This window comes from Melanerpes formicivorus, unplaced genomic scaffold (genome assembly GCF_026170545.1).
Source record: "Melanerpes formicivorus ecotype bairdi unplaced genomic scaffold, bMelFor1.0.p_v2 SCAF_26, whole genome shotgun sequence".
NCBI classification, from domain to species: Eukaryota; Metazoa; Chordata; class Aves; order Piciformes; family Picidae; genus Melanerpes; species Melanerpes formicivorus.
Genome location: NW_027142378.1, coordinates 4,442,156 through 4,514,244, shown reverse-complemented (window position 1 = coordinate 4,514,244; position 72,089 = coordinate 4,442,156).

Below are 72,089 nucleotides of genomic sequence, written 5' to 3'. Positions count from 1 at the left end.
AAGAGTTGACTCACTGAAATGTGAGGCCTCCTGTCTTCAGGATGGGTACAAGTTGCTACTGGGGAGATTTGGACTGGATGCCAGAAAATGATTTTTCACCATTTGAACTATTAGACACTGGAATGAACTCCCAAAGGCGACTGTGGACTCCCCTACCTTAGACAGGTTGAAGGCCTAGCTTGAGAGTGCTGGGCCATCCCATTTAAACTATATTCTTACCCTGACAAGTTGAACTTGATGATCCTTGAGGTCCCTTCCACCCTGGTATTTTATGAATCTATGAAACAGGTGACTGCTGCAGATACACCTGCAATCTCCAGTGATAAGACCAGCAGAGACACACTAATTCTCCTCTGGTGGTATGAATGAAGGGGGATCATAGAATGTGGGAAAACCACTGCAAGCAGATTTTCATTTATTTATTTTTAACATTTACATGTGAAGTGGGATTGGACATGAGAAACAATTCACACATGAGTTTCAGAGTAAAAGTTTAATTTCATGCCCTGTAGGAGAGCACTGATTGCTCACACTGCAAATCCATGGGCCCAGCTACAGAGCAGCTCAACATCCAGAGGCATCACTTCAACATCCCTCAATTTCTTTCTCACTTCTCTTGCTCTTTCCTATTTTTGCCTTCATGAATCTCAGTATCACAAGTATTGCTTCTCAATTTTATAGCCTGTAGTTGAAGAGGTATTGTACAATGAAGGAGTATGTTTAGACCAAGGAATTCTCAAAAGTCTATTATGGGAAGCAACATTCAGAAATCAGAATATACTGTGTGTTCACCTCAATTCCCTGGTATAAAAAGGTGTAGAAAGAAGATGAAGCCATTCCACTTGGCAAAATATGAGCCCATTTATTTCCACCTTTTACATATTCTTTAGGGAAGATTATAATGACCTGAGTTTTACTGGAAAAGGAGTTTTCTAGAAGATCAAATTCACAGAAGTTGGTTGGAAGAGACCTCTGAGATCATCCAGTTCAACCCTCCAGGATCATCCAGCCCAACCTTTGATCCAGCACTGAAGGGTCAACACTAAGCCATGTCCCTAAGTGCCAGGCCTGCTACTTGAACACCTCTAGGGATGGTGACTCCACTACTACCCTGGGCAGACCACTCCAATGTTTGAGAACCCTTTCAGTGAAAAAATATTTCCTACCATCCATCCTGAACCTCCCCTGGCACAGCTTGAAAACATTTCCTCCAGTTCTATCACTTGACACCAAGAAGATGAGCCTGGCCCCCTCCTAGGTCCAACTTGCTTTCAGGGAGAGCAATGAGGTTTTTCCCCTCAGCCTCCTCCAGACTGTCCTCATAGGCCATGTGCTCCAGGCCCTTCTCCAGTCTCATTGCCCTTTTCTGGACACACTCCAGCCCCTCAATGTCCTTCCTGGAGTGACTAGCCCAGAACTGAACACAGTGCTCAAGCTGTGGCGTCACCAATGCTGAGCACAGGGGAATGATCGCCTCCCTGCCCATGCTGGCCCCCATGTTTCTAACACAAGCCAGGATGCCTTTGGCTTTCTTGGCCACCTGAGCACACTGCTGGCTCAGGTTCAGTTGACTCGCAACCAATACCCCCAGGTCCCTCTCAGAGTCACAGCTTTCCAACCACACATCCCCAAGTATGTAGCTTACCACAGAGGAGTTGTGACCCAGGTGCAGGATGTGGCACTTGGCCAGTACTGAGCCCTGAGTGAATGGAAGGAGGACTTTTCAGTTCTGAAAAATGAGGGGCAGGAATCTATAGAGATGAATTGCAGAGAATGGGAATACAAAGGTACAGAGTCCTGTATCAGTAGCTCTAAAAGTCCCACATGTTGGAATTCCTTTCAGCTACCTAGAATCTCACTCAGCTCCTACTTTGTTCTAGTTGATGAATATGGGAAGTCTGAGACTCACACCCAAAACATTTCTGCCAGGCACAGTCATAAGTAATTCATGGCCCTGAGGAAGTCATCACAGATTTTCTAGCCAGCTCCCAGAGAGGAAACAGAGATAGAGCTGAGCCCCTGAGCACAGGGTCCAGGCAACTCCAGTTGATGTGCTGTTCTGGCAGAAAGGGAGTCCTTCATCAAGTGCTATTTTTCTTTCTGCATTGTTTTCTCTAAAAACACAGGGTGTGGAATCACAGCTGAAGTCTGGCTATACCTCACTATGCCAAGTGAGATTAAAGCCCCAAAGCACTCATAAAAATTAAAGGAAGACAAACTGTGCTCTGAATCCCCAGAGAAGAAGAAAAATGTTGGAACAGAGCAATGCAATCCATTTGGATCCTGTGCTGCTGCAGCACCAGGTGTTTCTGTTCTGATGGAAACTGATGGTTTGTTATGGCAGCCTGTGACAGATACAACTCCTCAACAACATGAGTGGTAGTACAGAGTAAGGACATCATTCTCTATTCATAGGTTCATAGAATGGTTTGGGTTGGGAACAAAATATCATCAAGATCAAACCCCCACCATGGGCAGGGATACCCCCCATTAAACCAACTTGCTCAAGGCCTCATCCAAACTGGCCTTGGACACCCCCGGGGAGGGAGCATCCACAACCTCTCTGGGCAACCTGTTCCAGTGTCTCAGCACCTTCACTGGAAAGAATTTCTTCCTAATCTCCAGTCTAAATCTGCCCTCCTCAAGTTTCAATCTGTTCCCTGTTGTCATATCACTACAGGTCCTTGTAAAAAAGTCCCTTCCTGGCTTTCTTGTAGGCTTCTTTGAGAACTGAAAGACTGCTCTAAGGTATCCCAGGAGCCTTATCCAGGCTGAACAGCCCCAACTCTCTCAGCCTGTTCCCATAGGGGAGGTTCTCCAGCCACATGATAATCTTCATGGCCCCCTCTAAACCCACATCAGGAGTTTCATGACCCTCTTATGCTGGGGAAACCAGAACTGGACATGGTGCAGCAGGTGGGGTTTCAGCAGATCAGAGGGGCAAAATCCCCTCCTTGTCCTGCTGCTCTCCCTGCTTTGGATGCAGCCCAGCACACAGCTGCCTTCTGGACTGCCAGGGACCGTTGCTGGCTCATGTTTGTCATGTCATCATACGACATCCCAAAGTCCTTCTCCTCTAGACTGCTCTGGAGCCACTCCTCACCCAGCCTGGATTTGTGTTTGGGATTGCCTTGACCTAGTGTGACCATTTTAGGCTGTGCCTTTAAGAAAGAGACAGTTGCTGGAACACTCTGCCTGAATGTTTTGGTTAGAGGATGAAAACAAGATATTCTAAACTAATTTAATTGGTAAATTGGTAGAATGCAACTCTAAGTTTTAGTTCAGTTTGAATCTCAGTCAGTTCAGTCTGTCCTTTTCAGCCTGTCTGTTTCAGTCTCTCTCTGAGCAACAGCTGTGCTGGATCAGGTCCCTTCCCTCCAGCATGTCAGCCACACCACACAGCTCGTTGATATCAGCAGACTTGCTGAGTGTGCTTCAGTCCCACTGTCCACGTGGCTGACAAAGACGTTAAACAGCACTGGTCACAGTACCAGCACCAGAGGGATGCCACTGGTTTGCATTTAGACATTGAGCCATTGACTGCAAACCTCTGACTGCAGCCATCCAGCCAATTCTTTATCCAGTTCCTGCATGATGTTGACTTACTTGCTGCATATTGCCTCAAAGCCTAATGTGTAAGGACTTGAATGCAGTGGATCCAGTTCAAATTAACATATCCTTTCAAAACTTAAAAACTACACCTTCCACTTGCCTTTGCATCACAGGATTTAAAATTGCACACAGGGTTTTCAGGAGCTACCTTCTAAATATTCAGCTGAAATAGTTTGTTCTGAGCAAAGAGACAGATTATTCTTTTGGTAGGCCTGTACTGAGATGAAAACAGAGTCACATATTATGTAAGCATCATTTCAAAGCACTCTCAACATATCTGTTATACCAGGCTGTTCTATGCTATAAGAAGAAACACTTTCTGTTATTGCTCCTTGCTTTTCCTACAAAGGGATACACAAGAGTTTGGAGATATTATTTCTGGAATAGAACAGAGAAAACTGCAGCCTAGAAGATACTTCAAGCAATAACAGGCTGGCAGTTCATTCTGCACTGTGTCCACTTCTGGTGTGCCCAGCATAAGAAGGACACAGAACTGTTGGAGCAAGTGCAGAGGAGGGACACAAAGATGATCCAAGGGCTAGAGAACCTGTGCTATAGGGATAGTCTGTGGGAGCTGGGGTTGTTCAGCCTGGAGAAGACTCTGTGAGGACCTTAGAGCTGCATTCCAATACCTGAAGGGATCCTACAGGAAGGTTGCAGAGGGACTTTTCCTAATGGTGTCTAGCAACAGGTCAAGGGGAAATGGTTTGAAGCTGAGGAAGGGTAGGTTTAGTCTGGGTCTTAAGAAGTAGTTCAAGACCAGGTTGGATGAAGCCTTGAGCAGCTGAGTCTAGTTGAGAGGTGTCCCTGCCCATGGCAGGAGTCTTGGAGTTGATGATCTCTGAGGTCCCTTCCAACCTAAGCCATTCTACAATTCTTTGACCTGAGGTCTGTGAACACCAAAGCAGTTTCTCCCTGGAGACCACAGTGGTCAAAGTGGGCAGATGCAAAACAAAGCTGAGATGCCAAGGCTTGTTAGTCCTTATTTTTATTATGTCTTTGTGAGGAAGTTATTCAGTGCAAGGATGGTGAGTCTCTGGAATAGAGACTGCCCAGGGAGGTTGTGGATGCCTCCTCCCTGAGGGTGTTCAAAGCCAGGTTGGATGAGGCCTTAAGCAGCTGAGCCTAGCTGAGAGACATGTCTGCCAATGGCAGGGAGGTTGGAGTAAATGATCTCTGAGGTCCCTTCCAACCTAAGCCCTTCTATGATTCTATGCTATAAATGGAAGTATGTGTTCTAGATACCAGTGGATATTTTATATCTGCTGACTTCTTTGCCCCTTTACAGCAAGCTAAAGACATTGTGCAGTAAAAAATTACAAAGGAAAAAAAAAGCCAAAAAACCCCAAGCCCACAACCCACACCTAACAGATAACGCAAGAGCTGCTCAGCTGCTAGTGCTGCAGCAGCAGTCATAGCTCAGGGTTAGTTGTCACATTGAAAATACTTCACTGTTAATTACTTGGGCATTAAGATCAGTTTATCACCTCTCCATTATACAGCATGAAACTCAGTGGCAGCTGGGCACTTGCTGTTGCTGTTTTGCAGCTGTGGCATAGCATTTATTAAGGAGTTTGTTCTTAGGGCTTGCAGCAAATTATATTGCTCCTTTGAACTTTCTTACTTGTCCCTTTTAGCCACCTAAGAGCAAAGTTCACCTTTGCTGTGTTTTTCATGCAAAGGTCACTGGACCTCATTTTGTCCCCTCCCACAGCTTACCTGATGACAGTTTGCAAGCAGAAAAGTTCTTAGGATGATGCATTCTCTTGTTGTGAGCAAAGCCAGGGGACTTGTCTGTGGGTAACATCCCTGCCTTACACTTGATGCAGAATTAGAGTGGAAAGAGTGAGAAGAAGGTGAACTGTTTCTCTGACCACAACAGTGAAGAAACCCAGCTAAAAGGCATGATGCTGACCGTAGACAGATGATGAATGTGGTACTCACTGCAGAGCCTCACCTCTTACTACACCAAGTTGTTCAAGGCCCCATTCAATCCAGACTTCAAACATTTCCAGGCTCCAGCCTCCACAACCTCTCTGGGTAATCTGTTCCAGTGCCTCAGCAGCCCCACAGGGAAGAATTTCTTCTCAATCACAGAATCATAGAATGGCTCAGTTTGGAAAGGACCTCAGAGATCATCTACTCCAACCTGCCTGCCGTGGGCAGGGACACCTCTCAACTAGAACTGGCTGCTTAAGCCCTCATTGAACCTGGCCTTGAACACCTCCAGGGAGGGGGCATCCACAGCCACCATGAGCAACCTACTCCAGAGCCTCACCACTCTCATACTGGAGAATTCTAGCATAACTTGCACAGGGAGGTTGTGGATCCCTAGAGGTATTCAAGGCCAGTTTGGGTGAGGCCTCAAGCAACCAAGTCTAGTTGAGAGGCAGAGGGTTTGGAGCAGCTGATCTCTGGGGTTCCTTCCAACCTAAGCAGTTCTCTGATTCTATGTTTACATCACTAAGTTGTAAAGGCACAGTGGCAGGTAGCCACACACAGTCACTGGGGCATCTATGAACCACGTATATTATGTCTTGAATGATGACATTATTATTCCTTCTCTGGATTATGAAATAGCCCCTGATCAACCTTATAAATACTATTACACTGGCTTTGATGAGACTGTGTACATGAGGGAATAAAACTGCTCTGATGGACAAGAAAAGCAAGATATGGAAACAGCAGAGCTTTTAGCTTGGTTTTCTCTTCTGTTGTTTTGATTTTGGGGTTTTTTTCCTCTTCGTTTTGTCTAAGTGAAATCCCCCATGGAAATGCATGACAGGAAAGCTCCTGGCAAGTCTAAGGTGTGTAAATAAACTCATAAAAGAAATTAACAAAAAAAAGGAAGAGAATTTAAAAGCTTCACAGCTGCTCAAAGAAATGCAACTCTCATGATTCTTACACAACAGATTAGAGAAGACAGCCCCTCCCTAGCAGACAGTGTTTCTATTTAATATGGCTGCCATCTAAAATGGTGGGGAGGGGTTAATTTTCCCTAGAGATTGCAGTCAAATAAAGAAAAGGAAAAAGAACAAAAATACAAGGAAAAAAAAAAATCAAAATCACAACAATTGTTTGCAGAGTGTAGCAGGAAAGGAAGAATAAAGCAGAGAAATCAAATAGCCTGCATCTCAATTCTGGCCCTTATGAAGAACAACAAGAATTCACTTCTTTTACCACCTGGAAAAGACTGAAGGAGCTGCATCTTAGTTAAACCCCTCTCACCTCACGGCTTTAATGACCAGTGTCTGTTAGATGGCGAATACCAGACAGGCCTGCTTGGAAAGATTCTACCAACCCAGCACTAATGTGCTCTTTGCTAGGGAAATAGCCTCCTCGGAGCTCTATGGCTGCTGAGGTAGCAACAATCGTTCATACAATGGTTTAGGTTGGAAGGGACCTTGAATACCATTCAGTTTCAACCCCCATGCTATGGGCAAGAACAATATCCACTAGCCCAGATTGCTCAAGGCCTCATTCAATGTGGCCATGAACACCTCCAGGGAAGGGGCAGCCACAGCCTCCCTGGGCAATCTGTTCCAGTGTCTCACCACCTTCACTGTCAACAATATCTTCCTAATCTGCAGTCTAAATCTGCCCTCTTCAAGCTTAACTTAAAAAAAGTAAAATCAAGAATTTAAATGCCAAAGCCTGGTGAGTTCCTCTGGATGCTGCTCTCACACCCACCCACTATGTTTGCCCCTGATTTCCCTCAGTCATGTTCTACACTCAGACCCTGCTCTGGGATGCACAGGAGGTCCCTGGCAAGACAAAGCTACAGGCAGCAAGAGCACAGTGAGAGGTAGGCAGCAAAATCTGCCCCTCCAGGTTTTCCTCCTTGCTTTCCAGTCTTGCAGCAGCCGACCTCGTGTGCTGCCTTCCCCCATCACGCCCTCACGTCTTGCCCTCCGGCTACGCAGCGTCTCCCAGTCACTGGACTGTGAAATAGCTTTTTTTCATTTGTGTCTGCTTGAGGAGCTGTAATGCAGGCACAAAGAAGGAGGTGAGAGGTTGTGCCAGCACTGGCCAGAGCTGTGCTTCTCTCCCAGCTGTGCTGGTGGAAACGTTTCCCAGCAGCAAGGCAGAGGGGGAGAAGGAACAGGGCATGGCCAGCCCCACTCAGCCCTTGAAAGAGCAAAGCTGCACGCTCCTGCATGCCCAGCCCAGCAACAGGCGTGCAGATGCTGCTGGGTGCAGTCACCCTTGCATGCTGCCCTCAGTGTTACTATCTAGCAGAAGGAGTCCCCATAACCTGGTGAGGCTGAGGATGATGCTTCACACATGGGGTCAAGCCTCCTGCTCTCTCTCATCCCATTTACTTTATCCCCCAGGCAGCTAAGGGCAGGGGAAGGAAAGGCCTTTCCCAGTGCTGCTCACCTTGTGTTCTCTCCTTCTCTTGGGAGATGGACTGTGTTGGCCACGAACCCCAACATGATGGGCACAACTGTTTCAAGAGACTGACTTACCCCTGGAAATGCTGTCACCTTCAGGACCAGGGAAGGTGGAAGAAGAGTTCCATTTCTTTAATATGAGGGTGCTGGAACCTTGAAACAAGTTGCCCAGGGAGGTGGTGGACACCCCATCCATTGAGACATACAAGGTCAGGCTTGTATGCCTTGCTCTAATTGGGGATGTACTTGCTTACTGCAGGGGGTTTGGACTAGGTGATCTCTAGAGGTCCCTTGCAACACAGTGGATTCTATGGTTTTCTCAAGGGTGCTGTGCTTAACTTCTCTCCATTTCCCTCTCTTCCATTTCCAGGCTGAGTTACACTGCCAGGGGAGCAGAGGCAACCCCACTCCCAGCCCCACATAAAAACCTGCTCCCAGGAGGATGTTAATGACATCTTGGATGGGGGAGCACAGCTGGTTGCAGTGGGCAGAAGACAGAATTAATGACCTTTTCTTGCCTAATTAGTTGAAGGTTTGAGCATCTGGTTCTGACAGAGTAGAAAAAACTTGAAGCTTCTGCTCAGTATCTGATGCTGAACAAAGACCTCATGTCTGCAGGGATTTTAGTCCAGCACTTTTGATGAGCCCTCTATTCCCCCCCAATAAGGAGCTATCTTTGCTCTTGTAGAAACCATTCTGCCAAGAACTTTGAGGAAACCTTTGATAACTCTTCCCTTGCTTAAAAACAGCCCCTTTGGTTGACAGGGTGATATCAAGACTTCAAATTGGAGCTGGGTGAAATGTTCAGATCAAAAAGGACAAATTTATCTGAACAGTAATCTATATCTGCTATGTCAGACACTGTGCTGCAGCGTGTCCTGCTGTGTGCAGTGTGCCACTTAGAAAGCAATGATAAACCTTTCCTGATAGTGCCTAGCACAAAGTGTTTACCAGAATATAGATTGCTGTGAGATGTAGTTAGAAGTTGCTCAGAAATAAGAGATCAGGGAGGCTGACCATTTGTGAGGAGGTCAGTGATGGTTGGGTTTTTTTTTCCCTTTCCTTTTTTTTTTTTTTGGCCCCCAGCAGCATCTAAGTGCAATAAAATATCAGAGTGAGAAAGAATTGCTATAGCAACAAAGTATGTTCTCCTAATTGAGGCTGTGTGCAACAGCCAACCGCCACGAGAACTTTAAGGGGAAGGAATAAAATCCATCACCCAAGCAGGAAAAGGAAAAGCATTAAAAATTAAGACTCTATTGCTCCATGATTTATGTTTACTTCATGTCTCCAGATGATCTAGGGTAATATTCAGTACTTCCCTGCTCCTATCAACTGCTTCACACAAAAATCTTCAGGAGCTCAGAAAAACTATGGTGTGAATGAACTGTGAATAGAATCATAGAATTGTATCGGTTGGAAAACCCTCCAAGACCAACCATCTCTAGTCCAACCATCAACCCACACCACCATGGCCATTAAACCACGTCCCAAAATGCCATGCCTACACATTTTTTGAACACCTCCAGGGCTGGTGACTTCACCACCTCCCTGGGCAGCCTGTTCCAATGCCTGACCACTCCTGCAGGAAATAATTTTTGCCTAATATCTAACTGAAACCTTCCCTGGTGTAATTTGAGTCTATCTCTTCTCATTCTATCACTCGATACTAGGGACAAGAGACCAACCCCCACCTCACTCCACCCTCCTTTCAGGTAGTTGTAGAGTGTAATGAGGTCTCCCCTCAGCCTCCTTCAGGCTCACCAACTGCAGTTCCCTCAGCTGTTTCTCACAAGATCTGCTCTCCAGACTCTTCACCAGCTTTGTTGCCCATCTCTGGACATGATACACATTTGCATCCCTCAGCAGTATTATTACTGCAAATATGAGGATTTATCAGATTACAGCATCACTGGAGACCATAGGTAAGACAGGAGTTAAGGCTGGCATGTTGCCAACACTCAGCAAGAGGCCACCCTTCCTGTCAAGGCTTATAACGATAAAGAAACAAAACCCAAAGTACTGAGTGAGGTGGGGAAACTGCCCCAGGGAGGGAGCAACAAGTTCAGGATCACTCAGCAAGCCAATAGTAATATCTGAACCAGCATGCAGGTCTGCAGTGCTCCTCTCACTGCCCACCAGCTATTAAAGCTGTCCAGCAAGCTAATCACAATGTTCTCAGTACTATGGTTGACACCTACCTTAGGGTGGGCTATGTGTACATTGGTGTCCGAGTTCATCATGGTTGTTAAGCTATCCTAGGTCACTGCTGCATCCATGCTCCACCATTGAGCTCTAACCAGCCTTCATCCTCGCCAGGGCACCAAGACGACCTTTTCCTGCCCTTCCCTCTCCTCTGTGACTCAGACTGTGGGACCAATCACACTACGGAAAATGAGGTCTGCAAAACTGGGAAGATTTTGCTTTCCATAATCATTACACAGGACATCTGGAGAAAAGAAAAAGGGAAGAAAAGCTAAGGAATCTATTTTCAAGTCACAACTAGTTTTCTCCTCTGCTTCTGGCATGAGGAGTCACAGAGTGATAGGGGTTTTAAGGAACCTCGGGAGATGATTTAGTCCAACCCCCCCAGCTAAAGCAGGTTCACCTAGAGCAGGTTGCACAGCAACACATCCATGTGTGTTTTGGAAGTCTCCAGAGAAGGAAACTATACAACCTCTCTGGACAGCTTTTTTCAGTGCCCTGCCACATTCCAAGTAAAGAAGTTTCTGCTTAATTTCAAGTGAAATGTCTTGTGTTCTAGTTTGTACCTCTTGTCCCTTGTCCTGTCACTGGGCACCCCTGAAGAGAGCCCAACCTCATCCTCTTGATCTCTATCCTTTAGATATTTATAAGCATTGAAAAGATGCCCTCTCAAGCTGCTCTTCTCCAGGCTAAACAGCCCCAGGTCTCTCAGCCACTCCTTGTAAGAGAGATGCTTCAGTCCCATCAGCATCTTTGTGGCCCTCTGTTGGACTCTCTCCAGTAATTTCAGTGGCTGTGTCCTTTGTGTCAATGCTATCTTGCGCTGGCTCTGCACAGGTCCTCGAATTATAATCTGTCTTGAGGGAAGTTACTCCTTCTGCTGATGAACAAACTGCAACACTGGCAAAGCAGGGGAAAGAAGCAGCAAGAAGTGAAGAGTTGGGTTACAGCACCCTGGTTGAGCCTTTGGATACTCAAGACAGGGAAGAGCAGAAGCATGTAGTGAAGGAGGAAAGTGAACAGGCTCTTTTTAAGGATTCTGTCCCCACAGAGAGAATATCTTTGGCATCTTTTCAATGAAGCTCATTACATGACATCCTATTTATAACTTGCAGGTCTCCATAACAAGCAAGCTCTCCAGAGATAGAAAGACAACTGTGATTTGAATAGAGCTGTGTATCAGCTCCATGTTCCTCCTTCAGCTATGAACTAGCACAAAAACTTAGCAGCGTGGCTCAAGCAGCAAGGGACATCCTGCAGCAAAGAAAAAGGAGTCAGTTCAAGTTTTCATGCATGTAGGAAGGACATTTGATTTTAAACTTACAGAGACAAGTAGTTGAGGCTTACATCCTCCAGGACTAAGAAGCAAGTCAATGTCATTTCACAATACAGTTTCTGCTGATCCAGTCCCATAAGGCCACAGATTGAGTGCTGGGTTCATTTCTGGGCTCCATAGTATAGGAAAGACATTGAGGTGCTGGAGGATGTCCAGAGAAAAGCAACGAGGCTGGTGAGGGGTTTGGAGGGCATGGTGTATAAGGGGCAGCTAAGGGAGCTGGGGCTGTTTAGTCTGGAGAAGAGAAGGCTGAGGAGGAATCTTACTGCTCTCTACAGCTACCTGAAAGAAGGTTGGAGTGAGGTTGGTGTTGGTCTCTTCTCCCAGGTAACTAGTGGTGCAATGAGAGGAAATAGGCTTAAGTTGTGCAGAGGAGGTTCTGGCTGGACATTAGAAAAAAATCTCTTTACTGAGAGTGGTCAGGCACTGGAACAGGCTGCCCAGGGAGGTGATGGAGTCACTATTGCTGTAGGTGTTCAAGAAGGCATAGATGTAGTACTTCAGGATACAGTTTAGTGGTTGGACTCAATGATCTCAGGGATATTTTCCACCCTGAATGATTCTCTGATTCTCTAACAGCCCTAAATAAGTTACTGCATCAGATAATACACAAGGAAGGAAAAAAGAGCGAGTGACTAACCCACAACCAAGGATAGAAGTGATTGCAGAATTAGATGAAAACACTTTAGATGTTTATCATCTGTGAAGCAAACAAATGAAAAAGCAATACCACTGGAGTTTCCTACAGACAGCAGAGGTCAGCTTAGGTTAAAGTCATTCCAATGAGAATCAGCCCATGTAGACCAGACAGCAGCTCCTTGGGTGGGAAAGGGCAGAAAGGAGGCAGATGTGCACTCTTCCCATGACTGCTCTCCTAAAACCCAAGGCACAAACTGATGCATAATTATTTTGTGTGTGTGTGCGATGGTGTGAGAGGAAACTGGTAACCTTCTCATCTGGAAATCTCAGAGACAAGGGCAGTGAGGTGGGCACACCTCTCTTGGCTACACTTCAGTCACTTTCACAGGCTGCAACAAAAGAGTGGCACACTAAAGTGGATAAGGGAGCCTAATTCCTTCACACACAGGGGAGAGAGCAGGGTGCACAGGATCAAGAGCTACCATCTCCTGTTCACAATGCTGACTGGTGACCAGAGTCATGCTCTGTTTTCATCTTTCTCTGAGCCCATGAAGTGTTTTATTGCTTCCTCTTCTGTAGCCCATCTATTATGACCTCCTGCTTTTCTGGGTTGAAAATTCTCTTCTTAAAAAGAGAATTGTCCCACTGAGTTGTCTAAAAGAGGCATTCAAGTGCTCTCACTGGACAGAAGGTTTTCCCAGAGCTCTCCTGCAGGCACTGCTGGAACCTCATAGCTTCCTGCTGGTTCCCAGCATCCTGTTTTAGCATCATGATGAAACACCTTTCTTTACTTAGGAAGTCAAATGTGGCTTTGGAGCTCCAGTTGAGGGGCCAGACAAGTAAAACATAGATGGTCCAGTAATAACTTTTAGGGTTCAAGCTACTACACAAGAAAAGGAGTTTTGAAAGAGTCTCTTGCTTGTGTGCACTTAGCCTAAACTGATGAATGTAGATCCATGAAAAAAACCCAACTGAATAATTGCTGTGTTCCCCCTTGAAAACATAACAGAAGTTTCCAGTTCCAGCTCAAAACTCTTCTTAATCCTAGCAGACCCAGCTTGCATAAATGAGCATAAAAAAAAGATTACTTACAGTCTGGGTAGAAGAAAAGCTCTAGAGAAAAGAGCAAGGGGCTTCGTGAGGTGAGGAAGTGACTCTCCTTGCCTTTCACCAACTTTTTCCTGTTGCCATAGGCTACAAAGATATTGCCTAGGTGCCACCAGAACCTGACATAGAGAGCAAGGGTTTGTAGTATTCAATATCTCTGTTACAGAGTCCCCATTCCCAGAAGCAGCTGACTGACCCTTGCCTCACCTTTCAGTGGAGTACAGCTCATGTGCATCACACTAGCACAATCCTGTCCCAGACATTCGGGGAGTTGATATATGGCTTAGTCATCACCAAACAGTATGCAGCTGGATCAGCACAGGATAACTCTTCAGCTGTCTCCCTCACTAGGGAACCTAGAATCATAGAACAGAATCATGGAGTCATTAAGGTAGGAAAAGACCTTCATGATCCTCAAATCAACTGTCAACCCAACACTGCCATGGCCACTAAACCACGTCCCACAGTGCCAGGTCTACACGTTATTCAAACACCTCCAGGAATGGTGACTCCACCACCACCCTGGGCAGCCAGTTCCAATGCCTGACCACCCTTGCAGGAAAGAAACTTTTCCTAATATCCAGTCTAAACCTTCCCTGGCACAATTTGAGGCCATTTCCTCTCATCATATCACCTGATACTAGGGACAAGAAACCAAGCCCCACATACTGATGGAAAAGTTCAGCTCTTTGAAAGGGTTGCTATTCAGATGCTGTACAGCTGGTAGGACTCGTTGGGAAGAACTTTTATTGTCCAAGTGTGATAAAAGTATGATTAAATAAATTACAGGGATCCCTCATACTATCAGTGACAGAATTCCATCATTGACATTCCACCCCACTTAGAGTACTGAATCCAGCTCTGGAGCTCCCAACACAGGAACAACATGAATCTCTTGGAGAGGGTCCAGAAGAGGATCACAAAGATGACCAGAGGGCTGGAACACCTCTCCTACGAGGATAGGCTGAAGGAGTTTGGGTTGTTCATCCCAGAGAAAAGAAGGCCCTGGGGATACCTGTTATAAGTTGAGAACTATGTCCTAACCATAGAGATGGTTCCTCCAGAATACCAGTGGGTACAAGGAGCCAAACAGTCCAACCCCAGTGGGTGGACACAGGAAATTATGTTATTCCACCCCATAATACTGCATCTTCTACACAAACTGGTTGCATGGTCGGTTCTTGCCCCTTTTTCTCCCTCTCTCTTCTCTCAGCACATTGGCTGTTATTTCTTGGTTGGTATTGTGGGGGAGGTTTTTTGCCTTCAGCAGCCTGGCTAATTTGTGCTGTGCAGTTCCGGCCTAGGTTGGGGAAGGCAGGGAGGCATGGGGGAGGTGGGAGTGGGGTGGTCACTGAGGTCTGGGTTTTGGCCTGGTTGGGAGGAAGGTTGTGGAGGTTTGGGTGAAACAAAACAGAAAAAAAGGAGAACTGGGCCAAGGCTGAATATGACTTTGTGTATTTGGTTTTGTATATATTTGTGAATGGCATTTCCATTTAATTCTGTGAGAGAGTTTTTACTTTACTCCTTTGGGGCTTAAAATACCTTTGTGTCCGCTCAACCCAAGACAACACATTATAGAGACCTTCCAGTATCTGTCAGGGGCCTGCAGGAAAGCTAGGGAGGGAATTCCTGTAAGGGTCTGTGGGTACAGGACACGGAGCAACGTTTTGAAACTGGAGCAGGGCAGATTTAGACTGGAGATTAGGAAGAAATTCTTTGCAGTGAGGGTGGTGAGACACTGGAACAGGTTGCCCAGGGAGGTTGTAGATGCTCCCTCCCTGGAGCCAGGTTGGATGAGGCCTCGAGCAATCTGGTCCCTACCCATAGTAGGCGGTTGGTGTAAATGATGTGTGAGGTCCCTTCCAACCTGAGCCATTCCATGATTAAATAAATGGGGGAAAGATGTAGAGAGTTACCAACCTGGTCAAGTGTGACTTGCCCCTGCCCTGTGACAGGGGAGTTGGAACTAGAGGATCTGTAAGATCCCTCCCAACTCAAGCCAGTCTATGATGATCATGATGAAGTGGAGTTTCAGCTCCACAAGCCTTCTGCTATTACTAGTGGGCAGAGAAGTTTTACTGTCTAATTTTCCTGCACATGCAACAACTCTTTGAACTGAGGGGCTGCTCTACTGTATTTGCTTTAACACGATGGCATATGAGAAAAACAAAAGCTGAGGACTCAAACAGAAGAGTTACAAAACAAAGCCATAAAAAGTGTCTCTTCCATTTAGTTCATTTGCAGATGATCTCATTTGTATTGTGGGCACAGATTTACCCTGTTCAGATCAAATTTCTAGGAATAGAAGGGAAAAAACCACACACACACACCACCTAAAACCTGTTACTGTGATAAACACCCACAATTATAGCACTTGATTTTCTCTTCCATAATTTAGCATAGCTTCAGCTGGTAAACTAGCTTTTCTCAGGAAAGGAAACAGTAAACCCTTACTTTTTGCACAACAGTTTGCAAGGTATCGTGCTGTGTTCTTCTGACTCACCCATGTCACTCAATGGTGCCCAAAGGAGACCCTGACAGTCATAGAATAATAGAATCATTTGGGTTTGGAGGGACCTTTGAAGGTAATCTACTCCAGCCCCCACCACAGCCAGCAGGAGCATCTTCAACTAGAGCTGGTTGCTCAGAGCCCCAGACAACCTGACCAGCAGGTATTAGGTATCAGATACAAGACCTGATAATGACCTTCCAGTACCTGAAGGGGGCCTGCAAGAACGATGGACAGAACTGTTTACAAAGGCCTGTGGTGATAGAACAAGGGGCAATGGCTTCAAACTAGAGAAGAGCAGATTTAGACTGGATGTTAGCAAGAAGTTCTTTACCATGAGGGTAGTGGAACACTGGAAGAGGTTGCCCAGGGAGGTGGTTGGGGCCCCACCTCTATGGAAATATTCAAGGTGAGGCTTGACAGAGCTCTGGGCCATGGAATCATAGGATGGTCTGGGTTGGAAGGGATCTCTGAACATCACCTAGTTTAATGCCCTTTGCAATAAGCAGGGGCAGCCTCATCTAGTTGAGGCTGCCCCTGCTTACTGCAAAGGGGATTGGACTAGATGATCTTTAGAGGTCCCTTCCAACAAAGACAATTGATTCTGTGATTCTCCTATTTACTGTTTGTTGCATACAGGGATGCCTTTTTTTTGCAAAGGTGCTTTTTAAAGGATTTACAAACCTCTAACACTTGAAACCAACATGATAGCTTGTAATTAAAAGTCTCCACAGCATAACTGTAAAGATACAAACCTGCATCATAAAATCACGCTCAGAATATAGCACAGGAAGATCACTGCAAAGCTACTAATGCTTTAGGGAATATACTTCAGATGTCCACAACACCTATTGGTATTCAGTCTCTTACAGGATCACACAAAGAGTTCTTAGGAGTGACACACTTCACAGCAGCCAGAGGTGATGCTGAAATTTACCTCACTCCAAACCTGTGTAGTTTAAGTTTCAATTCAAGGGTGTCTGTGCTGCTTTCATCACCCTTTTTCATCAAACCCCTTGCACACCCAAGGTTTCAAAAAAGACCGTGCAACTCAGAATAACATGGGCTTGGCTTAACAGAAGATCTGAATGTCAGCTCAAAATTACAGAATCACAGACTGGTCTGAGCTGGAAGGGACTTCTAAAGGTCATCCAGTCCAACCTCCTCTGCAGTAAACAGGGACATCTTCACCAAGATCAAGTTGTCCAGAGCCCTGTCAAACCTCACCTTGAGTATCTCCAGGCATTCAGCACGAACCACCTCTCTGGGCAACCTCTTCCAGCATTCCACCACCCTCATGGTGCACAACTTGTTCCTAACATCCCATCTAAGTCTGCTCATCTCTAGCTTGAAGCCATTGCCCCTTGTCCTATCGTTACAGGCCTTTGGAAACAGTCTCTCTCCATCCTTCTTGTAGGCCCCCTTCAGGCACTGGAAGGTCATTATTAGGTCTTGCACCTTCTTACTATTTCAGTTACCTGTTTTAATGTTATTTATATTTAAGGTGTCTAAAAAATAGAACAAAGCATGACTGTGTCCTTTTGATGTTCACAGAGAGTCTAAAATAATAATCAGTAGGCTTTACAACTGAAATGAAAAAGGAATATTCATAGATTTATACCCTCCAAATGGCTGCCATTATGCTTCTGTAGCCTAATATCAGCCAAGTTGGACAATATTTGGACTCCATGATTTTGAAGGTCTTTTCCAACTGAAATTATTCCATTCTATCCTGCAGTGACTGCAGGAAACCTCCAGAATTCCTGCATTGCTTCAAAGCCTTTTGCTTTTAAGCATTGCCTAACACTAACAAATTGCAATACTTAAAAAAATAAAAATAAAATTGATCATTAATTACTGGATTTAATTCGATCTTTATGCTTCTGCTCCCTAGTTGGCCCAGAATATCCAAAGACATGGTCCCTTTTGACCATGAGATGCAGAGAACAGAGCAGGAAGTCTTGTCAGCAGAGCAATTTCCACATACTCTTGCTGGTGACAGATGTGTACCATTCAGGAGCCAGCTGTGTGAATTGTCAGCATTGCCCTGCCTGCTGGAGGTCCTGACCTAATGAGTGCAGAGCCCTTTAAATCTTAATTAGATTTGCAAAGAACTGAGGCACAGGTACATGCAACAGGATTTCCACAGACTATCAGAGAACCATAGAATGGTTTGAGTTGGAAGGGACCTTAAAGACCATCTAGTTCCATCCAGGAGAGGTTATGCTTCTTTCCAAACCTACCACTGAAGAAATATTCATCTCATCAGGAGTTATGTGCATCATAACTCAGAGATAAATCCTGGTTTACCTTTGAGGGCAACAGCCAGGGATTGCTGCAGCCCTGACCTAAAAGGAAGAGACCATCTCTTAGAGGAGCACGAGGTCTATGGCAGTTTCTCTTGAGGGAAGCCCTTAGATGGTACACTTCAACCCTTGTTGCTGTACAAGTAGCCCTGTAGATATCTGGTCATAGAATCACAGACTCACAGCTTGATAGGAGTTGGATGGGACCTTGAAAGATCATCCAGTCCAACCCCCCTGCCAGAGCAGGATCACCTCGGGCAGGTCACACAGGAACACAGCCAGGTGGGTTTTGAAAGTCTCAGAGAAGGAGACTCCACAACCTCTCTGGGCAGCCTGCTCCAGGGCTCCAGCTCCCTCAGTGACAAAGTTTTCCCTTCTTCCCATGTAACCTCCTCTGCTCCAGCTTGCATCCATTGCTCCTTGTTCTATCATTGGACATCACTGAGCAGAGCCTAGTTGCATCCTCCTGACACTGCCCTGTATATCTTTACACATGAATGGGGTCACCCCTCAGGCTCCTCTGCTGCAAGCTGAAGAGCCCCAGCTCCCTGAGTCTCTTCTCACAGGGAGATGTTGCACTGCCTTCAGCATCTTTGTGGCTCTGTGCCGGACTCTTTCAAACAGTTCCCTGAGGTCCTTCTTGAAATAAGGGGCTCAGAACTGGACACAATATTCCAGATGTGGCCTCACCAGGGCAGAGTTTACACAGCTATTGTTTAATTTAATCTAAACAGAGATTCTTCAGGCAGCACAGAAGAGATATTTGAGCACCAGCTTGTACCTTCCCACAATGACTAAAAAGAGAATAACGCAAAAGAATAACCACATCTAAAGTCTTAGCTATCCAAAGAAGCACTTCTCTTTATTGCCTCTAGTGGAGTTCCACTTTGGCCTGCTTCTCACCTCAATAAAGAAACCAGTTCAGATTTTCATCAGTTTGCAAACATAAGGACTCATTAGAGAAGCAGCTGCTTGTGCTTGGAGAAAGTTCTTCACTGAGCAAGTCATTCGTCATTGGAATGTGCTCCCCAGGGAGGTGGTGGAGTCACCGTCCCTGGAGGTGTTCAACAGGGGATTGGACGTGGCACTTGGTGCCATGAGGTGCTTGGAGTCATGAGGTCTGTGGTGGCAGGTTGGACTCAATGATCCTCGAGGTCTTTTCCAGCCTTAGTTATACTGTGATACTGTGCTGATCTCACTTTATTTGTACTTGCTGCCTGATGCCCCCTTCCCTTGCCCCAGTTCCTCTGCCCTCGCTCAACACCCTCCACCATATAACCTTATCTCCCCAAAACAGACAGACCGCTCCCTCCAGATGCTGTACCAATGCCCCTGCTGCAGGAATAAACTGCCCAGTGGGGAAGGAATAAAGGTTCAGTTACTGAACACAGAAAGAAATGCATCTTCCAGAGACTAACTACATCGCCTTTACCACCCTTAGGTCAAAAAACACTAAGTTGTTTCTGAACTTCCCTCCATCTGGAAGTGCAATTAGGCTAGCTAATCTTAAAATGCCTTTTAAAATGCCTTTGGCAGCTGTCATCTTTTCTTTTTTTTTCCCTCTTTATTCTTTATTTCCCCATTTTTAAAAACATTATCCTTAAAACTTTTCTAATGGTAAGTACACATGTGGTGAGAAATAATAGCCCTCTGTGTACCAAGCCATAGACACACTTTGTCCAATTCATTTTCACAGTGTTTTCCTCTCTTTCTGAGGTTATTATTGTGGAAGAAATGGAAAGCTGGGCTATTGTATCACAGCTTAAATGCAACAGTGAAATGTACTTTCCTTATTAAACAAAAAAAAAAGGAAATAAAGCCACATCACAAAACAACCAAAACCAACATCACAAAAGTGTGCAGGATGCTAATGGTGATCAAAAGATATTCTGCCTCTCAAAACCTAGCCTAATCCCAGCTCAGTATTTACTGCTCTGCTCTCAGGTCACAGCCTGTGCAGGCTTCAGCCAGCCCCTGCTGTGGGCTTCTGCTGACGCCACACAGGAAGGAGTCAGAACTTGCATAAATCAAGAACTTCAGGTTTGAAGTCGGATAAGAGCTGCGGGGCTAAGACAAGCAAGGAGGCTGAGAGAGCTGGAAGCACTGGTAAGAGAAGCTTAGAGCTTGAGACAATACAATTGATGTGCTGCTCTTTGTCCTCTAATTTCTCCTTGATTTAACTATTATTAGGCAGGGACTGATTGGTGAATTGGTGGAAAGAGGGAGCCCAGGTGGCCAAGAAGGACAAGAGCATCTTGGCCTGGATCGGGAATGGTGTGGCCAGCAGTACGGAAGTGGTCATATCTCTGTACTCAGCACTCCTCAATCTTAAAGCTGTTCCATGTCATCCTATCATCACAAACCTTTGTGAAAAGCCCCTTCCTGACTTCCTCAGGTACTGGAAGGCTGCTGTAAGGTCTCCCTGGAGCTCCCTTTGCTCCAGACTGAACAATCCCAGTTCTCTCAGCCTCAGGGTAGATGAGGCTCCCTGTGGAGCAGCCCTCTAATTATCTTCAGGGCCACTCTCTGGACATGCTCCACTGCATAGCATTTCATCCTTCCCTTTTAATCTTATCTTGTCTTTTCATTAACTTGTTTTACAATGCCTGATTGATGAGAAATACTAACACAGCCATGCATGAACAACTGCCCCTGGAATGATCCTGGATTAACTCAGAGGATATGTTGAGTTACCTACAACCCATTGCATGGGGGAGATTAACACCTACCACCTTCTGCATGAACATCCCTCCCTGGCAAAATGGAATCTTGTTTCCAAGGAGAAATATTATTTCAAATTCAGCAAGTGTTGCTTCAAGCAAAGGTCACCATTAGTTCTGGATGTGCTAATGCACTGTACATACAGTAGTTCTATATCAACATTGTATTTCAGAAGGTGAGTCCATTATACTCATCCCACCTAGGACTTTTAGCAGACATTTAAAGCATCTTGTCATTAGCCTGCAGTAGCCCCCATATCTTTTAACAAAATGCCCAGAGGATTCCATCTTGGGATTTTCAAGGTACTTTTATTTTATGATTTTACCTTCAGCCTCTCTAGGGTATTTGAAATGTAAAATTTTGAACCCCAAAGTGTATTTTTTTCAATGACTGAAAAATTGAAGGTCAGGTAATGCTGGACAGCCAGAGCCACCAAATGCTTAAAGTAAGTTAGCTCCAGACAGGTGGAGTGGCAGGTGGCTGCACACTGCTGCTTGAACAACAGAAGTCTCTGCAATGCACAAAGGAAAACGATTACTCCTCATTGATTAAGGTTAGGATAAAGCAGGATCTGCATGAGGACTCTCCTGCAGCTAACTGGCAGTCACAATACACCATTTATCAGCTGGGAGTTGAAGAGATTAAAAGCAGCAAAGCCATTTATAAGGAATTCCTTCTGCAGAGCATGTTTGGACTGGAAAAAACACACCAGGTAACAGGAATTCAAGCTTAATATTTCAAAGCCCTTGAGTGCCTGATTAGATTGTCTGTACATAGCCTCTTACTAAACTAAACTGATGGTGCTTTGTCCACATAAAAATAGCACTAAGAAGGTAATAGAATGGCTTAGTTTGGAAGGGACCTCAGATGTCATTTACTCCAATTGCCCTTCTATGGGCAGGGTCACCTCTCAACTAGACTTGACTGCCCAAGGCCTCATCCAGCCTGACCTTGAACACCCCCAAAGAGGAGGCATCCACAACCTTCCTGGGCAACCTATTCCAGAGTCTCACCACCCTGGTACTGAAGAACTTCTTCCTCAGCTCCAATCTAACCCTGTTCTCCTTCAGCTTCAAACCATTCCCCCTTGTCCTGTCTCCAGACACCTTTGGGAAAAACACTTCTGTAGCCCTCCTAGAAGATCCCCTCAGCTATTGTGGAGGGCAGCTCTAAGGTCGTCCCAGAGTCTTCTCTCCTCTAGTCTGAACAACCCCAGCTCCCTCAGCCTCTCCTCATAGCAGAGGTGTTCCAGCCCTGTATATGGAAAAAAACAAGACTCTATGAGAGCCCTGATGTGCAAGCAAGGAAAAAGATAATATTTTTTAACAGACAAAGCAGATAAGGATGAAAAAAAATGTAGATTTTAAAGCAGACTAAAGATTAATATTGGCACAAATTTTTGATTCTAGTTGTAAATTTTCTGAGTAGGTTGCATTTGATGGGCAAATGACTAATTCCATGCTTCTCACTCTGGAGTCTTTAGGCCAAATGCTGCTTTCAGTTACCCAAATATAAATCTCAAGCAAGTCTATTGATGTTACCATCGAGTTATAGCAGCTTCCCTGAGAGTAGAAGATGATGCCTTGTTTACAAAATTAAGCTCTGAAAGGTACATCTGTGCATGCATTTTGATTTGCCAATAAAACAATCTCATGGAGCCAAATTTATGTAAAGGAGAGCTTTATAGTCATGAATTTGTTAAAGATTATCCAGCATTGTACAAGAAGGTGCTCAAAAAAATTATGATATGGAATATAAATAAAAGGAATAAATCCACAGGAGTTTTGTATTTTATCAAGTCTTTGTGCCCTCTGTGCATTTAACTGACTACTCCCCCAGGAAGAAAACATATCTATGACCCAGTCATTGTGTGTGACTACTGTAAAAATATCAAAGCATTTCATCTAAAACAGCTGAAGGAATAAGAGAGACAGCATTGCTGATTCATAAGTAGCAATCAGGGAGTTAGGAGAAACTGGGGAAATTGAGAGCAGACCAGCAGGAAAGGACTTGGGGGTGCGGGTGGATGAGAAGCTGGACAGGAGCCAGCAAGAGGCACTTGCAACCCAGAAGGCCAATGGCAGTCTGAGCTGTATCAAAAGATGCTTGGCCAGGAGGTTGAGAGAGGTGATTCTGCCACTCTGCTCTGGTGAGACCTCATCTGCAGTGTTGTGTCCAGCTCTGCGGCTCAGCACAAGAAAGTTGTGGACCTGCTGGAGAGAGTCCAAAGAAGGGTCACAAAAATGATCAGAGGGCTGGAGAACTTCTATGAAGACAGAATGAACAAACGGGGACTGTTCAACCTGGAGAGGAGAAGGTTCCAGAGGTTCCAGCAAGTTTGCAGATGACACAAAGTTAGGGGCAGATGTTAGTCAATTAGAGGGTAGAAAGGCTCTGCAGAGGGACCTCGACCGACTGGACAGATGGGCAGAGTCCAATGGGATGACTTTCAACAAGTCCAAGTGCCGAGTGCTGCACTTTGGCTATGGTAATCCCATGCAGAGCTATAGGCTGGGGTCGGAGTGGCTGGAGAGCTCCCAGACAGAGAGGGACCTGGGTGTGCTGATCGACAGCCACCTGAATATGAGCCAGCAGTGTGCTCAGGTGGCCAGGAGGGCCAATAGCATCCTGGCCTGCATTAGGAATAGTGTGGCCAGCAGGAACAGGGAGGTCATAGTGCCCCTGTACTCTGCTTTGGTTAGGCCACACCTTGAGTCCTGTGTCCAGTTCTGGGCTCCTCAGTTTAAGAAGGACATTGAAACACTTGAGCGTGTCCAGAGAAGGTCAACAAGGCTGGGGAGAGGCCTTGAACACAAGCCCTGTGAGGAGAGGCTGAGGGAGCTGGGATTGTTTAGCCTGGAGAAGAGGAGGCTCAGGGGTGACCTTATTGCCCTCTACAACTACCTGAAGGGTGGTTGTAGCCGGGAGGGAGTTGGCCTCTTCTCCCAGGCAACCAGCACCAGAACAAGGGGACACAGTCTCAAGCTGCACCAGGGGAGGTTTAGACTCGAGGTGAGGAGGAAGTTCTTCACCGAGCGAGTCATTCGGCATTGGAATGTGCTGCCCAGGGAGGTGGTTGAGTCATCGACCCTGGAGGCGTTCAAGGGGAGATTGGACGTGGCACTTGGTGCCATGGTCTAGTCATGGGGTCTGTGGTGTCAGGTTGGACTCGATGATCCTCGAGGTCCTTTCCAACCTAAGTGATACTGTGATACTGTGATACCTTAGAGCTGCATTTCAATATCTGAAAGGGACTTACAGAGAGGCTGGGGAGGGACTGTTCAGAAAGGCTTGTGGTGATAGGACAAGGGGCAATTGTTTGAAAATGGAGCAGAGCAGATTTAGGTTGGACATCAGGAGGAAGTTCTGCATAATGAGAGTGGTGAAATACTGGAGCAGGTTGCCCAGGGATGTGGTTGAGGCTCCATCCCTGAAGACATTCAAGATCAGCCCTGATGTGTCCTTGGGAAGCATGTTCTAGTTGGAGGTGTCTCTGCTGAGGGCAGGGGGGTTGGATAAGACGACCTTTGAGGGTCCCTTCCAACCCGATGTGAAACCATAAGATGAGGCGAAGTCTAGACTGAGAGTGTGAGAAGTAGACAAGGAGAGAAATAAGCCCTTCAGTAGCACATGAGGGCTTCTTAGGAAATGGTACATCATGCAAGGATAGGGGGGCTAGGAAAAGATGTCTACACTGACTGCCAGATCAAGACCCACAAAGATTAAGGCAGAACTATTGTCTTAAGCAAAACTCATTTATACTTTGAGGCACACCAGCACCTGGAGTCTTATATGGCTTCTTGTAGTTTGTTTCCCATTCACCAAAGGCAGAACAATTTATAAAAGACCACTGCTCCTTTCCTCTGCATGGAAAATATCAGCACTGCGGGTGAGGTCTTTGGGGAGTGCATTCCAGCAAATAAAAATCACATCAGTCTTTTGATATGAGGATCACCTGCAGGCTTTCGCCAATTTTTATGCTAAAACCAATTCCATTTAAAGAAAACCTGAAAGGATGGATGAAGGAATTGAAGAAAAATGGTGAAGGAAGAAAAGTAATCCATTTTTCTCAAAGAAACAACACATATCCACAATCAAGATATCTATAAATCACCCTCTATTACATTAAAAGTGAAGATATTGCTAACCTACCTCAGTAATCCTGTAGTACCTGCAGGACTGTGTCCAGTTCTGAAACCCCTATTACAAGAAGGATGTGAATATGCTGAAATGTGTCCAGAGAAGGACCATGAGGTTGATCAGAGGGATGGAGCACCTCTACTATGAGGACAGGCTGAGGGAGTTGGAGTTGTTCAACTTGGAGAACAGGAGGCTCCAGGGAGACCTTATTGTGGCCTTCCAGTGTATTAAGGGAGCCTATGAGAAAGCTGGGGAGGGACTTTTTAGGGTGTCTGGTAGTGATAGGAGTGGGGGGAATGGATCCAATCTGATACAGTCTGTTAATCTGTGGTCTAGTCAGTCAGTATTGCCTCACACCTGGGTCCCAGCTAGCTTCGGAGACTGACGTTTGTGCACCTCAGGGACGTGTGAGCTGACATTCTGTATTTCTTGAGGTGGTTCCACCTCCTCTTTGATTTAATAGCAAACACATTCTTGGGCTGCTCTAAAGAAGCCATCAAAGGAGATCACACAGGTAACTTGAATTTCATGCACCAAACACCCATATGACTTGGTGTCTGCTAAACTGTCCAATAGCTTTTTGTTGATTTGCCAGATGAACTTTCCAGGAGAAGCATAGTATGATCTGAATTGTTCTAACAGAGGTGGATAGCAGTCAGGCTAGAGTCTGCTCTTCATTTACTAAACAACAAACACAATCCTTCCACACCTCCTCACAATGTTCCCTCAGTTCCCACCCAGCATCTTTCCTCAGAACATCATTCTGCACTGAATACAATCAAGTGGAACTCATAGAGGGAAAGCCAGGATTTTATCTTTGCTGGGAGAAAGATGAATCCATGAGCTATAGATAGAAAGAAAAGAATGATCAGATGCCCACTAAAAGTGGAAAACATACAGAAGATACCATCTCTGAGCTTAGAGACTAACTCAGTGCAGTAGATTCCTGATCTTCCAATTTCTGTAATGTAAGTCATCCCAAACAGTGCTTCTATAATTGCAAGCCATCATCATTCCAGGGAAAATGGACACAAGGAAGGAGTACTTCACAATGAGAGTGGTAAAATACTGTAAGAGGTTATCCAGGGATGTGGTTGAGTCCCCATCCCTGGAGACATTCAAGATCAGATTCCATGTGGCCTTGGGCAGCCTGACCTACTTGGAGGTGTCCCTGCCAACTGCAGGGGGTTGGACAAGATGTGCTTTATGGGTCCCTTCCCACTCAGTGCAATCTGTGAATCTGTGAAAATTCTTCACTGAGGCTTTTAACATCAGAATTGGAAATGGAAAATCTGTAAGAGCAACAACAAAACCCAACCAATCAACCTAGGGAGCTGTAGTTCTCCTTCAAGAGGGAATAAAAGCTCCTTCTGATTCTGAATGGGACAGAGTTTTGCATTTTCAGATGCCTATGAAAGAAGTAATTAAGTCATCTCCACAGAATGCTTTTGAAGAAAAAAAGGAAAAGATATAAATAACTTCTCAATCCTGTGTCTCAGATGAGGAGCTGCACAGTGTATTGAGGCACGAGGAGATTTTCAGGCTGCACTTCAGTGCTCCTCCTGCAGCATAGTGCTGTCTTTACTGAGAACTGATCAGCTGCAAACAAATGGCATGCAACACTCCTGCACAAAAGGTGAAACCCCCTGATCCTCAGACTGTGAAGTTTGCTTTCAGCAGACACCCCAGAGCAGAAGATACTTTTACCACATCACTGCACTGTGAGATGAGCAGATGTGTGTCTGTGGCAAGAAGTTTCTATGGATATCAGGCTCCCAGGTGCTTCACAGTGGTTTTAGAGCTAACACAGAGATATTCAAAGCCTGTCAGAATGCATTCCTTTGTGACTGGTGTAGGTGATCCTGCTCTGGCAGGAGGGTTGAACTAGATCATCTTTTGAGGTCCCTTCCAGCCCCTAACATTCTGTGATTCTGTGATCCGAGAGCTGTGCCATGAAAAGCTTCTGTCATACAACTGCAGTGGCTGCACCCACTCAGCCTCCCATGCTGTTGTAATAGGAGTCAGATAGATGGCGGTCATGGGATGGCAGATGATGTGCAGAGTTTGCACGGGGGTTGTGCTCCCAGCCACTTCCTCCCCCACCCCAACATCCCATACAACAGAAGCAAGTTGCCACAAGTGAGAAACCAGGAGCAGGATGAAGGAGGGCAGTGAAAGGAAATGGAGTCTCAGATACTATAAAGCACAGATCCTTACAAAGGAGGTGTTTAGTCTGGAGCAGAGGAGGCTGAGAGGAGACCTCATTGCTCTCTACAACTCCCTGAAAGGATGTTGGAGTGAGGCAGGGGTTGGTCTCTTCTTCATACTAACTACAATAAGATGAGAGGAAATGGCCTCAAATTACACCAGGGGAGGCTTAGGTTCGACATTAGGAAAAATTTCTTTGCTGCAAGAGTGGTCAGGGATTGGAACAGGCTGCCCAGGGAAGTGGTGGAATCACCATCTCTGGAGGTGTTAAAAAAAATGTACAGACATAGCACTTGGTGACAAGGTTTAATAGCCATGGTGGTGTTGAGTTGATGGTTGGACTCACAGATCTTAGAGGCCTTTTCCAGCTGAAAATTCTGTAACAGTGGCAATGGCTTTTGAAAGTTGGGATGCAAGTATGAAGCTAGGGCTGGTTTCATTCTGTAGGAGTCAGCTCATTCACTCCTACCCAGACCATGGTACTGACAACTTAGGAAGGAACCATGTGGTTGGAGATCTAACAATTGGAATTTGCTTTCCCTCTGATAAATAACAGCCCTAGCTGTAAGCTTCACAGAATTGTCAGAGTTGGAGGGACTGCATTTAGACACCTCACACTACAGCAGGTTGCTCAGAGCCACATCCAGCCTGACCTTAAAAACTTCCAGGGATGAGGCTTCCACCACCTCCCCAGGCAACCTGTTCCAGTGTCTCACCACCCTCATGGGGAAGAACTTCTCCTGAATCTACCCACATCTAGTTTTGCTCCAACCCCCAAGTCCAGTCACTCCCTGACACCCTAAAAAGTTCCTCCCCAGCTTTCTTGTAGCCCCCTTTAGATACTGGAAGGCCACAATAAGGTCTCCTCAAAGCCTTCTCTTCTCCAGACTGAGCAACCCCAACTCTCTCAGTCTGTCTCCATAGCAGAGCAGCTCCACTCCTCTGCTCATCCTTGTGGCCCTTCTTGGGACACGTTTTAGCACCTCCAGATCTTTCTTCCAATAGGAGTGCCAGAACTGGACACAGGACCCCATGTGGGGTCCCACCAGAGTGGAGTAGAGGGGGAGAATCACCTCCCTCACCCTGCTAGCTATTCTTCTCTTGATACAGCCCAGGATACAGTTGGCTTTCTGGCTGCAAGTGCACACTGACAGCTCATATCGAGCTTCTCACCACCAGTATCCCTAAGTCCTTTTCTTCAGGATTTCTCTCAAGCCAGTCACTGCCCAGCCTATATCAGTGCTTGGGCTTGCCTCTTCACCACGATGTGATGGAGTGTGCCTTTGTGGGTGTTTGAAGCTAGACTGAATTGGTAGCTGTTAGCTGTTTGTGAAACGGTCTAGTTTGGTGGATTAATTGCATGCTGCAGCTGTAAGGACACGCTGTGTAACTGCCAGCAACTACAAAGAAATCAAAGTTCTCAGGGATGGTAGGCAAAGGCACGTTTTGGTGTGGATATACAGCTCAGGGATCCAGTGAGTGGCACAATACCTCTGAATTCTTACATCTGAAGATCTGGTTCAATCCCTTGGGCTGAAAGTTTGTGTGCAAATTTCCTTTCAAAATGCCTAGCCCGTATATATGCACAGATATGGTGCTCTAAAAACCCCCAGATCATTTTTCATTTGTCTTATGCTGAAATGCCCAGAGGCATAGCTCCATAAAAATGATAAACCTTAAACAAAAGCACCTTTTGAGTTGCAGGAAAACAAAATATTCTGAAAGCTACAGTTTATGATATTTATTGTGATGTTTACTTAGCAAGAGAGGCTGATGAGTTAATTCTCAGTGGAGGTGCTGAATTAATTCATTGGGCTTCTGTTTGCTGAAGAAAGGCTCACTTCCTGCTGATTTTATTGTACTACAGACCAGACTCAGAGTAACTGCTATACTCCTATACAAGATGCAAATAATAATGTCCTTAGACCAGTTACTGCTGTCCTGCTGACCTGGAGTTCTCACCGAGGAAACACTTCTAAGACTTTGAACACAATAAAAAGCCAGCATGCCTCTTGAAAGGAAGGGAACAGGAAAGGCACTGAAAAGGCACCCTGCACACTCCAGATCAAAGACAGCAGCCAAATGAAGAAAGAGGTTTAGAAAGTGGGTGATAGTGGCACTAAATACATTTGATATGGAAAATGAATAGGCAAATAGCCTAAAGCTGGGAATATTCCAGCTCTATGGAGTAAATAAAAAAACAACTGAGTACATTTGGGATAGACATTATGGCCAATCTTCAAGCCTAGATTCACCTCACAACTTCATTAGGAGCAGAAATCAAGCCCTGGAAACCTCCTTACTTGACCATTTTGATCAGCACGCCGCATGGCCATGAAGCACCAGAGTATGGTTTTTCTCTCTAGGTGTGCTAGATCCCCTTCTCAGTCTTCTCCTCTCCAGACCAAAAGGCCCCAGGTTTCTCAGCCTTACCTCATCAGGCAGTGCTCCAGTTCCTTAATCATCCTTGCAGCCCTCTGTTGGACTCTCTCTTAATGCACCTCAGGATCTCATTGGCCTTCTTGGCCACAAGGGCCAGTCCCAGGCACAAATATAAACTGGGCACAGAGTGGGTTGAGAGTACAGTGCACACTAAAAGGTGCACTGAGAGACCAACACAGAAGCAAATCATCTGAGTACACTTTTCAGATCTGTTTCTGTTGAGTTCAGTGCCTGAAGGAATGCTGCCTCTGCTTCCTCTTCAAGCTGAGCTCTCCTAGCCCTGTCTCAGTCTGCTGTCTCTCTTGACTTCCTGACTGCTTTCTGCCCCTGAAGCTCACACAGCAGCATCAAGCCTATGACCCAGCTTTTACGTTTGACTAAGTCACTAAAAAGCCCACTGAGACATGAAGATTCATCTGGTGCCAAAGGTTACCAGGTTAAGTAATAATTACTGTAGTGTACAGCAGCTTCTCCTTCACCTCTCATTGCCTTCACCATGTTATATTCTGTATCGTTTGGCCTAAAGAAATGGCAGAAAGCATTCTGCCGTGTTCACATCTCACCAGTACCACATAGAGCAGTAATCAGATGCAAAATAAGTCTCATCTTTACTCAAAGTTGGGCAATGACTTGAACCAAATTCCTATACAAGGCTGCCATTTATGAAAAATGATGCATAAAGGCATCAGCTGTAAAAAGATCTCTAGGTACCATTGTTATCTGAAGGAGAAGGAGAAGCAGCAGCTAGGAGAGATGCTTTACAGATCTGTAGCCAACATCCATTCAGAGCAGGAGGGCAGGATGGCTAAAATCTGACTCACCAAGCTAGCATCCTCCAAAGCCTGAGGTCAGGCTACTGAAGCAGCAGCAGCAGGTACATTAGCAAAGCTCCGAGCTCTTCATGGCCAGGCAGCAGGCCTCCTGGGCAGGGCTGGCAGCAACAGTCTTCTTTGAAAGCCTGTAGAAAAGTGGAAAAGAAAGGGAGAGAGAGTCAAAGGTTCCAAGAGCTTCCTTTCTGCCCATTAACCTCAGCATCTTTGAATTTAGACTCAGCAGGGCACAGGTAATTACAGCAAATGGCCTTTTCATTTCTTCTGCTGGGTACACTTCAGGTTTGCTCAGAGAGCCACAAGGATAGGCTCGATTGAGCCTTGGCCTCAGGAGCAAAAGGACTCAAGGAAGTGATGGTATCCAGTTAACACACATAACCCCCCCCCCCCCCCCAAATGTTACACACTGCCTGATTATTTTAAGTGAGACATTGTGTGAAGATAACCATTGACACACCTGCTCTCAGATCCACAACAGGACACCAGAGGAACTGAGATTTTCAGCCTGGAGAAGAGAGGGCTGGGGAAGCTAGTTGCTGTATTCAGCTGCCTTAAGGGGATTGTAGATAAGAGAGCCAGACTTCTCAGTATCTCCCACTGGAAGGATGAAAGGCAATTGACTACCTTGGCAGCAAGTTAAGTGGGTGCAGAGGAAAAAAAAGTCCCAAACAACAATTTTGCACTTGGAAGCAGGTCCACCACTGGAGCAAGTGCCCAGAGAGTCTGAGGCCATCTCTGTTCTTAGAGATATTCAAAAAGCTTAACTTCTACTCCAGTGTGGGGCTCAAGAAGTCAAACCAAAAGTCAAGACAGTTTATGGAGGAAGGCTGTAGACATATCTCCTGTTTCAGGTGCCTCTGACATCTGTCTCCTACCCTTCCCTGCTGTTTTCCACCACACTTCTAGGTGTCATGGACGCATCAGTGCAACTGCAACACAGCCATTCCTCAACCCAGCTCCCTGAGATAAATATTTAGCAAGGCTTAGCTTATTTTGTGTTTCAGCCTAGGCTGAAAGGGTAGCACAAAGTTAGGCAAAATACATTTCTAATACCCTGGTGGAGAGAGTATCACAGACCTGACCTGCAGGACATAAATACAGGTCTAGGAGAAAAATCAATTCTGGCAGAGGGACAATGCCACCGTGTATATTTTGTTATTGTTCTTTCCAGCTGGCAATAAATAAGAATCACAACAGGCATCTTTTTGGATAGACACAGCAGAAGCTTACTTCACAGACAGTAAGACAAGAACCATCAAATTTAAGTCCCTCTATACCCCTCCCCATGCACTAGTTGCAGTGGCAGCACAGCATCAATGTGAAGATGCCTGATTTGCAGGTGCCTATGCTTGGAACAACAAACAAGAACCAGAGATAAATGTTGGTGCATGTGCAAGGCAGGAGGCCCAAGGAACATGCACTAGCATGTTGAAGCCTGCCCAGTGGTATGCTGGCTGCCAGCAGCAGTGGAATGGAACACTGCAAAAGATTTCTAGGCTAGGGCAAGTTAGGTAAAGGCCAACAGGATCCTTTCAAGCCACCTCGGTCTTCAGAGTTTGCAACAAAACCATCACAGAGTTGTTCTGGTTGGAAAAGACCTTTTAAGACCTTTGAGTCTGTGGATCTAACAGGCCATTAAACCATGTCCTGAAGTACCAGGTCTACACATTTGTTGAGCACCTCCAGGGATGGTGACTCCACCACCTCCCTGGGCAGCCTGTTCCAATGCCTGACTACTCCTGCAGGAAAGAATTTTTTCCTAATATCTAACTGAAACCTTCCCTGGTGTAACTTGAGGCCATCTCCTCTTGTTGTATCACTTGGTACTAGGGAGAACAGACCAACACCCACCTCACTCCACCCTCCTGTCAGAGAATCGTAGAGAGAAAGAAAAGATCATAGAATAGAATAGAATAGAATAGAATAGAATAGAATAGAATAGAATAGAATAGAATAGAATAGAATAGAATAGACCAGACCAGAATAGACCAGATCAGGTTGGAAGAGACCTTCTGGATCATCATGTCCAACCTATCATCCAACCCACCTAATCAACTAAACCATGCAACTAAGCACCCTATCAAGTCTTCTCCTGAACACCTCCAATGATGGTGACTCCACCACCTCCCTGATCAAGATGGGCAGAAAGTCCAGGTCAAGAATGTAAGTAAAAGGGAGAGGAGCTAAAAACAAAACCACTCAGCTTCTACACAGTGAAAACAATGACTAACAACTACATTAAAAAGTAGTGCAAATAAACACAATGCTAAAAACTGCCTAAAAAACTCAGTGCATAGTTAGTCAGGGTTGCTTTAATAATTCACTTGACTCAGTTTCAGAGTAACTTCCAACAGAAAAAGATAACAAAAGACTGTGATAAAAAAAGCTAAAATAAAACACAAGGCCCAAAACCCAGAACACCACTGAGTGTGCTGTGAACTCTGGTTCCTGTGGAGTCTTTAATGTTTTGGAACATGATATACAGCAGCCAGTATTTCATGAGGTTTTTTTTTTTTTCCCCCATCCTTCTGTTTTATTTAACATGTGTTCCTGTCCAACTGAATCTTTGTCAAAGTAAGCCTCAAGAATTTTGTGAGTAAAAAGCGCTCATGGTAGCAAAAGAAAAGGTGAGTGTGGAGTAGGGCAGTTGGTATGTGGAGCATACAGCATAGCCAGGTCACATCCAGTCTGCCAGGCATTCATGCCTGCTGAGACTGGGCCCTGAAATGGGGGCTTCCAAACCAGGGCTCAGGAAAGCCCTTTGCAGGCTCCAGCTGCCCTTAATCAATCTGTGGACAAAACCACACAAGAGCTTGCTCACCTCAGATCTCACTTGTGACAGTGCTGGCTGGATAGATGTCCTCAACCACAACTGAATGGACTGCCTGGGGAGGTGGTGGAGTCACCGTCACTGGAGGTGTTCAGGAGGAGACTTGACAGGGTGCTTGGTTACATGGGTTAGTTGATTGGGTGGTGTTGGGTGATAGGTTGGACGCGATGATCTTGAAGGTCTCTTCCAACCTGGTCTGGTCTGGTCTGGTCTGGTCTATTCTATTCTATTCTATTCGTCCATGTGCTGGAAAATAAGGTAAAGACAAAATGAAGGGAAGTCCTGTGTGTTTCTCTTCAATCTCACCACAACCACAGCTGTTTTCCCTCACAGCAAATCACAAGCCACGCAAAGTTGGTCATTTTCCATGAAGTAAAGATGCAGATTTTCAATATAAAGTTACAAATAATTTCAACTTTCCAATAGTACCTTCTGAGTGCAAAGCAGCTGTACAGCAGAACAGAATTGATGTGGTGGTCTGTTGCATCCCATGGTGGTCATTCAGAACAAGCATAGATCAGCCTATAGATGGGCTGCATCAAAAGAAACATGGCCAGCAGGCAAGGAGAGGTGATTCTGCCCCTCTGCTCTGCACTGGTGAGGTCCCACCTGGAGTACTGTGCCCAGCTCTGAAACCTGCAACACAGAAATACATAGAACTTGATGGAGAGGGTCTAGAGGATGCCCACAAAGATGATCAGAGGGCTGGAGCACCTCTCCTATGAGGATAGGTTGAAGGATTTGAGTCTCTTTAATCTGGAGAAGAGAAGGCTCTGGAAAGACCTTATAGAAGCCTTCTGCTAGCAGAAGTAGGCTACAGGAAAGTCCTTTATATAAGGGCATGTGGTGACAGGACACAGGGCAAAGGTTTCAAGCTAAAGCAGGGCAGATTCGGACTGGACATTAGCAAAAAGTTCTTCACCATGAGGGTGGTGAAACATTGGAATGGGTTGCCCACAGAAGTTGTGGAAGCCTCATCACTGGAAATGTGGAAGACCAGGCAGGATGAAAATTTCAGCAACCTGGTCTAGAGGGAGGTGTCCCTGCTCATGGCAGGGAGGTTGAATTAGATGATCTTCAAGGTCCCTTCCAACTCAGGCCATTCTATGACTACATCCTATGACTTACAACACAAAGAGGAGGCAAAATAAGTAAACAGTGAAAGGGAAAAGAACAACAGTATGAAGTGGTCAGGTTTTTAACTCCTAAGAGTTCAATTCAGACACAGTGGTTATTGATTTAGTTCAGAGCAGAGGCTCATGTTGCTACAAGATAGCACAGAAAAATGGACACAGAACAAGGGAAATGAGAGAAAACTGCAAAAGTGGTTTTCTTTAACTAGTTTCATTTAGCTATGACGTTGTCTGTATTGATCCTTCTTATTTATCAACAACAGTAAGGCAGATATATTTTAGAGAGGGTGGAAAAGAACAACTAGTTTTGAAATTTTAATACTGTAGACAGGTGAAACATCCAAGGGCTGGAACATCTCTGCTGTGGGGACAGGCCGAGGAAACTGGGGTTGTTGAGCCTGGAGAAGAGAACACTCTGGGGGCAGCTTATAGCTGCCTTCCCAGTACCTGAAGGGATCCTACAGGAAGGCTGGAGAAGGACTTTTCATAAACATGTCTAGAAACAGGACAAGGGGGAATGGTTTGAAGCTGAGGGAGAGTAAGTTTACACTGGGTCTTAGGAAGAAGTTTTTCAGTACCAGGGTTGTGAGGCTTTGGTATAGGTTGCCCAGAGAGATTGTGGATGCCTCCTCTCTGGAGGTTTTCTGGACCAGGTTGGATGAGACCTTGAGTCTAGTTGAGAGGTGTCCCTGCCCAGGGTGGGGAGGTTGGGGTAGATGCTCTCTGAGCTCCCTTTCAATCTAAGCCACTCTATGATTATCATTATTTTTTAACTGTAAAATGTAAATGTGGGGAGACAAAAGGAGTTATGAAGCCAAAGCCAAAAAGAGGATTTAAAAAAATTTAAGTTAGTGTAACACCTCATAGAAGATGCATTCCAGGCAGCTCCTATTCCTTTTCCATTCCTTTACCCCGCTGAGCACTGTATCTTGTTGCATGTGAGAGTCTGCAGCAGACCCTGGGGCTACAAGAGCTCTAGTCAGCGTCTTGCCATCCCCAGTGAAAATAAGGAACCACACAGTAGGACTATAACTCTGTAAAGTACTGTGGAAAACATTTTGACTGAAATAACTGATTTTCAGGCTGAGGTTTTGCTTAAACCGACTCCCTGAGGAGCAGACAGGATAACAGAGCCAGGCTCTGCTCAGTGATGTCCAATGATAGGACAAGGGGCAATGGGTGCAAGCTGGAGCAGAGGAGGCTCCATAGGAACAGAAGGAGAAACGTTTTCACTGTGGGGGTGCTGGAGCTCTGGAGCAGGCTGTCCAGAGAGGTTGTGGAGTCTCCTTCCCTAGAGATATTCAAAACCTCCCTGGATGTGCTCCTGTGTGACCTGCCCTGGGTTGTCCTGCTCTGGCAGGGGAGTTGGACTCAATGATCTTTTGAGGTCCTTTCCAACACCTGACATTCTGTGATCTGTAAATAAAAGTGATCTATGGCAAAAGGAATCATTTCAGCACCTTAACAGAAGCCTGAATCGGCCTTGGCCACCTATATTTTTCATGCTGTTACTTCTCTAGCAGTGTGGAGCCCTGCAGCACAAGTGGAGAGGCAGAATCTGTACTTGGAGAAGATACACAAATTAGCAAACATTAAGCCTGTCACAGACCACTCACGCCCCTTCCCCAAGCTGTTATGGATCAGCAGTTTCCCAGTGCATACTCATCCACTCAGTAGCAACTGCCACAGTATCCATTTTCCAGTGGGAAGATGAAAGATGGAGGTAGGTGAAGCATTATGGCAGCAGGATTGCCTTCCTGGCACCTACACAGACAGCTGGCTTTGGCTCAGATCCTAATGCTTTGCATCAGCATCAATCTCCAGCTTTTGAAAGATGAGCTCTTTCAAGCATAGGTGCAAAAAAAACCCAACACAACACATGCTCTTAATAAACCCCCACCACAGAAAAGCCTACAAGCTACCAAGTTTGCTTTAGGGTAGTTTTTGTTTAAACTGCTCATAAACACTGCCCCTAGAAGGGATAGACCCATGGCTCTATCCTGTTTCGTACAAACCACTTCAAGTGGGATATGGTCACCGTCACACATTCACAGATTGCATTGGGTTGGAAGGGACTCTCAGAGATCATCTTGTCCAACCTCCCTGCACTCAGCAGGGACATCTCCAAATAGAGCAGGCTGCCCAGGCAAACATCCAGGCTGATCTTGAATGTCTCCAGGGACAGGGCTTCAACCACATCCCTGGGCTACCTGTTCCAGTATTTCACCACTCTCATTGTGCAGAATTCACTCCTGATGTCCAACCTAAATATCCCCTGCTCCACTTTCAAACCATTGCCCCTCATCCTATCACCCAAAGCCTTTCTGACCAGTCCCTCCCCAGCCTTTCTGAAGGTCCCCTTCAGATACTGAAATGTAGCTCTAAGGTTTCCCTGGAGCAGAGCAGAAGAGCAGAATCCTCTCTCTCATCCTGCTGGCCACACTGCTTTTGATGCAGCCCAGGATATGGTTGGTCCTATGACAATAAAACATTCTGGCAAAGGGGATTTATAGATTACCTGCTGCACAGGTTTGTAGAATAGAGAAAAGCAGGCTCACTGTTTGTAGGACCTCAGATCATTGCTGCAAGTCAGTGCAGGTACTGAATTTGATCTGGTATTTTAAAAGTCCTCCAAAGCAGATCTTTAAATCTCCTAAAGATTTTGCAGATGGTTCCAAAGTATACTTTAGTATTTTTTAACACAATCATAACAGTTCAAAACCATCATTTTCCCCTGTTAATTGCACTCTATTTCTGTGCAGTGAATTTAGAAAATACATCTTAAACCAGATATAATGCTCCCAGAGAACTACTGCATCAGCAGATACAAGTACAGTGAAACAAAAGCTGTGAGCACATCAATCCAGCTAGGCATGAACATTGCCATAGTGGCTCTAATGGAAGGTGGGGAAATGAGGCAGCAACAAAGAGAAATCACACAAAGCATCACTGGCCCCATAAAAGGCAGGGGAAAAAATAAATAGAAGATGACAAGTGTGATATTAACTCTAAATTCATCACGTTCTATGTTTTATGTTAAATAGTAGTTCTGCAGCCAGAGGAGGTGTCTCTTCATTCAAGTCAGGGAAAGCTCCAACTGCATACTAGGGCACACCAGGGCTGTGTTTCCACCTGGAAGTAGACTTTCATTACAGTATAATTCACACATTGCATTGAGTTGGAAGGGACCCTCAAAAGTCGTCTTGTCCAACCCTGCTGCAGTCAGCAGGGACAATTCCAACTACAACAGGATGCCCAAGGGCATATCTTGAATGTCTCCAGGGATGGAGCCTCAACCACATCCCTGGGCAGCCTATTCCAGTATTTTGACACTTTCATTGTGCAGAACTTCCTCCTGGTGTCCAACCTAAATCTGCTCTGCTCCAATTTCAAACCCTTGCCCCTTGTCCTATTCCCACAGGCCCTTCTAAACAGTCCCTCCCCAGCCTCTCTGTGGGTCCCCTTCAAATATTGAAATGTAGCTCTAAGGTCTTCCTGGAGCCTTCACTTCTCCAGACTGAACAGCACCAATTCTCTAAGCCTGTAGGAGAGATCCTTCAACCCTCTGATCACTTTTGTGGCCCTCCCCTGGACCCACTCCAGCAAGTCCAGGACTCTCTTGTGTTAAGGGTTCCAGAGCTAGACACAGCACTGCAAGTGAGGTCTCACCAGAGCAGAGTGGAGCAGCAGAATTACCTCTCTCAACCTCCTGGCCAAGCATCTTTTGATACAGCCCAGACTGCCATTGGCCTTCTGGGCTGCAAGTGCTCATTGCTGACTCATGTCCAGCTTCTCATCCACCAGCACCCTCAAGTCCTTTCCAATTTTCATCTCTGGGGTTTTTGTGTTGAAAATGTCCTCATAGCTGTTATTGTGAAAATCTTGACCACATCAACCCTCTTAAAAGCTTTTGTTCACTTTCCCTCACTACCTGTGTGCTCATTCTTAAGAAAAGCGACTTAGAGTTTAGCACCTCAAGTCCCAGAGATGGGCTTCTGATTGAGCCCACATCTACCAGTTTAGCAGGGGACACTTCATCTTGTGCTCCTCTGCTTAGATTTCTGCACCACTGGTGCAGTGGAGATGAAGACAAGAGGATGAGATCCAAAAGTCAGCAGTAACAGGACAGATTGGCACATGTTGATGTTTGGGACACATGCAACAGTTTTGGAATGGGAGCTTTGAAACTGACAACTGAGAAGAGAACGAAAGCAGAATAGCAGAGGAGGGGTGTGACAAGTTGTTCAGTGGCCATCAAGAAACAGACTGGGAAAGTGATGGAAAAAAGGAATGAGCAGGATAGCTGGAAGCAAATGAGTGGCAGACAAATAGAAATGAGGAAAAAGAGAAAGCCCAGGTGAGAGAGCTTTGCCGGGTAGGACTGAAAACACACAGGCACACTTGCACTGAGTTTCTCCATGGGTCTCCTACAGCAAAAAGAGTTCTCTAAAGAGTGATGTGCAAGTTGTGAACTGAGAGACACAGGACTAGAGGAAACATAGGACTGACTTGTGCACTGCAGCTATAATTCAGCTGTTAGTGAGGTAGATGAGACTGCATGGCCAGGAGGCTGGAGCCCGTGTGCAATGCACACGACCTCTTGGTGGTAGCCGCTTCCTGGCCTTGGTGTCTGAGCTAGAAAGGGCTCTCTTCCCTCTCTGGCCAGATGCTTGTCAGATGAATTCCTATTGAAAGCACTTGCATTTTTGAAACTTCTGTTTTTTAGATGCTGGAGGTGGATTATAAAGATGGAACGACTGGTTAGAGTGCTTTGAGGTGTGGGAAGAAGGAAGTTGCTAAGAGAAGAGACTAATTTGAGCTCCTAAATGTCTCATTACTTGCTCATGCATATTCCTAGTCTAAGGCTGAGAAAGAAATCCCTGCATAGCCAGCCCTGACAGCAACTTCAGACCTGGATTCCACACTATTTCTTTCCTTCTCAGTGAGGAGGCAGGAGACCATGCAAAATTTTTAGGCTATGGCTTTGTTCCCTCAGCTGTGACTTGAGCTGTATGCATTTGCAAAGGATGCTCCTGCATGTGATCACAATTTTGGTTGTGGATGCACAGGAATAAGCAGGTTCTTTTATGTCCCTTATCCTCTCATGACAAATGAGCACAGCTAAAAACTGCCAGAGCCTTGAGTGCAATCATTTAGTACTTAGGCAGCATATCTGAAAGAAGATGGTAAATAGGGAAAGAGAAAAGACATAATTTGCTCCAAAGAAAGAGCATTCCTCATTTCACCCCTGCCTTTCCCTCAGCCATCTGCTTCCTGGAGCAAGTGAGTGAAAAATCATGATCCAGAGGTAATGGCTGGCTAAGAGAGGCTCCTAGGTCCACTGCAGCTTATGCTATAGTTCAACCCAGAGCTCTTGCTCATCATTGACAGTCAAAACCTCATCTTTGTAATCTATGTCCTGGCTGTGGAATTCTCTGCTCTAATTATTCTGCACGGGTCCCTCCTCACAGCCTGGAACAAGCTTTCTAAAGAGCTGCAACCACTGAAACAGGGAAGATACATGGAGCCAGTCAACAGTAGTTGTGCTTTGCAGAAGTTGAAAGAAGAATCAAGACTTCCAAATTGTAGGAAGGAAGTTTCCTTCTGCTTTGAGGGTTACTCACTTCCAGTGCACTAAAGTCAAAGGATTAAGTAACTTTCCCCAAATACAGAGTGTATCACATCCAATCTCACACACAGACACGAACACTGCTGCCTTCTTAAGTGAAGCATCTGAGGAGGAAAATGAGATTACAAATTTAGGAGTATAATGAGATCAAGTTAAATTCACACTATTTTCCCTCCTAGGCAAAAAACCCAACTCAAACAAAACCCCCAAACTATCTCATTAGAAAAGATTAATTTCTTCTTGTTGTTGCTGCAGTTTCTGATCTCATTATACCTTTTGTCACAAGACTGACTTATCACAATTTCAGCACTTAATGCTACACATGCTGTGAAAGGTTATATTATGCTTTTACACAGTAACTTCACTTGGCTAGTTTTCCAGCATTACATAAAGCCACAAAATATTAGGGGTTGGAAGGGACCTCAAAAGATCATTCAGTCCAACCCCCCTGCCAGAGCAGGATCACCTAAGGCAGGCCACACAGGAACACAGACAGGTGGGTTTTGAATGTATCCAGAGGAGACTCCACAACCTCTCTGGGCAGCCTGCTCCAGGGCTCTGCCATCCTCACAGTGAAAAAGATTTTCCTTCTATTCCTGTGGAACCTCCTCTGCTCCAGCCTGCACCCATTGGCCCTTGTCCTATCATTGGACATCACTGAGCAGAGCCTGGCTCTGTCCTCCTGACACTGCCCTGCACATCTTTATCAATATGAATGAGGTCTCCCTTCAGGCTCCTCTTCTCCAAGCTCAAGAGCCCCAGCTCCCTCAGCCTTTCCTCAACAGGGAGATGTTCCAGTGCCTTCAGCATCTTTGTGACTCTGCACTGGACTCTCTCAAGCAGTTCCCTGATGTCCCTCTTGAACTCAGAGGCCCAGAACTGAACACAATATTCCAGATGCAGCCTCAACAGGGCAGATTAGAGCCTGCTCACCTGCTCACCACAGCCCTTCTAATCCACCCCAGGATGCCACTGGTCTTCTTGGCCAGAATGGCACATTTCTGTCTCATGGTCATCCATCTGTCCCCCAGGTCACTTTCCCTTATCTTCCACAGGTCAGTTCCCAAACTCTACTTGTCCATGGGGTTGTTCTTTCCCAGTTGCAAGACTCTACACTTGACCTTTTTGGATTTCATTCAGTTTCTCCCCACCCAGCTCTCCAGCCTGTCCAGGTCTCACTGAATGGCAGCACAGCCTTCAGGTGTGGCAGCCACTGCTCCCAGTTTGGTGTCATCAGCAAAGTTGCTGACAGTACTCTCTGTGCCCTCAGCCAGGTTGTTGATGAATGGATTGAACAGTCCTGGTCCCAGTACCAACCCCCTAGATACAGACCTCCAAATAGATACCAACCCATTGACCACAGCTCTCTGACTTCTTTCCTTCAACCAGTTCACATCCAGACCACACTTCCTTAGTCTAACTGCACGGATGCTGTGGCAGACAGTGTCAAATGGTTTCCTGAGATCAAAAAAAAACCATATCCATTGCTCTGCTATCATCTATCCACCTGGTTATATCCTCACAGAAGGCTACCAGGCTGGTTAAACATGACTTCCCCTTGGTAAAAGCATGCTGACTTGCTTCTGTGTCTTTGTGAGTTGCTATCCATTCACTGATGCCACAGCACTCAGCACAGCTATAAATACAAAGCCCAACCAACAAGCCACACATGATTGAAAAGGTCAAAGCAGAGCACTCCATTTCTGCAATTTAGAGAACACCACTCATAAGGCATCCAAACTTTGATGCCTTATTGATGTGACAATGAAAAGAATGAAAATAGAAGGCACTGCAAAATGATCATATTATTACCAGAAATCACTGGGAGATTGAGGGATTGCAAAGCTCTCCTCAACATTATTATCTTTACAGCCTGCTTTAAATTCATGTTGCTCTTTAGGTATTGCACCTCTTCTGCTAAGTTTCTGCCTCACCAGAAAAATAATTCTCTGCTCACTTGGTGGTTTTTAAATACAAATATTTAAGAGTCTCTTAAAGAACACTCAGAAGCAGTTTTTTGACTCATGGTCCTGTTTTAGCTGACTGGTAGAGAAATTTAGACAGTTTCAAAGCATTAAAATCACAAAAAATAAATCAGGCTAGGGATGATTATTGCTGACTCCTTCTCTTCAGCAAGAGGACTACTCACAACCAGGAGTACTGTTTCCAGTTCTGGCATCTCTATTACAGGAAGGAACTGGAGAAGCTAGAACATGTCCAGAGAAGGGCCACAAGGATGATCAGAGGGCTGGAGCTCCTCTGCTTATGAAGACAGACTGAGAGAGTTGGGGTTGTTCAGTCTGGAGAAGAGAAGGCTCCAAGGAGACCTAATTGTGGCCTTCCAGTATCTGAAGGGGGCCTACAAGAAAGCTGGGAAGGGACTTTTTAGGGTGTCAGGTAGTGACTGGGGGAATGGAGAAAAAGAGAGAAACTGATAGATTCAGATTGGATGTTAGGAAAAAATTCTCCACCATGAGGGTGGTGAGACACTGGCACAGGTTGCCCAGGGAGGTGGTGGAAGCCTCATCCCTGGAGGTTTCTAAGGCCAGGCTGGATGTGGCTCTGAGCCTCCTGATGTAGTGTGAGGTGTCCCTGTCCCTGCCCATGGCAGGGAGCTTGGAACCGGATGATCTTTAAATGCCCCCTCCAAGCCTGACAATTCTATGATTCCATAGAAGAATGAGGGCCTTGCTCTCAAAGTCAGTGGAAAGGATCTGAGCTACCATATTGGGTCATGCACAGGACTGTGAGTGGCTGGGAGCACAGGATGTTCTGCAATACAGCCACCAGCATATTGCCCCTGCCAATGTCTGTGACTGCATGACAAAATTAATAGATCACATTGGGTTTGAAGGGACCCTCAAAAGTCATCTTGTGCAGCCCCTCTGCACTCAGCAGGGACATCTCCAACTAGATCAGGCTAAGGACACATCAAGGCTGATCTTGAATGTCTCCAGGGATGGAGCCATCCGCCACCTCTCTAGGCAACCTGCTCCGGCATTTCACTATTCTCATTGTCTCCCTGGAGCCTTCTCTGAATAGCCCCAGTTCTGTCAGGCTGTCTTCCTAGGAGAGCTTCCACAGCCCTCTGACCATCTTTGTGACCCTCCTCTGGACTGGCTCCAGCAGGTCCATGTCCTTCTTGTGTTGGGGACCTTAGAGCTGGACACAGTATTCCAGTTGAGTATTAGCAAGTAATTTGTCAGGTGGGAGATTGGAGGGGGGTGTGTGGAAACAACCAAAATATAAAAGCCCCCCAGCCTCCAAAAACCAACCAATAACACCGAATAATTTAAGAAAAAAAATAATTTACCAAAACCTAACAAACCAAACCCAACTCCAACAGCAACTTTTTTCTTTGTCAGCAGAGGTTACCCAGGAGAGAGCGCGAGGTAGAAGAGATCTGCCTCCTGCAGCCACCCACTCTGAGCTGGTGCCTTGGCACCATGCTGGCAAGGCTCTGGGCCCTCTGGCAGAGCAGGTGGCCGTGGGCTGCACGCTCCTACTCCCAACAGCTTTGCTGGTGCTGGGTGGGGAGCGTAGAAAGCGAGCTCCACCTGAACAAACCGAACCCCTTTCGGTTTTGGGATGATGGCAGGAGGGGTGGAGGAGAATGCCTTCTGGAAGTTTGATTTGAATTTTGTAACATATGGAAATTGTTCTGCAAAGGAGAGTGAGAAATATTTAGAAACAGTTGGAAAGGCTGTCATTGGAATTTATCCTGGCTGTGTCTAAACGTGGAAAAGGACAACAGAAACCAATGTTAGCTGCAGAGAAATGGAGAGAGAGGAGCGACTCTGCAGCAAGCAGAAGGCTGATTTCTTTTTAAGTATAAACAATCTGGTAAGGAGGAAGAAAGGCAGGACTACAAAAATAAGACAAGTAAAAAAAAATAATGAGGGTAAAAAAGAATAAGTAATAATAAAAAAAACTCTTCAGTGGTTGGCAGAGATTTTTTTTTTTCTCCCCCTGTTGTACAGCAGTCTCCAAATATAACTTTAAGAGAGAAACCAGACAGAATGTTTCTGCTCTGAAATATCACAGTAAAGAAGGGCATAAAAAGGTGTACTGGCGGAAGAGGGTAACCTTTAACTATGCACACACCTTTTGGACAGCTTTCTCAGGAGGCTGATCTTTTTAAACTCCTTAAGCAGTGAATGTTAGTCATAGAATCATCAAGGTTGGAAGTGACCTCTAAAAGTCATCTAGTCCAACCCCCTCTGGAGTGAGCAGGGACATCATCCACTTGATCAGGTCACCCAGAGCCTTGTCAAGCCTCTCCTTGTATATCTTCAGGAATGGGACCTCAACCACCTCTCTGGGCAACCTGTCCCAGTGCTCTACCACCCTCATTGAAAAGAATATTTTCCTACCATCCAATCTAACTTTCCTTTTATTTCAGATCATTACCCCTCATCCTATCTCTGCAGGCCTTTGGAAACAGTCCCTCTGCAGCCTTCTTGCAAGTCACCTTCAGGTACTGAAGGCTGCTATTAGGTCTCCCTGGAGCTTTCTCTTCTCCAGGCTGAACAACCCCAATTCTTTCAGCCCTAAGGCTGCCCACAGGGCAATCCAATACCCCTAAATGCAGGTGGCATGAACACCTTACTTGCAGTAAGGATGAACCACAGCCCACATTTTAGTTTGGATATTAAGAAAAATGTCTTTACTGAAACTTCTTCACTGACAGGCATTGGAACTGGCTGTCCAGGGAGGTGATGGAGTCACAGTCCCAGAGGGTGTTAAGAAACGTGTGGCCATGGCACTCTGGGAGATGGTTTAACAGCCATGGTGGTACTGGATTGATGGTTGGACTCAGTGATTTTAGAGGTCTTTTCCAAATGAAATAGTTCTATGATTTTCTTCAAGCCTTGACTGTTTGGAAGCCTGGGCTAAATTGCAGATGGAACAAACACCACTGCCTTCAGGGGAAGTTAAGGAAATGGGAGTGAGTGACACAGTATCCTTGGTTTGATCCTTCTCCCTTTTCACTGGTCTCAAAGTGCAGCACTGGGCATTAAAGCCCTCCTTTCCCACTCTTCTCTGTATTTGTTTGGGTGGGGTTTTTTTTGTTTGGTTTTGCTTGGTTTTTTGTTGTTGGGTTTCCCCCCTCCCCTCAGCGCTGTGATGTTTCTTTTCACTCTGGTACCAGAAACAGTCACAAGCAAAGGGAGCTCCCAGGCTGCAACTTGCAGAAGTGAAGAGCACACCCCCTGCTTAGTCCACAAATTTCCTTCCCACTGCTGCTTTTTACTGGTGGAGAGGTTCCAGCCACAGGGAGCAAGCCTTTATCCAGAAAAATAACTTATATACAGTTGCAGCTCAAATTTTATGCAGTAAGTTTTGAGTACCAAGGTGGAAATTTTATTCCCAGGGAACTTGTAAAAAGGCCAAAAGGGGCAAAAAAATAGAGTGAAGGCTGCCTAATAAAATACTTGAAATTCCCAGATTAGCAATGACTATAATCAAGGGTAAGGACAGAAATGGAGTATGTAATTGCTTCTAATTCAAACGCCATAGCATTTACCTGCTTTTTCCAGACACCAGGTAGGCAATGGCATAGAGATTTTCAAATGAGCTCATCTATGAACAATGGGTTGAGTGGACCTGATCTAGTTCAGGATTCTCCTGCTTACTGCAGAGGGGGTTGGAGTAGATAACCTTTGGAGGTCCCTTCCAACCCAGACCATTTTGTGATTCTGTATCAGGTTTCTGAATGAACAGCATCAAATCACCACAAAGGCTGAGCTACTACATATGATGCTCAAGGTTGTGGTGTGGTAGTGGCCCTGGTTGAGTTAGAGAATGGTAGGACTTCATCTCAAAGGTCTTCTCCAGCCACGGTGGTTCTGTGATTCCAGCCCTACCCCATGTGTACCACGGCAGCTCCAACTCAGTCCTCCTTTTCTGCTGAGTACTGAATTATTCTCCCAGCACTGCCATCCCTCACAGATGTCTTTGTTTAACTTGACTATTCCTTAGTGCCTGCCAGCACTTTCCCCTAGCTAAATTCCTACTAAACACATCACTTCTCTAAGCCTCATCAGCTGTTGCTCTAAATGCATCCCCTCAAAAGAAAAACACTCTCTGCTTGCTTTTAATAGGTGTATCAATAAAAGGAGGATTAAAACCCAGCACTCCGAGACTCTGGTGAACAAACCCCTTCCTGCCTCAGTTTATTCAGCCATAAAATGTCTGGAATATTTACTACAGTATCTCAAAAGAATAGATAAGGAGCTTAATGCTATTAATTCAATACTACTGATTCTGGCTTGCAACAGGGAATATGTAAACATTTCCTTGCAAAGTCTCTATCTATTGGTAAAATTGATGGTTTGCAGTCATTATGTTTGCAAGGTTAATACCTTAGTCCCATGGAGCAGAAAGCCAAGATTGCATTTTTATTTGCTAGTTATTCCTTTTTAAGTATATCTGTGGCTTTTTTGGGTTTGGCTCCTATAGGGCAGCATTATTAATGAATACTTCCTGTCAGTAAAGCAACTCAGTTGGTTTGGTTGTAAGTCAATTTATTGGGCTCTAAAAGAGTTTATTAAATATATTGTCAGATCAACATTTATGCAATTAATAGACTATGGAATAAATGTTTTCATTTATGTAAGCTATGCAACCAATATTGATTTAGAAACCCATTGTCTCAATTTCTCTGGATGTATGTACTAAATATATTTACAGAATCACATAGTTCTCAGGGTTGGAAGGGACTCCAAGTTCCAACGCCCCTGCCACGGGCAGGGACACCTCACACTAAAGCAGGTTACTCACAGCCACATCCAGCCTGGCCTTCAATTCCTCCAGGGATGAGGCTTCTACCACCTCTCTAGGCAACCTGTGCCAATGTCTCACCACCGTCATGGGGAAGAGCTGCTTCTTCTTTATGTAATTAATATAATAAATACATGTATGACATAAATTGATTTGCAACACCATAGTTTTAAATAATCTCTCTGGATATATGTAATAAATATATTTATATAATATAGATTTTCTATACTACTTATTATATAAATATAGCTGTAATCCTATATTTATTAATTAGCTAAATTGATTTGCATCATCACTGTAAAGAATTTCTCTGGATGCATGCAATAAATATCTCTATGCAATTCATAACATAAATACACTTACAAAAAAAGTGATTTACAACCCCATTGCTTTAAAGAATTCCTCTGGATTGATGTACTAAATATCTCTATGAAATTTCTGAACTAAATATATTTATTTTGAGATTTCACATAAAGAATTTCTCTGGAGCTACATATTCTCACTTTTTCATTTATTTCAATGAAAAATAACACTGTACAGGGCAGAATGGTTTGGATTGGCAAGGACCACAACCATCATGATGACTGCTCTGGAAAGGCTTTAATGAGGAAGCAGAAAACCCAAACAGAGAGGAGAATCTGTACCCAGAATATTACTGCAAGGAAGTCGTGAGGTACTGCTTCTAAAATTACAGACCTGAAATTGTTCTTTCAAATAAAGGACTAATCATAAAAAGCTTCCAGTTTTGCAGGCTGCATTTTCTGTGAGGCTGAGAAGTGAGTGTGTCTGCTGTCTCTCTCAAGGCAAGAGGGCTGCATTTATCTGTACTCCAAATTGCCTGCAAGAATTATTCTGATCTGTACCTGGGATGCCTGTCAGCCCTTTCCAGGACTAATTGGACTGAAGGATGGGATGACCTAGTTTTGGTTTTTTCTTCTCCCTCCCCACCCCCCCATGCATATACCACTGAGTTTTGAGATTTCTAAATGCTTCAGCCTTTTGAGAGTTCTGCTGTTTCCTATTAACTACAACTTCATTGTGTCCAACTGCCAGCAGAGGGAGGAAATGCAGTAGGAAGGACAGAAATGCAACACAACATCTCTCAGCCACACTACTGACAGAAATATGCTGTGGTTTCGACCATTTCTATTCTAGGACAGGGTACACTCAGTGTCAATTTCCCATTCTACAAGTAACCTGATTAATTGTTGGGGTTCTTCCCCCCCCCTCCCCTTCCCTTCTCTGTCCTTTCCCCCCTTTCCTTCCTTTCTGCCTTTCATTCCATGCAGGCTGAATCTTTATGAGACATATAAATAGTGCAAGAATTACACAGAGGACTTTATTATAGGGCTAGAAATCATTTCAGTGGCATTAATGGGAAAGTCTATCTTCTGGAGAGCTCCCCCTTCCTAGATGCCATTTCCTGCTCTCAAGGTCCCCTAACGCAGTGAACCAGAGCAAGATGGGAATTGCTTCAGCTCCCTTGTGCTTCGGAGACAAGCCTATAGGAGAGGAGTTGCCAAAGGGCTACGTTTTTATTTTAAATACCAGCAGCTACTCTTCAATAATAATAGTAGAGATATTCAAGGTGAGGCTTGACAGGGCTCTGGGCAGCCTGATCTAGTTGAGGATGCCCCTTGCTGACTGCAGTGGGGGTTTGACTAGATGATCTTCAGTGGTCCCTTCCAAGCTAGACCATGCTATAATGCTATATGTACCAGCTCTTCTTTAACTATTTGCTAAGCTCACTGGCACATGCAGTTATTTTAATCAGAGATGACCACATTTCCTCCTGAAGCCGCCCTTCCCACCATGCCTCTGCAGGTACACATGCACACAAAGTCATCTAACACTGGATTTAAGTGAAACACTTTCTCATTCCTTCCTCAGGCATAAAACCTGTCAGCTGTAACTGAGACAAAGGGCAGACAGCTCTTGCTGCTGCCTCATTGCCTCCTAGCTTCTGGCACTGGGAGGTTTGGATGGCTAGATCAGGTGTTTGCTCCTCTGTGTGGATCCTCACAGTGCAGGTGAGTGCACAATTGTGCCTGACAAGTTAAATGCTGTCTGCTCAGCATCCCCATCTGCATCTACCGCCTGGGGCATGGTATCGTGTACCAGCCCCCCCTTCAAATAAGGGGCTGGGGGTGTATAGGTAGAGCCAGAGGGTAGAGCTCCTAGGCATAACTTCCTTTCTTATTGCTCATATCCCTAAAGCACTCTGCCCTTCAGGTCACTTAGCTCTGTCTTGCTGTAGCACGTTACACACAGAGATGATCATGGACCTGATAGCAAGTGACGGCAGTGCTAAATCATTTGACACTTCCAGCTGTCCACAGGTGCCCATGAATCATCTGCTGTTTGCAGAATTTCTCTTCCAAGGCTGAATTAAACCAAGATGCAGAGGGGTGAATGACGACCAAAACATTAGATGCGCACTGTGTCAAAGAGCCTCATTGATCAGACGCTCACCAGAACAGGGATAAATCCCGAGTGAGGTCTGTCAGCCACCAGAGCTTTGGCTGAGTCTCCCACACAACAGACCTCAGCTTCTGCTGCTGCAGGATTGGCTTCTCTGAAACAGAAATGGGGACAAATCCCTCTTTTCTCATGTGTCTCCCTTGGTTAAAAGGGACATCAGAAGCTTTAAGGAGGGCAGATTCAGAAAGCAGAGAAAGTCTTGAATGGCGCTGCAAAGAGAGGCAGCAGTTCAAATAGCAGCACAGTGCAGGGGAGAGAAAGCTCTACGGTGGTATGCAGAGGAGCAAAGGAGCTCAAGATTTAATATTTGTATCACATGAGAGGTTTTATGATAAATAAAGCTTGCTGCCATCAAAGGCTGTTGGAACCATGCAGGCACTGCTTTCAGAGGGGGATTGGCAGAAGGAAATGTTATCCATAACATCAGAGAAGGGCTGTTACTGAGGCATAGCAACAGCAGCAACCACCTGAGCACTCAGTCAAGGGAAAAATGAGCCATAATAGATTCAGGACAGAACAAGAGGCTTGCTGACAAGGCCATAGAAGAGAAATGCCAGCTGGCCACCACCCTGTTAAATGACAAGTGGATATGAAAGATGTCCTGAGGTTTCTGTTCTCTAGCCTGGCAGTGCTGAATATCACAAGGCATGGGGTTGTCCTGCACATTCCTTCCCAAAGCGCTAAGGCTATGCTAATTGGGGAACAGGCAACTGAACTGCCTCTACCACCAGCAGCAGCACCCCTCCACCCGGCCCAGGAGAGGTCTGTTTTGGTGACTAGTTTGCTTGCTCTTGGGCACTTGCAAAGTCAGGGCACTTGCAAAGTCAGGGCACTTGCCTGTGCAGAGCTAGAATTTGCCACCACACACCTGCATAAAGCCTTCCGAGGCAGGACTCCCATAGATTCATTCATAGAATAGCTCAAGGTGGAAGGAATCTTAATGATCACCTAGGTTCAACTCCCCTGCCATGGACAGGAGCGCTTCCCACTAGACCAGATTTGTCATAACCTCATCCAGCCTGATCTTAAACACTTTCAGGAATAAGGCATTCATAACCTCTGGGCAACCTGTTTCAGTGTCTCACCAGCCTCATAGTGAAGAACTTATTCCTAGTGCTCAATCTACATTTACCCTGCTCCAGTTTAAAACCACTGCCCCCTGCCCCATCACCACATACTCTGTAAACAATCCCTCTCCAGCTTTCCTGTAGACCACCTTCATGTACTGGAAGACTGCTATAAGGTCTTCCCAGAACCTCCTCTTCTCCAGGCTGAACAGCCCCAATTCCTTGAGCCAGTCCTTACAGGAGAGGTGTTCCAGCCCTCTGATCATTTTTGTAGCCCTCTCCTGGATCCTCTTCAACAGATCCACATGTTCCTTGTGTTGAGGGCTCCAGAGCTGGACACAGTACTCCAGACACTTCAAGTACCTTTACCCACAAGGTATGTGGTAACCCATGCTCACCTTCAGCAGTATAGTTAGGCCAGCACAGAGCCTGGTACAAGTCTGAGCTTTGTTTCTTGCTGTGCCTCTGATCTTATGCAAACCTATGCGGAAGGTGATATAGAAACAGTGCAAAGGACCAATAAAAATTCAGGCAGCATCAATGGGTGTCTCACCTTCCAAAAAAAAAACAAGCAGTGCAAGCAAACTACCACCTGTCTTTGGAGAAAGGATGCAGGAGCTCCCCTGTTTTAAAACTACATTCATCTGACAACTGCAACTCAGTGCACAGCAGTAGGCAATAAACTTCAAGGACCAGGCTGGTGCTGTTAGAATGGTGCAGCTGGCTAAGCAATTTTTACCTGCATGTAAATTCTGTTCATGTAACCCCAGCTTTCCCCAGTCATTTCTCTAGGATCTTCTCTTTTGTCAGAAGGACTTGCCTTCACATGATACATAGCCAAAATTACTCCAAAAACTCTTTGCAGGGACAAGCTGCAAAGAGAAGAGATGTGTACACAGCTTTTGCACTTCAAACACTTTCCATGTAGGTGTGTTTGTTGAATATAAATTGTCTCCTAAAATGTTTATTCATTCAAGAAGCTAAACTCCATGTCATAGGTTTAGGGAGTGGACAGATACTCTTTACTCATCCCCAAAGGAGAAAAGGACAATCCTCCACACAGCGGCAGAAAGAATTGACTATGAGGGTGGAGGATCACTGGAACAGGTTGCCCAGGGACGTGGCTGAGGTCCCTTCCCTGGAGATATTCAAGATGAGGATCAACAGGGCTCTGGGCATCCTGATCTAGTTGGGGATGTCCCAGCTGTCTGTGGGAAGGTTGGACTGGATGAGCTTTGGAGGTCCCTTCCAGGCCAGACTATTCTATGATTGATCCCATGATTTGGAAGTTTAAATGGGAGTACTATTAAAGCCATACATAACAGCACAAAACCATACGAAAATACCCAGCATTTCTTATTCAGCCTTGGCCCAGCTCTACAGCCTGGGCTTCTCCAAAACCTCACTAGGCCATCACCTTCCAAATCTACCACCCCAAAGAGGCCTCAAAGCACCCTCCTTCCTATACCTCCCTCCCCAGGCCCAAATGATGCAGTAAAAATCAGCTCTGCCAAGGCTGAAGCCAGGCTGCAAACCTCCCACACAACAGATAAGGTCCAGCTGGGAACAGAAAGAGAGAAAAAAGGTCCAACCCTGACCATGTAGTCAGGTCGTATAGAAGATAAAGATGCAATATTATGAGATGGAATTGCATAATTACCAATGCCACCCCCCTTGGGACAGATGGACTGTCCAGTCCCCCAGTAGGAGCTCTCTATGGTTAGAGAGCTATTCTTTAACCCACAACACTCTGCTACATAAACTACCATCTAACCAGCAGGTTTGTAGTGGACCATTGCCTATGGTAGCTCACATGAACTTTGGTACTCGTAAAGGCAGCCCCAATGGAGTGGCTTGGATTTATCACCATGTGCCTCCATAGCTTATGCCTGAATAAGTCATTGGTCATGGCACAGTGGAGCTAGCACCACTGTATTTTTGTCCAGCAATGAGGCCCAAGGGCATTTTCTACCACCACAATAACAACAGAAGTTTTCAGGCACTCCTGCTCACTGACAGCTACTGGGCATGCTCTGGTGGCTACACAGCTCCCAAATCAAAGCTGGCAGGGAGCTCCTGGGTTTTGAGTTCAGGTGGTGCCAGCAGGTAGACCTGTCTGCATGGAGATTTGTGCTCCAGAAAACCAAGGCTGTGGACTTCAGCAAAATCACTGCAGCACAGCAAAGGGAAAATAAGGCCCATGCTATGCTACAAAGGGCTTGTGCAAGATCGTGGGTGTATTTAATTCAACATGGCAAGGACTATTTACCCAGATTATTTATTGGTGGTGGGTTTCATTGGGTTTGGGTTTTTTATAAGGCTGGGCCTCGTTTTCCCTCAAAAAGTCATGTTTCTGACTCTCATTTGTGACTTGCCAGAGGCAAACAAAGCATAGCAAGTACACAGAAAGCAAAGAGCTTGCAGGATAATTCGTTTAAAACTTACACCGCTAGTGGCATTTGCTGCTTGCATCAACTGCTACAAATGGGGCAGGCACTGGGAAATGGTTTCCCAAGAAGCAAGTCAGATGGTATATTTAGAAAGCACTGATTCAGTTGGAGAAGCGTGCAGCCAGCGAATAAAAACATTAGCTATGAGAATCAGCACATTTCACAGCATCACCAGACTGCAGAGAAGGCCCTAGCCAGAGTTAATGGGCTTCTTGTTACCCATTCCCATCACTGGGATGGAAGCACAGTGTAGTTAAAAGAATTCCTTTCCTGGAAACAACACTTAATAAAGTGTGTGTGTGGGGAAAAAACCTGAAAGTAACTCCCCCTTTTGAAATACCTTTCTCTACTTCATTTTGCCCAAATTACTTGTAAACAGCTACAAATACCTAAAATCCAAGCTCACATATACAGATTTGATTGCTTCTACTCACAATAGCCAAGAAAGCAGTCCTCAAGAGCAATGGAAGGAAGAGGAGCAGGGTGAGGAAAAATCCAAGGCACAAGCTCTAGCAGAAGACTCCCTTCTCCCCCAGCCTCTCCTTTTAAACTGATTGTGACACTCCTGGGCTGGGCCACACCTTAGGCAACTCCAGCCAGCTGTGCTGTCTGACTCAGAGCTGCTGATGGCCTGCAACCCACAGCTGGCCTGGGAGTTTGCCCACTGACACCAGGACACTAATGTCTCCTGTTCTGCTTTTGAGCTGCAAGTGCCCATTTCTGGCTCATGTCCAGCTTCTCATCCACCAGCACCCCCAAGTCCTTTTCTGCAGGGCTGCTCTCAATCTCCTCATCCCCCAACCCAGATTGATGTTGAGGGTTGCCCTGACCTAGGTGCAGGACCTTGCACTGTGCTTTATTGAACCTCATGAGATTCTCCTCAGCTCACTTCTGCAGCCTGCCCAGGTTCTCCTGGATGCATCCATCCCATCCTTCAGTCTTATCAACCACACCACTCAGCTCATAGAGCCCCAGGTGCTGGCTGAGGTTTGTGAAAGCATGATCAAGGACAAAGGGAGCATGCTGTTGTTTGACTACCCTGCTAACTATGACCATCTTCACACTCAGCAGAGATCAACTCACTTTCCCCCACAGGACTGAATGGTCCCTCCAAGTGTTGCACAGGGTGACTTCATCCCCTTGTTTAGCTCTACTATCAAACAGCTCCTGGGTAATACTGCCACAACTGCAGCTGGTTTTAAGAATTCAGTGCTTACATTCATCATCACCCACCTGCTCTTCAGTATTTCCCTGATTTCATCATCTTCCCATAAGGGATCTGCACATGAGTCACATGCTTGTGGGCACAAGAGTTGCTTCCAGACAGTTCACATCAAATGCAAACAGACGTTTTCACATCAGCCAAGCCAGGTTCTTCAAATGGGAAGCAACAACCATTTGCTCCATTCTTTGCCCAAAGCCTGTCTTTTATACATAGGTAAACAGAATGTCATGGTTTAAAAGTTTCTCTCTTCTGCTTGAAGACTGACAGATTTCTGATGGAAGCTTTGGATATAGAAAGCTCTCAGGAAAGCAGAGGCATTAAAAATAAATGTTGAGATGCTTCATGAATGTTATAACTTGCTGAACCCGCAGAATAAATGATTAATACCAAAGGTTGGATCTGCCACAATAGCATCCACCCAGAAGCTAGGAAGTGTCTAAGAAATGGGAGAGCAAACCACAGAGGCTGGAAGAAAGATGACTGCCAACTATGGCTGCAAGCCTGCTAAGAAAAAATACTGCAATGCTTGACTAAAATTGATCAAAGAGAGCAAAGGGATGATCAATTCAACTGAGTTTTAGGGGGCTTCCTCCCCTGATAGCCTGCAACAAGAACACAAGGACCAGAGGACTTTGCAGAATGACCAGTCTGGTGTGTATTTCTTCATGTTACACATCTGTATATCCATGAAAATAAAAGAAGTTCTAGTTACCAAGACTCCCCTTTTTAATAGAATGTACTACTTGACATTTCACAGTCATAGAATCCTAGAATGGCTTTGGTGAGAAAGACCAGAAAAAACATGAAGCTGTAGTAAAGATATGTAATCCTGCCCTCAGATGCCACAACTGCTTATAATATCACAGGATTATTTTCAGAAGTCCCAGATACAGACTTCAGCAAAGCCTTCTGGGGCTTACTGGTCTGCAAAAGTAAGTGAGATAGGATCCTTTTCTCAGATTCACCACCTTTTGGCTTAATCCTAGAGTGGAAGTTGCATGAAAAGGAAGAGCATTTTCAACTTCAGTGGCATCAAGGAATCACAGAATCATAGTGTGTCTCACTTTGGAAGGGACCTCAGAGATCATCCACTCTAACCCCCCTACCATGGGCAGGGACACATCTCAATTACACTTGGTTGCTCAAGGCCTCATCCAGCCTGGCCTTGAACACCCCCATGCAGGAGGCATCAACAACCTCCCTGGGCAGCCTATTCAAGAGTGTCACCATTCTCCTACTGAAGAACTTCTTCCTCAGCACCAGTCTAACCCTGCTCTTTCTCAGCTTCAAACCATTCTCCCTTGTCTTGTTTCTAGACACCCTCAGGAAAAGTCCTTCTGCAGCCTTTCTATGGGGTCCCTTCAGGTTTTGGATGACAGCTCTAAGGTTCCCCCAGAGTCTTCTCCAGGCTGAACATACCCAGCTCCTTCAGCCTATCCTCATCTAGTCCACTGCCACTCCACTAAAACATGCTCTCCTAGAGCAGGTTGCATGGGAACATGCATAGGTGGGTTTTTCCAGAGAAGGAGACTTTACAGCCTCTCTGAGCAGCCTGCTCCAGTACCCTTGAAGTTCACAGAATTACAGAATGTTAGGGATTGAAAGGACCTTGAAAGATCATCACATGCAAGGGATCTCTAAGAGGAAAATGAAAGGACTGAAAAATTTGTCTCAGCTGAGAGCCCTGGGGCTGGTTATACTGGAGAACAGAAGACTGAGAGGGGATCCGATCAGTCTTCACAAGAATCTGAAGGGTGACTGTCAGAAGCTGGGGCCAGGCTCTTTTCAGTAGTGTCCCATGATAGGATGAGGGATGGACACTGGACAAAGAAGCAGGGGAAGTTCCACCTCAACACGAGGAGACATTTCTTTACTGTGAGGGTGCTGGAGCCCTGGCACAGGCTGCCCAGAGATCTTGTGGAGTATTCTTCTCCAGAGAGTGTCACCTAGATGTGTTCCTGCTTTGTCAGGGTGGTTGGACTTGGTGATATCCAAAGGTCAACTCCAGCCCCTCCAACCTGTGATTCTGCGATGTCATGCTGACTGTGTAAGAGCTCGGATTTCATGTCCATATATTTCCGTCCTCTTTCACAGATGCTTGCTAAGCAGGGGATGTCTACTAACTAGCTATCCACAGAGGTGTATCACAGGTTTGAGAGTGTCCAAGAGCGTGAAGCTCTTCCACAAATCAAGTGTACATGACATCAACACTACTATCATAAGCAAAGGTCTTTCAAAGGTCTCACAAAGATGCTCACATTTTGTGACCCCTTTGGCTTCAGAGAGCATCCCCATGAGGCTGCAGAGGACACACACTGAACCACCCTGTCAGCAGTCCATGCTGTACCTTCAAACTTCGTGTTTGCTGTGCCAACAGCACTGCTCCACATCTGTATGAGCACATCCAGGTACACTCTTACATTCAGGTTTCAGTCATAAACCATTCTACATTCACCATCCTCAGGGCCATCTGTAAGCTATACATCATGCTCGGTGAAAGCCTCTGAACTTAGCAACACCCAGTTTATTGTCCAAGGCTGTCACCTAAATATAACAGAACACAAACTAATCATTTTTACTACTATCATGAGGCTGAGGAAGGGAGGGGAGGATGAAGCTGATGGGCATGCTAACTTTCAGTAAAGAACCTGCAGCGCTATTTCAGAATGTTCTTCAGAACAGTCAGCAGAGAGAAGCCTCTGGCATTATGGATTGCTTTGTAGGCTTCAAAGGGATGAGTGTCTACTTGGAATTTTTCATAGACCATTTTAGATACATGCATAAAGCCCAGACAAGAAGGTAGAACTCCTCAGTTCGGTACCTTGCCAAGGCACAAAACTAATCAAATTCCATCCTTTCTCACTGGAAATGGGTTGAGAGCTCCACGATATTACAGGGGCTGAATATATAGCAACTGATGGAGAAGCATTTTGGTTGTGAAAGACCATTAAGATCATCAAGTCCAACCATTCTCTAATTCTACCACGTCTGCTGCCAAACCACATCCCTCAGCCCCACAGCCCTCAGCCCCTGTAAACACCTTCAGGGATGCGGATTTACCACTTTGTTGAATGTTCCAATCTTTGAGAACCAATTCAGTGATGAAGTTTCTTCTAATACCCAAGCTAAACTTCCTCTGCTGCAACTTGAGACCATTCAGGAAAAAGCTCTTTACAATGGGGGTGATTGAGCAATGGAACAGGTTACCCAGAAAGGTGGTTGGGGCCCCATCCCTAGAGATATTCAAGGTGAAGCTCAACGAGGCTCTGGGCAACCTGATCTAGTTGAGGATGTCCTTGCTCACTGAAGGGGGGGTTAGATGACCTTCAGAGGTCCCTTCCAACCCCAATGAATCTATGATTCTATGATTCCCTCTCATTCTATCCTTTGTACTAGGGAGAAGAAACCAACCCCCACCGGGTTACCACCTCTTTTCAGATAGCGATGAAGTTTCCCCTCAGCCTCTTCTTCTCCAGACTGAACACCCCCAGCTCCCTCAGCTCCTCCTCATAGACCATGTGCTGCAGGCCCTTCACCAGCTTTGTTGCCCTTCTCTGGACATGCTCCAGGACCTCAATGAGGACCTGTACTGAGGAGCCCAGAACTGAAGACAGTACTCAAGATGTGGCCTCACCACTGCTGAGCACAGGGGCAAGGTTAATTTGCACCATGGGTAGATAGATGTTGGTCCATTGTCAGTAAATGCTGTTTCCTCACACTTACATTAACAATCCTGTTAGGAACACAGGAACAAATAGAAAAGCAGGTATAATGATCAGTTTGATTAAACCCTCTGCATTAATTTACACCTTCAAGTACTACAGTATGGCCTATAAAAGGAGAAGGTTGTTGTTGTTTTGGGTTTTTTATTTAAAGCTATTAAAATGCCAGTAACTATTGAGCAAAATAAAAGCTCTAACAATGATTCACCATTTCATTGCAATTAAAAACTAATAGTATGCCTAAACAAACAATGGCAGAGTTTTATTCATGCTAGTGGGGAAAAAAGGGTTGAGCAGCTTATGACAGAGACCCTCTTGTCCTTTCACTAATGGGGAAGGCTCTACCACATGATAGGTTTTTCTTTTGCCAGCAGCAGTGTTTACTCTGCAGCACTAAATACAAAGATCAAAATGATCAGTTGCAGCAAAGAAACTGGAGCAAGTGGCATTAACAAAAATCACAGAGGCCAGCCATCTTGAGCACCACAGGGAAAGCCAGTTTTGCACAGTTGGTGTTTGGAGGCACATATGTGACACAATTAGTATAACAAAATAAGTTTCTCCTTGCTGAAGCATTTACTACAAATTGAGTCATTAATCTCATTTATAAAACAAGCTCGGTGGCTAGCATGCTGCAATTGGCCAAGGAGCTTTCTTCTCATTAGTGTGGGAATAGCTCAATCTTGTTCACTTTAAGTATGGGTAACTAACTCAATATAAATACTTCAGCCCCAAGACCCTGCAAGAACTCTTGCTATATTTATATGAGTAATTTAAAGTTCCAGCATCCTGCTATTGCTGTGGGCTAGCACCTGCCAAGACTACAGCATGGTCATGGCAGCAGGCATATTGCAGACATCATTTTAAAGAAGGCTGAAATCTCAGAGGGAGTGAGAACTAAGTCTGTTCATAGAATGGCTTAGGTTGGAAGGCATCTTAGAGAGCAACTACTCTAACCCCGTGCCATAGGCAGGGATGTCTCTCAACTGTGCTTGGTTGCCTAAGGCCTCATTCAATCTCAATTTGAACTCCTGGAGGAAGGAGACATTCACAAGTTCCCTGGGCAGCCTATTCCAAAGTCTCACCACCCTCCTACTGAAGAACTTCTTCCTAAGCTCCAGTCTAACCTTGCTCTCCCTCAGCTTCAAACCATTCCCCCTTTTCCTGTCTCTAGGCACCCTCAGGAAAAGTCCTTCTGCAGCCTTCCTGTAGGATCCCTTCAGGTATTGGAAGGTAGCTCTAAGGTCCCTTCCCTCATGAGTCTGCTCTTCTCCAGGCTGAATACCCCCACTTCCCTCAGCCCATGCTCATAGCAGGGGTGATTCAACTCTTGGATCACCTTTGTGGCCCTCTTCTGGAGTCAGTCCAACAGCTGTGTCCCTCTTATGCTGGGGACACCAGAATTGGAGGCAGGATTGGAGGTGAGGTCTCAGCAGAGCAGTCAGGAGGCAGAATCCCCTCTCTTGCCCTACTGGCCACACTCGTTCTGATGCAGCTCAGGATAAAATTTGCCTTCTGGGCTGTATGAGCACACTGCTGGCTCATTGAAAGACTTCATCTTCTAAAAGGGGATGCAACTACACTGAGGCTCCTAAATGCAAACAGTGATTCAGAAAATCCCTCTTGAATTGCTGCCAAAATCTGAAGCTGCCTATGCTCACAAGATGTCTACCTACTCAACAGTTTAAAGTGTTGGTACCCACACAGAACTTCCCCCACTGAGCTACTTGGCAGATGCCTTCTGCCTCATCCTGGTCATATTTCAGCTAATAGGTCTTTTTTCAACCTAAGCTCTTTGTGGCATTCCATCTAGACTCTCTTGCCACCTGGATTCTGGTAAGTTTTGCATGGTCATGGCCAGTCCATCACAGGTAAAGGGCTGCTGCCAGTCCTGAAGGAAAAGCCTGTGGTTTCCAGTGGCAAATTCAGCTCAGTCACTACTCACATGGACAGGTTTGAGCCTCAGGCTTTGATAGGTAATCTGTTTTAACTCTAAAGTCAAAGCTTTTCCCTCCTTCAGTAGGAACTTTATTGGTAGAACAGAGAGTGACCAATACTTGAACTTCAGGTTACCAAGGACACGATGAGTCCCTTGACAGACTTCTAGCAAAACTCCTTTTCTCTGGTAAGGGCTTCTCACAAAGAAAAGCCATGTGAGGAGTCACCTGTATTCCTGGTAGGTCTTTTCCTTAAAGTACTTAACTGGAAAGCTTTCCTCCCCTGCATGCATAACCACTGGGGTGACTCATGACATGTTTCCTTCAGTTGTATTTCCTAATGTAATGTAGTGCCCCTGAAGCCAGCAGACATGGAGAACAGCCCTATATAAACCTACAGCCCAGGCAGGGAAGATCAGAAAGACTACACACCCCTCCTCTCCTCACAGGACACAGTTTTGTTTGCCTTTAACTTAAAACACATGCTTTTAACTTAAAAAACATCTCCTCTTAGGACTTTCAGTCCCCATCCAAGGGCTGTCCCCACAGCAGAGGCACTACTGGGCCAGGTGTGGATTTGGTACAGTGCAAGCTTCTTTCGCTTTGAGAATGCAATAAGCTCCAACATGACATGGCTTCTTTGAGTCCCAGCTCCCCTTTCCTTCCAAGGCTGCAGAGGGACTTTACCTGAGGGTGGCTGGAGACAGGACAAGGGAGAAAAGTTTGAAGCTGAGGAAGAGTAGGTTTAGACTAGATCTTAGGCAGAAGTTCTTCAATACGAGGGTGGTGAGAATTTGGAATAGGGTACCCAGGGAGGTTGTGAATGCCTCCTGCCTGGATGTGTTCAAGGCCAGGTTGGATGAGGCCTTGAGCAACCAAGTCTAATTGAGAGGTGTCCCTGCCCATGGCAGAGGGGTTGGAGTAAATGTCTGAGGTCCCTTCCAAAGTGAGCCATTCTATGATTCCTTGATGCCACTGAAGTTGAAAATGCTCTTCCTTTTCATGCAACTTCCACTCTAGGATTAAGCCAAAAGGTGGTGAATCTGAGAAAAGGATCCTATCTCACTTACTTTTGCAGACCAGTAAGCCCCAGAAGGCTTTGCTGAAGTCTGTATCTGGGACTTCTGAAAATAATCCTGTGATATTATAAGCAGTTGTGGCACCTGAGAGCAGGATTACATATCTTTACTACAGCTTCATGTTTTTTTCTGTGACAGAAAGCAGGTCTTTCTCATCTGCTCTTTCCTCTGGCACTACTTAACCCTCTTCTGCCAATCTTGCTGCAATCTTGAACAAGGGGAAGGGTAACATTAATCCACTGCCAAATGTACTGGCAGGAGTTAAAGTACAGCACTCAGTGGAGGCCATGCATATTTATACCAATAATCCACTGTGGCATGTGCTTTCTCCCTGCACTTTCATTGCATTTCCAGGCAATATACAATTGGGTTTTTTTCCATTATTATTATTGCTCAGGGTAAATACAGGAACCCTAAACTATCAAAAATTAGAGCTATTGCTCTTGTTTGTGACACATTAAGCTGACCTATTTCATCGCAGTTTTAATTAGGTATTACACCCATGCTGTTCCTGTCCCTGTGGGGATCATACAGTTGGCACTGATATGAATGTTCCTACTGTAGGGTGATTCACCAGGAAAGAGGCTGGTTAGAAATACATCACTCCAGGTGGAGGAGCACAACTGTGCTGATCCATGCCAGCCTGCTGGCTCCTGGATCAGGAATGAGAAGGACAAGGCTGCAGGTGTCCAAAAGGGAGACATAGCTTATGATCAATCCTGAATTTCCCCCTTCCTGAAAAACCCCTTACCCCAGAAACAAAATATAAATAAATCCCTGCTGTACAGAAAGTACTAAAAGCATGGGACCATGCCCAGGGATTTGTCACCTACTAACTTAGGTGTATTGCACTGACAACCTACAAATCATTTCAGCAGTTGTCAAAACTGTTGTTTTATTTCCCAAAATAGGCCTTTCTGCCTCATGCCTCAATAACTGAAATCATTCAAAATGAGCTATTTTTAGCTGAAAAGAAATCTGTTGAGGAACAGCAAGGCACAGATCTTAGATGATTTTCTTCTTTTACCCATCAGTAGAGGCACGGTAGCAGACTTATTTTGTTGTTTCACTACGGTAGTTCAGCTGTATGCTGTTAACTGCAAAAGAAAATGCATTCCCTAGAAATTTTTACAGATTTCTCTCTCTCCCCCCTCCTTTCTTTTCCCCTTTCTTTTTTGTTTTCCTTTTGGCAAAAAAGAACAGCTCTGTATGCAGAACTTCACTGCTCCAGGTCCAGAAATAAGCAGCGATACGTTGGGCAAGAACGTGATTCAATGACAAATGAAACAGACACAGTTTTTACACACATCAAAGTAATTTCAGAGGCAATTAAGGATGAAACACAAATCAGTGAATCCTGTTCTCCCATTGAAGTGTCCCAGGGGACAACAAATCCCTTAACTGCTACTCTTTGTAGAGTGGCTTAGGTTGGAAGAGACTTCAGAGATATCTGCTCTCTCTTACCACAGGCAGGGATGCCTCACAGCTAAAATTGGTGGCTCAAAGCCTCATCCAATCTGGTCTTAAACACCTCCAGGGAGAGGGCATTCACAACCTTCCTGGGCAGCCTAATCCAGACTCTCACCACCCTTGATACTGAAGAACTTCTTCCTACATCCAGTCCCTCAGCATCAACCAATTCCCCCTTGTCCTGTCTCTAGACACCCTCATGAAAAGACCCTCTCCAGCTTTCCTATAGGATCCCTTCAGGTATTGGAAGGCAGCTCTAAGGTCCCCTTGGAGTCTTCTCCAGGCTGAACAGCCCCAGCTCCCTCTAACAGAGGTATCACAGTATCACAGTATCACTTAGGTTGGAAAGGACCTCGAGGATCATCGAGTCCAACCTGACACCACAGACCCCATGACTAGACCATGGCACCAAGTGCCACGTCCAATCTCCCCTTGAACGCCTCCAGGGTCGATGACTCAACCACCTCCCTGGGCAACCCATTCCAATGCCGAATGACTCGCTCGGTGAAGAACTTCCTCCTCACCTCGAGTCTGAGCCTCCCCTGGCGCAGCTTGAGACTGTGCTCCAGTCTTTCAATCCTCAGGATGCAAATAAATTGATAGCTACAGTTGCCTCAGCAGGAATTTGGAAACAACAACAACAAAATACATGAAAGCTTCCACAATGGTGAGGTTTTGAACCTCATACAAATGAATACATTTCTGTCAGTTTGGTTGTGGGTTTTTTCCCTCCCAGATGGGCAGCTTCTGGGGTAATCCTGTTCAAGCTCTGCCTTGGGCAATGATCCTCTCTGATTTTCGTTGGCCTGTAGCAGAAAGTTTTCCCCTCTGTTTATACATTTTTAGAATGATTAAGATCACCATAAATGCATCTTTTTTTATTACAACTGAAAGTTAAAGTGGTCACTCGTGGGGAAGAATTTCTTCCAATCTGAATCTAGTTTTGTCCCATTTCACCTAGTCCTATCACTACCTGATACCCTAAAAGTCCCTCCCCAGCTTTCCTGTAGCCTCCTTCAGATACTGGAAGGCCACAATAAGGTAGAGCCTTCTTCAAACTGAACAACCCCACCACTCTCAGCCTCTCCTCGTGGCCCTTCTCTGGACACATTCCAGCACATCCAGATCCTTCCTGTAACATGGGCTCCAGAACTGGACACAGTACTCCAGGTGGGGTCTCACTTGTAGTCAGTATAATTCCCCCTTTTTTTTTTCCCTCACTGTGTTCTTCTTCACTTCTTTTTTAAAGTACTATTTGGAGACACCAAGAGGTGAAATTCAGACGTGAGGAAAGTTGTTTCAATTAACATATTGCCTTGTCAAATCACGAGAGATGGTTTAAGCCTAATTAATACAGGGTTTAAATGAATGAGGTAGATCTCATGGAACTAAAACTGGTACAGCTTGGTTTTATTCCAAGTTGGGTATTAGGCTGCTACATATGCAAATAGTCTAAGCATCAATTTGTGCAGCAGTCAAGCCACTGCTTTCTGTGGGAAGGGTGAAATTTAATCTCTGTGGCCCCCCATCATCCTGACTTCTTCAGCAGAAAGACAACAGTGCCTAATCTTATCTACCTGTAACACACCATACCAGAGCAGTCAGTCTTACACTGATGAAAAGGGGATGATTGAGTGTGACAAATCAGAACCAGGAAAAAAAATAATACAAGAGAGACATTTGATACGCTGCATGTTTGCTGGTTTAGGGGTTTGGGGGTTTTCTCTTTGTATCTGAGTTGCAAAAATCTCTGTCTATAAATTTAATCCTAGGCTGCTGTATCCCTGAGCTGTAAAATATGGGCTGTGTCTTGGAGGAAGTGAGGGAGAAAGGAAGTAGAGGTTCTTAAAGAAATGCTACCCACACGAGAAAAATGTGGTTTAAATGTTCTGCCGGGTCCTCATGTACATGCAGGGCAATAACAGACACCTCTGTGGGTTCTCCTGAACTCATGGCTGATGAAAGCAGTTTCACACTTTATGTGTGTGGTGGGTTAGCCTTTTTGTCTGAATATGTAACATACATAATGCTAGGGCTGGCTGCTTCTCCTACAAGCATCTTTATCCAGATGGAGGCCTGTGGCCAGAGGTGTTCCCCTGGGATCAGGACTGGGCCCAGTTTTGTTTAGTATCTTCATCAATGACCTGCATGAGGGAATTGAGAGGACCCTCAGCAAATTTGCTGATGATACCAAACGAGGTGGTGACACCTTGTCAGGCTGTGCTGCCATCTGATGACATGTGTACAGGATGGAGAGCTAGGTAAAGGAAAACCTCGTGAAGTTCAGTAAGGACAAGCGCAGAGTCTGGGGAGGAACAACACCAGGCACCAGTACAGACTAGGGGCTGTCCTACTGGAAAGCAGCTCCATACCGAAAGAACTTGGAGTGCAGATGGACAGCAAGTTTTCCAAGGGGCAGCAATGTGCCCTGGTGGCAATGAGGGCAGTGGAATCCTAGGGTGCATCAAGAAAAGCGCATCTAGCAGGACTAAGGAGATCCTCCTGTCCTTCTGCTCTGCTAAGACCACACCTGAAATACTGTCTGTGGATCTGCTTGGAGACAGTCCAACAGAGATGTATGGGGATGATTGTGGGACACCTCTGCAATGAAGAACAACTGACAGACCCAGGGCTGTTTAATCTGGAGAGGAGAGGGGATCTGATCAATGCCTAGAAGTATCTGAGAAGTGGATGTCAAGAGGAAGAGGACAGGATCTTTTTGGTGGTGTCCAGTGATAGGACAAGGAACAATGAATACAAGCTGGAACACGGGAGACTCCACCTCAGCAGGAGAAGAAATTTATGGTGAGGGTACTGGAGCCCTGGAGCAGGATGTGGAATCTCCTTCTCTGAAGACTCTCCACACCTGCCTGGATGTGTTCCTACATGCCCTAGGTGATCCTGCTCTGGCAGGGGGGTTGGACTGGATGAACTTTTGAGGTCCCTTTCAACCCCTAACATTCTATGATTTCATTTTCCTTTCTGACGCCAGTGCTGCACGTGCTAGAATTCTGAGCCAGCTGAACGTGCAACATTTGGTACTGGCTTTAGTAAAAAGCCATCCAAATACCTTCAATGACTCAAAAGCAAGCTACTGAGAGCACAATTTGCTCATAGAACTGGGCTGAGCACTGGACAAGGTCTCAGCAGGGACACTGTTACATGGTCAGAGAAAAACCATTCCTGTAGTGAGCGAAAGATGAATGTGTTTTGCTTTTATGGAAATATCTTTAGTGAATCATGCAAGGGGGCTGCTAATTTCACTTCTATGCTTCTAGTGCCTTCAGTCAGAAATTTCTAGGTAACATTCAGAGAAAGGACAAATTGCCTCATTTCTGCTTATATTCTACAATTATGCTTACATATATTTTCAAGCCACAAACAAATAATCTAAGATGATTCTCCCCCTCTACTCCGCTCTTGTGAGACCCAACCTGGAGCACTGCATCCAGTTCTGGGGCCCTCAGCGTAAGAGGGACGCAGAACTGCTGGAGCAGGTCCAGAGGAGACCACAAAGATGATCAGAGGGCTGGAGCAACTCCCCCGTGGGAATGGGTTGCAAGAGTTGGGGCTGTCCAGCCTGGAGAAAAAGAGGATCCAGAGAGACCTTCCACTACCTGAAAGGGGTCTACAAGAAAGCTGGGGAAGGACTTTTGACAGGGGCTTATAGTGAAAAAACAAGAGCAAGAGGGAATGGATTGAAGCTTGAGGAGGGCAGGTTTAGACTGGAGATTCAGAGGTCAAAATTTAGGAATTGCTGATTTGCAGGTTAAATCCCACAGGTACTGAATGTTCCAGTTCTAGCCAAGGAAATCACAGAAAGCTCTGAGGTTAGGACATGAGGTGGGTTTTTTGTTTTTTCCTCTAGTCTCCAGTCAAAATTACCTTCATACTTGCAGCTGAACATCTGCCTGAGTGCTCTGTTGGATTGAAACCAAAATGCTTAGCACTTTGCCAGGCAGGGCTCTGACAGTCTGAAGGCCAATGATTTTCAGAGCAGAAAGCCAATCTATTAAAGTACTAAACAATGCAGAAAGAATGCAGAAAATATAAACTCATTGCCTTCCTTCCTCAAGGAGATGTCAAAGTGTACCCTGATCACAAATCTTTTTCTTTTTAAAAGGAGGAAAACAAAAAACTAAAACGAAGAGGTTGTAACCATAGTAGCTGTGCAAGTCAGGCACTCTGGGCACAGGATTTGTTATGCCTCTACTTCATCACAGGCTGCATTCATTTGCAAAGAAGTCCTTAGCGCCAAGAACAAAAGAAACAACATTTCTTTGAATGCTCCAAGCCTGCTGACTGCCTAATGCTCCGAGTGCCACTTCACAAGCTGAGCTGACAGGAAATAATAATATAATTAGGCAGTAATGACCTCCAGGTCAGGCTCCTCCTGGCACTTAACCCAGTCTTTAACCCGTGCTCCTGGAACCTGCCCGATCCGGAGGTTTTCATAGCTCTGACAACTGGGGGAGTGCTTAAAACAAATAAATTACCATTTTTATGTGTTGAAAAGTTAAAAAAACCTGAACTGCACATTGCCATGGAGACCGTGTGCTATTTAGAGCACAGATTTTTCTGAGTAATGAGAGTCCAGTTTAGCATCCAACAGGAAAGGGAGCTTCAGCCTTTATGTTTCGTTGGGTTTCTAACCATTGTGCTTTGCACCTAGGGGTCACAGAGATAATACCAGCTGATTCTCTGAAGTTATTTGTGGAGACAAACCTTGACTTACTGGAACTGTCTGTTCTGCTCACATCTGCCCCATTTTTTCTACACCACACACTTTCTGTGAGAGCTTAGAGTATTACAACAGCCATCAGAAGGGACAATATGAGGCATTATTAAAGCATCAGCCAGAATACATAATGCAATAAGTTGCCTAGAACTCTACAGAATGCATCACGGGCCACAAAATTTAAATGTCCAAACCTGGTTGAAATTGTCCTCTTCTAAAATGTATTTTTGGGGAATAGAAATGCTCCACAGGTTTGCTGGTAGGCACAAGTGGAGGGACGTCATCTGGTTGCCAGACAAATGCTTGGTATCTGTGAAAACAGAAGGTTAAAGGACATTAATGCAATATGCCAGGAAAATGTATTGATTGAAAAATTCATCTTGAGACTTTGCATTCTTTAGTGGGAAGAAGTTCTTTGTACATAAGGAAGAAGTTCTTCAATATGAGGGTGGTGGAACAGGTTGTCCAGAGAGGTGGTGGAGGCCCCATCCCTGCAGACAGTCAAGGTCAGGCTTGGTGGGGCTCTGAGGAAACTGATATAGTTGGGCATCACAGAATGACATAGAATCAAAATATCAGAGAAAGTTGGGAGTTGGAAGGCACCTCAAAATATCATCCTGTCCCACCCCCCTACCAGAGCAGCATCACCCAGGTCACACTGGAACACATCCAGAGGGGTTTTGTATCTCCAGAGATACCTCTCTGGGCAGCCTGCTCCAGGGCTCTGACACCCTCACAACAAAAAACCGTTTTTCTTTTTGTTCCTGTGGAACGTCCTCTGCTTGCACCATTGCCCCTTGTCCTCACCGGGCATCACTGGGCAGAGCCTGGCTTCATCCTCCTGACACTGTCCTGCACATCTTTATCAACATGACTGAGGTCACCCCTCAGGCTCCTCTGCTCCTTCAGCCTTTCCTCACAGGGAGATGTTCCACTGCCTTCAGCATCTTTGTGGCTCTGCACTGTCTGTTTCTGCTTACTTCAGGGAAGTTGATGACCTCTAGAGGGCCCTTCCAACCCAATGCATTCTGGTTCTATTTTAAATGTGTTCTCTCCTCAAGGACTAGAAAACAACGCAAATGAACTCTCACTGTAAATATTGATTCTATGGCAACCTATGAGACAGAGACCCTGCATAAAACAAATGTATGAGAAGAAAACAATAATGTGTGGGTTTGACTCCCAGTTATGACATCCCAACAGTTTGCCCAGTGCTTCAGTTTTGTATTATTGAATACAGCCCCTGATGTGCAGAATTGTTGTGATGTTTGTTTTTTCCTCAAATAACTTAAACTAAACATTGGTTTCTCTTTCTTGGAGGACACTTTTCTAAAAGTCAAAATACAAAGTCATCAAGCAGTCCTGCTGAAGGGCTGGAGATGAACCTGAAAAGTGGAAATGGTTCTAGGATTCATAAATTCATAGCATGGTTTGAGTTGGAATGGACTTTAAAGATCACCCAGTTACAACCTCCCTGCCATGGGCAGGGACACCTTCCACTAGACCAGGTTGCTCAAGGCCTCATCCAACCTGGCCTTAAACACCTCCAGGGAGGGGGCATCCACAACTTCCCTGGGCAACCTGTTCCAGTGTCTCACCACCCTCACTGGATAGAATTTCTTCCTAATCTCCAGGCTAAATCTGCCCTCCTCAAGCTTCAATCCATTCCTTCTCATTCTGTCACTACAAGCCCTTGTAAAAAGTCCCTTCCTGGCTTTCTTGTAGGCCCCTTTTCAGGTATTGAAAGGCTGCTCTAAGGTCTCCCTGGAGCCTTCTCTTCTCCAGGCTGAACAGCTGCAAGTCTCTCAGCCTGTCCTCATAGCAGAGATTCTCCAGTCCTCTGATCAGCTTTGTGGCCCTCCTTCAGACCCATCCTGGCAGCTCCATGTCCTTCTTGTTCTGGGGGCACCAGAACTGGGTGCAATTCTCCAAGTGGGGTCTCACAAGAGCAGAGAGGCAGAAACAGATCACGTACAGGAACATACTGCAAAAAGTGCAATAGAAGCTACAGCAATAGAAAATTAAGCAGTATTTGTCTTGTCAAAAATCCACCTGTGGAATGTAAGCTAGAGAAAAATCAGTATTTGTGCTATCAAAACTGCACTGGTGCCATATTAGCTACAGCAATACAAACCCCAGTGTTTTCCTTATAAACATGCATTTGCTTAACCATAGCATGCTTGGATTTAATTTCTTGCTGTGACAAAACTCTTGCAAGGTCCTCGAGATCCTTTTCTGCAATGCCTAATCTTTCCCAACCTCATCAGTGCCTAGGTGATTTAGATTTAGACTCTTGAACTATGTATGGGCCTCTCATTTGCAGAGGTGGCCAGTCAGCCTATGAAAAATCTTTGCATACCTGCAATGTGAGAGAGAAGCTCAGGCTGAGTGTAGTTCCAGAACAAGGCTTCTTGTCTGGGACTCTGCCAAGATTTGTTTTACCAGCATTCGGAGCTGTCGTCACCTTTGTGGAAAGGAAACAACTATCACTGAAAACAGAAGACATATAATGAGAACAGTGATAAGGACTTCCTTAATTACTCATATTCTGAACTTCTACTCCATTGTATTTTCAGACTCACCTTAAGGCCATTGAGTGGCAACATTTGCAAGTCCTTCAGAGGAAGCAGGAGAGGTTCTGCAGATCTTTCAGAAAGATGCTGTCATTTACCTGCCCTTTCCAGAGGCTTCATTTGCTTCCATTACATCAATAGGCAATTGCTCTCTCTTTCTCTCACACACCAATGGTCCCTGTCCCTGCAGAGCAGTAGATCATACAAGACCACAAAGAACACAGTTGTCACCTTGTATTTTAGTAGAGAAAAAAAGGAATTACTAACACATTAAACTCTCCAGCAGAAATGATACGTAGTATTTAATGGATACTCTTGAGCTCAAGGGAAGGGTGAATGCATGTTCTGGGAATAGCATTAGATGATCTCAGGTGGAATCCAGCAGTAAGTTCTTCTGCAGCAGGGATGAGACAAGGACAAACTAGCATGGAAATGTTTGAGACTAAGCTTTGAGCAACCTGGTCTAGTGAGAGCTGCCCTGCCCACAGCAGATGAGTAGAAACTACACAATCTTTTAGGTCCCTTCCAACCGAAGCCAGTCTATGATTCACAGAATGTTAGGGATTCAAAGGGACCTTGAAAGAGCATCCAGTCCAACCCCCTGCCAGAGCAGGATCACCTAGGTCACACTGCAACACACCCAGGTGGGTTTTGAAAGTCTCCAGAGAAGAAGACTCCACAACCTCTCTGGGCAGCCTGCTCCAGGGCTCCAGCACCCTCACAATGAAAAAGGTTTTCCTTCTGTTCATGTGGAATCACCTCCAGCGTGCTCTGTTGCCCTTTGTCTTATCATTGGGCATTACTGAGCAGAGCCTGGCTCTGTCCTCCTGACACTGACCTTCACATCTTTATAAACAGGCTCCTCTTCTCCAAGCTAGAGAGTACCAGCTCCATCAGCCTTTCCTCACAAGGGAGCTGTTCCACATTCTGTGAAGATCGTTCTTTTCCCCTCATCTGAAAGTGAAGGTGATGGCAAAATAAGTCAAGGCAATCTGATCAGTAAAACTAAAGACCATTTAATCAACAAGATGGGGGAAAAAAAATCCTTCCCCAGGCCTCATGGTTGGAATAGTGGCAGCAACACATTCACTGAGGAATGGAACAGAGCTGGCACCAGCAAACAGGAGTGCTGCATGCCAGCTGTAAATTCTTCTGTGGTCCCACCTGCCCTCATGTTTGACTCATGCAGTCATGTTGCCACTGCTTTGGCTTGAAGCTCCTTCTCCATCTGTCTGAGCAGAAGATGAGAGCTCTGAAACATTGTCTTAAAGAGAGCTATTCTAGTTATAATGACTGGCATGTTTTGCCATCTTGTATTTTTCCAGGCACCTTTCTAGACAGGTCATAGATGCCATCAACCGGGGGGAGGGGAGGAACAACCCCAAACCCCTCAGATGACCTGAAAGTTGCTTTTACAATTTAGTCAAAGATTAAAAGTTTCATTATTTCATTGTGTTCACACTACAGTGAGGACTAAAATCTTTTAGCTGCTTCACAGTGATACAGTAATCACAAAGAGTTTTGTTACACTCTAATTGCTCACAGCAAAATAAAACAAGCCAAACGTTACTGATTCTTCCCCCCCCCCCCCCCCCCCCCCCCCGATTGAGGCTTTGAAAAATCAGCAACTGTAAAGCCAAATGGTGTTTTCATTCACTTCACTGAAGGCATGGCTCAGCAAAGTACTAATTTTGAGGCTAATTTTAAGTGTCTCAGTAGATTGGCTGATCTTAATGGGAATATTCAGGTATAAACTAGACAGAAAAATAAGTATCTTGCAGAACCAAGGTATAGATAGCTCTCAAATTGACTGTCAATTTGAATGGCATGCTCTGAGGTCACACCAGAGGGGAAGTAAGTAACTAGTGATAGAATGAGAGGAAATGTGTTGAAGGTGAGTCAAGAGAGGTTTAGGTTAAATAGTAGGAAGAATTTCTTTCCTGAAAGAGTGGTGAGGTGTTGGAACAGGCGGCCCAGGGAGGTGGTGGATGTGCCATCCCTGGAGGTGCTCAAGAGGTGTGTAGCTGTGGTGCTTCAGGATATGGTTTGGTGCTCATGGCAGTTAAGTTATAGTTGCTTTCAATGATCTTCAAAGTCTTTTCCAACCTTAATGATTCTAGGATTCTGAGGAAGTTGTCACAGCAGAACTGACATTTGGCTCCTGGGTTAGCAGGCAGGCTATGACACAGGAAAGAAACTCTGTGAAATCCAAGGTGAGATCTTCACAAGGAAGCTGAGAAAGTTGCTTTCCTCCCCCTCTAATCTGGCTTGTTTTCACGAGTGTGTTGTCTTTTTTTTCCCCCCCCTCCCAGAGCAGGGATCATCAGGGATTACAGGTTTGTGCAGGACCTCCCACTCCATCATTCCAGCATTTCCTTCTTTACATAATAAAATTCAGAGTTATGACCACTACTGCAAGACCTTTGCCAGTGCTAATAGCCAGGACGATGCCCCTCTGCCTGCAGTTGCTTACAGAGACTTTGCAGTGACACCAGCATTATCTGCCAGGGTACTGGGACACAC